General features: G+C 39.0%; 1 protein-coding gene across 1 annotated transcript; it reads left to right on the top strand.

Moving 5' to 3' along the window:
- The first annotated feature begins 37,762 nt into the window (after positions 1-37,762).
- On the top strand, positions 37,763-58,054 carry STEAP4 (STEAP4 metalloreductase). The gene is made up of 5 exons (XM_088161346.1): positions 37,763-37,958; positions 52,801-53,256; positions 54,584-55,111; positions 55,683-55,847; positions 56,840-58,054. Exons 2-5 carry the CDS (start codon positions 52,801-52,803, stop codon positions 57,107-57,109), a joined length of 1,419 nt encoding a protein of 472 aa, XP_088017472.1. The 5' UTR covers positions 37,763-37,958; the 3' UTR covers positions 57,110-58,054.
- Positions 58,055-72,089: the final 14,035 nt, after the last annotated feature.

Genomic DNA, 72,089 nt, shown 5'->3' with positions numbered 1-72,089 from the left:
ATTTAATGAGCCTTAATACAAAGCTTATGTTTAGTTTTCTTTCCCTCCATTAAATTGATTTCTTGATATTGAATGTGATTTGGCTGCTATAGAGACAATATATATTTTTAGTCAAAACCTCACACAAGAGCAAAATTAGGCACAGCCATTTCCTGTCCCATCCCAGCTCCACAAGATACTCTGAACATCTGTTAGAGAAGACTGCAAGATATTCTTGTGAGGACTGAGAAGCTATTTATTTTGTGAGGATATTGGGTTCAGGGCTGTTAAGCATAAAATACTGGGACAAGAGACAGAAAGAGAAGGAATATATTAAAAAACAAGTCACAGAATCCAAAAAGAGCAGACGAAAATTGATACTTATACAAAAGACCATAGCTTTCACATTGATTATCGATAGGACATTGCTGGAACAAAGCTTTGACAAGTTCCACCAAAACTCTTTAACTGATAAGCAAGATTACAGTGGGTCTTAAAGACATAAGAAAACCTACTATGGGACATTTGAGGAAATTGTGGGAATGCAATAAACTTACAATGAAATATTTAAGGGAAGGGGAAATACATGCATCAGTGTAGATAGGAGAGAACAAATAATGGGAAAAAGGAGAGCAGAGGAGGGCAGATAAATGCCACCAAGTCCTGTGCCTGACCACTGCAGTCTGTCAGGGAAACACTCCTTTCTTCAATATTACCCTGGGTGAGGTGCTCTCCAGTTCATGCAAATCTGTCAGAAATCTGAGAGTTGGCTGAGGGAGGGACCATAGGTCTGAGTCAGCTATTGGGAATTCCCGGGGTCTCAGAGGTGTGGGACACCATAGGGCTGGAGCTGCTACCAGAGAGATCCATTTGTGCCTGTGTGTGCCTCTGTGACCCTGTCTGTGTGTGTATGACAGCTGCTAGCATGGTTGGATCCCAGCTAAACAACAAGAAAGGACCAGCTGTATTTCTTATGTTTCTGTCAGGTGGCCACTGCAGCCCAGGAAATGATGCTGTCCCCCAAAGCCTCCTGGACTCAGCTTTCCTCCATCAATTCTTTGTAATCCCACTGCTTTCCTTTGCACACACAGTCACCTCTCTGGATAGGCTGTGTACAATCAGAATCACTGTCCAGGCAGCACTGGAAGGGAAAACATCTGCTCCATCCTTGTCATGTGAACCTGATGTTCTTCCAATATGAGGCAGCAACGGATGCACAGAAAAACTCCCAAATTTCCTCCAGGCTGATTTTGATGAATTGCTCTTTCTGGACTGACAACAGAAGGATAACATGACTAGAGCAAGGAATTCTGGTCTGCAATGCTGTTTTCTCCTTTCCTCTTCACGATATAAAGTATGACAGGGGTCTCTCATAGCACACAGAAGATTACAGACTTACTGAGGCCTGTAGGGTTTTCTGTGAGAGAAGGCATGGATTGCCTTTCCAGTGCAGCATGGTGATCTGGATGCATTATCATTTTAAGCCCTACCTCAGTCTCAAAATGAATTCAAAAAGGTCTGAAAAATTTTCAAGTAGCATTTCACATGCTGCCTCAGCTACTTAGCTACCCATGGTGCCCAGGAGAAAACCACACACCCAAGATAGCTCACAGAAAATCTTGTTGGAAGTGCAGGTTAATAGTGGGTTTATCTGCACAGCCAGACTAGTAGCAGATTGAGAAAGATAAGATAATTAGCAATTTTGGGATGTTGGCAATATGTATTTTCAGACAAAAATATTTGCTTTGAGGCTCTGACTTTCAGTTTTGGCACCATTTCTGTTCCATTCTTCCTTTCAGATGCTAGAGACTGTCCAAGCTCTCACTGATGAATGTTTTATGCCCCTTTCTTTTCCTCCATAATTAACATATGTTACATGTTTTTGGAGTTAGATAATTTTGTTCAAAGTTTTCCTTTTTGCCCCCATATTCAGCTAATGACCACCAGAGCTATTAAATTTGTAATTTTTGGTTGTTTTCAATCCCACCCACCCTCGACTGCAAGGTTCAAGGCCACTGCAGGCTCTTAGCAGCCTTCTGCAAGCATCCAAGCAGCTCATACTGTTTTTGTTAAGGAGGAAATTATTCTTTCTGCTGTATTCCCCCACCATTCTGTGAGGTGAATCTCTTTCCCATTCTGTTTCACTGTTACAGATCTCTTCACTATCCTCCCACAGTAATGCCAGAAGCTGGGTCAGTGGTGCTGTGTACACAAAGTGTTTTGGAGATTTGGGCCATGGGAGGCTGTGGAAGCTGCCCAGCTGAGCCCAGGGATGCAGCACCAATGTGACACTCACACAAAGCACCTGAGAGTGATGATCTGCCCATCACAGAGAAGATTTTTTGGGGGGGAACTGTGTTGCTGTTGTACATCTGGAGAAAATGTTCTGTCTTGTAACAGCAGTATGGAGAGCAGTAATGACACCTGAGACCAGGCAGGATAACTGGACAACTAAGCCTGTTTTGAGTCACTTCTCACTGGATTTAAAACCCACTTCTCATGTGAATACTGAAATGTACTGGAGTATTCTGCCCATCTGGATGTAATTCATAGTCAGGTTTTGAACGTGAACAATATCCAAAAATAGTTTCTTAAAGTTTCTTAAAGGCCTTTTTGTAGTAGTGATTGTGAATAGAACATAGAAGAAACCAAATTCAGGCACATTGGTATTCAGATCCAAGCAAAAAGCATCAGTGTAGTCCTAAAAATCGTTGGCCTGATTTATGGCCTGAATTATTATATTCCTCCAGGGTTTCAGTGATGACATGCTTGCCACATGCTGTCTGTTTAACACAGTTCTTTCTCTGTCCTTCTCAGAATTTTCCTGTAAAAGTCAGCATTTTTGCAAAAGAAAACTAAGGGAAGGTTAGAAAGGCCAGGGCCATGCCAGGCCCAGTGTACAAATCAGTCAGCTAACATGCCACTTGTGTTGTCACCACTGGCACATCTCTGCCTTCTGTTTTCCACCCTCACCCACAAAACCTCTTTGTTTCCCCTGGAATATCAGGATGCGTCACAGAAGTGCACATGAGCATAGGCTTGAGCCTGGGGTTTGCAGCAGCAGGGCTTTGGCATTGATTATGAGCCATTGTGATGTTTCCCACTGATTACCATGCATGTTTCTCTCCTACACAACATCTAAAATGATTCCTCGTGTTTCTGTTGTCCTCTCTCCTAATACAAGAGAAAAGGGAATTTCCTAATACTGAAAGGCAGATGAGGAACACTCTCTCCAGGCAAAGCACGAATAGCCTGTAGCCACCTTATTTCACAATATTCCTCCATGTCAACATCTTTCCCAGATCTCCCAAATGATTATGCATTCTTACTGATGATGAAAATACCCAGAGGTATCATAATGCCAAGAGCTTTGCTGGGATATGTCTCCTCATTCTTCCTTCAAGGTACAAAACTGCTTCTCACTCAAGGAGACAAAAAAGAAACTTTCTGTATACTCAGAATATTAAAAAACTGGAAACTTTGTATTTCTGTAACACATCTGGTACCTCCTGTTACTGGAGGCAAAATACTGAGCTAGATAGGTAAGTGTTTGAATAACAAGGTTATTGTTTATTAATATCATAAGAAATTACCACTGGTGAGCAAGATGGAACAGTGTTTGACAGCAGATCACTGAGTTCTTTTATAAATGCATTCCAGCTACTATGGCAATCAGGAATAAGAAATACAACTGCAATACCAGTAATTTTTGATGCATTTTTCCCTGTTTTCTGTTGTTTCTCTCTAAGTCCCATTAGTAATCAACAATTCAACAGCCTTACAGGTTCCCTTATTCAGAGGAAGAACTTATTTTAAATTTGATTTACCTGTTCCTTCTCAAACCATCTACTAGAAGCAGAAATTTTACAGCTTTAAAAATACATTAATACGAAGCTGGGGGCAAGAGTTAATGACAGAAATTTCTACCTTTCTCTAAGTACTGACTGAACATGCAAGGATTCAGATAAATTCATGTTTTTAACAGTATGCATCCTTCATTTCTCTGTGAGGAACGAGGTGAGCTTCCTTTCTTTTCCAGGAAGACAGTCTATAAAGGACTTAACACTGCAAAGGAGTCATAGGGTACAATTACAATACTACCGTGCTTTCCTTTACTATTTCACCCCAGGTTGCCAGCATACCTAATTGCAGCTGCATTATCACAAAATCAATCAAAAATAAGTATAGAGGATATTTAGGCCCTTGAGCCATTACAGGTACACAATGTGTGAATCAATGCCAGGGAGACCCAATGTGTGTGTCCAGTTTCAGCATTTCCCTTGTGAAAAGCTCCATATATTAACTCTTGACTGCTTCTGATATCTTGAGCATAAATATTTCTTTTTTAATAAATGGTCAAGTTCTCAATCATGACTCATTAGGGATATTATTCTATTTCACTTACTTATTGACAGGTTAAAGTTACAGATGCAACAAAAGCTATTCTATAAAGACAACATATGGCAAATGAAGAGATATGTTCTATTTCAAGTGGCTTTTTGTCTTTAAGGCTTTGTAAAAAAAAAGAAAAAATTAAATTTTATCCTGTTTTAAAAATCAGACTGGAAGTTACAAATCTGCATGTTTCTTTCCTGATGAAACAGTGAAGTTTACAGAACTGGACAGCAACTACATGTTGTTGTACTACACCATGTATTTGAATAATTTACGTATTAAAACGAACTATCAAGTAAATTACAATAGAAACTTTAATCTACTCTGCACAGTGGCCATACTAAATGTTCATTACTAAGCAGTGTTGAAGAAGCAAGGGAGGGTGATAAACCACCACCACAACAAGGAAAACAGCCCCTCCATCTGGAGGGACCAGCTTTCCAAGCCTTCTGATAAAAGAATTGCACAGTCTGGTGTCCCCAAAGCACTTTGACATTCATATCCTCTAAAACTGCAACTCACTTAATGCAGGCTAGACTACTGAAGTAGACATCACTGTGGCAGGCAGGCACTGACACTGTCAGAGAAATAGAGACATTTTAGACACTATTATAGTGTTTCATGTCTAAATCCCACCTTTCTCGTCTTGCACTTCAAGGATACCAAATAAATGAGTCATACCTCATGTTGTGCCCTCCCCAAAAGACTAATTCCAATAAAGTTAACATCAGGATTAATAAAAATTACATATGTTTCTTTCAATATCTTGTTCTACAAGATACTTGCCATCACTAGAAGAGTCTGACCAAAATGGAATCCCTCTTATTTCTGGCGAGACTGCACAGCTGCCCGGAGCTGCTCCATGGACACACAGGAATCATCTCACACCACAGAGCCCACCAGATTTACTGGTGGCTGACCTCCCACAATGTGGGCATGTAGCTCCAGACACACCCAGCTCACCATGCAGCTGAGCTGCACTGGAGCTTGTTACTTTAACCTGCTGCACACCAGGCAGCCCCACCAGCACAAGCAGCCTGGAAAAAGCTGCAGTCTGTACTAAGACAAAGGTGCTTTCCACGGCTTCACCAGCTTTGTGCTTCTCAGCCTCTGTTCCTCGTATTTCCTCAAGCTTGTGAGCAAGTGTGGGTGCAGCTCATGGCTACAATTTGTAGGCTGAGAGGGGAATTTCCCAATAGCTCAAATCCTGGAGCTGACAAACCTGCTCTATAAATAAGAGAAGTGGCAGTTTTTCATCACGAGCTTAAATTAGGTTTGAGCACTCTGAAAAACCTCCTGTGAACCTGCAATACTGATAAGAAGTGCACACATTTACTCCTTTTCTAACCTATCCCAAATTAACCTTCTCCTGCCCATCTAATTTTCTATCTGGAGAAGATTTTGGCACATTCTGATTCTGACCCAATAAAAAGGCCTTCATCCGAAATTGTGCCTCTGTCTTGAATGTTTAGCTAATTGTGGAGGCATCCATGCCCCTTTGCTGATGTGTGTGCTGCCAGCCGTGCCCCACACTGCCCTCACACAGCTCCATTCCCACTCCTTCCACCTGCTGGTCCAATGGAAACGAACCATCAGACGCTCAGAAAGCATCAACCACCACCTTGGGCTTCATATAATAATAATAATAACAATAATAATAATAATAACAGCAATATTTTCCCTCAAGTCAGGTAGACTGGTGCTGTCTTGTTCACCACTGATGTAAAAGTGCCAGATCCAAATCCCTACTCCTCCTCCATCTTGCAAGAAATCTCAGTATAAACACAGACTTCCAGCAAGAATATCCTGAATGTGAAATTACATTTTCATTTTTCGTGTTGGAACTTCTCAACCTCTTTATTTTTATACAATTATCCAATAAATTTTGGAGCAGAATTTTAACATCTGCTGTATGCACTTCTGACATTGTCTTGTGATACTTTTTGGATGACATACACCTAAACAGCACTTTCTGCAGAAGATGTGCCCCCACAAACAAATATTGACAGTACATTAAAATATATTTGATTGCTCTAATGGAAACTGTCAGCAGTCATGTGGTTCTTCAATGAAGAAAAAGAAAAAAAAAAAAGAAAATATTTTTCTTGTATTGATAAATCTCTGAGCATATGAAACCTAATTTTTTTTTATTTTTCCTTTTTTAGAATGAGGTTTACTCGCAAGTGGAGGGCTCAGCTATTGCTAATACAGAGATCAATAAATGCATCACCACATCTTTTTTTTTCCTCCCTCTAGTTTTATGATTTCCAGAGAAAGCAACTTACTAAGCTTTTCCTGTCTTTAAGTTAAGGTGAACTCTCTAAAATATCAGAAAAGTATAACATTTCCTGGGTATTTTTCCATATTCTATTGAGAGATTTTTGTATTCAAGAAAGATATTTTAAAGTTCTCCTCATCTCCTATTTAGATCCCTTTCCAGTGAACACAGCCTCAAATGAAAGGAAGGATTTTGTGTATTCTTGAACTAATAATGGGCCTTTTATTTCCTGATAGTATTAAAAATTGCATCTTCTTGAGCTTATTTACTGGTAAATTTAGTTAATATATTTCTTTATGGAGGTTAGGTCACCTCAGCAAACATGAATTTTACCTCTTCACCCTCTACTGTTTGTGGATTTTCTTTCAGAAGTAATATCTCAGCTGCTGGCTCCATATCTTTATCCAGCTTGAAATTAATAAACATCACATTTCCTTTCATGCTGGCAGGTCTCTCAACTTTTGCTGCAATATTGACAATGGTTCTTATGATACATTTTATGAGGCAATATTGTTGCTACTATCCTCTGAGCAGAGAGTGCACGAAAAACCTTCCAAAGCAAATCAACACAATTTAGTTCTCACATGTCGCTGCCTGGGGTTGAGTGCTTTGATAGATGTGCTGAATATTTGCAGTCTCAACCTCAGAACTGAGTCTGCCTTCTTGTCTTGGGTCTGCTTTATGATTTTGATTCTCTGTCACACTTGTAGCACCAAAAGAGTCTTCAGCTTTCACATAGTTCAAACTGTGATGTGCTATTCACTTTTCTGAGCAACTTGTTTCCATTTATTTCACAATTATATTTATTCAGACATGGGGTTTGGGTGAAAAATATACTAATCTTAACATTTTTTAGTTGATTTATAGGCAGATGTTTGCAGAAAATCAATTTTTCTCATGATACAAAGACATACTCCTGCAGTTATTAATGAAAGCATAGTAAATCTCCATCTTTGAAGCTATTTGAAAGTCAGGTGTACAGATCCACCAGCAGCCTGATCTAACTTTAAGCAGGAATTTGTACTAGATAGCCTCCAGATATCCCTTCCAACTTAATTATTCTATGAATACATAGCATTGGCATCTTATCCTTATAATACTGATTTTATTATTGTAATTTTTTCTCCCTTGGGAAGTTTGGCTTCAGAATGAACTATTCATCTGGTGCTTATGAAATCATCAGACAACAGAGATGGCCCCACCTTCATAGCAAAAGCATAGATTCTGTAATCTTGCCAGCAGTTTTTATAATTGCAGTTTGTAAATACCTTATTCTTCTTTTTTTCCTGCCTAGGGAAGGGCTGCTGTACTGTGTGGTGGATCAGTGCAGTGAACATATGGTCCCTAATCCTACATGTTGTTTGCAATCATTGCTCTTTAGGTGGCAAATCACTAAAAATCCAAGTGTATAAAGAAAAGTACATGTGCCAGCAAGGAATATTTTCTCTCGAGGCCTGTGTGTTTCTGTGGCCAGCCCTGATGCAGGAGCTCCAAATCCACACACTCCTGTGTCCACAGAGCCCTGCTGAGCCAAACCAAACATCACCTTCCCTTCAGCAGTGCTCTTGTCCCATCCCCTTCTCACTGAAGCATTCTGACCCTGCCTGCCAGCATTTTGGGATGCTCTTGACTTTCCCAGAAGAAGGCTTTTTCAAAAGGGAAGAAGTGTGAGGAGTTCTCTGAGTGACACAGAGCAAGAGTCAGCTGGTGATAATAGACTCACACATTGCTTGCTCATGGATGGAAAAGGCTACAGCAAAGTCTAATTAGAAAACCATTGCCAAATTGTTTTGGCAACCACAGCAGCTTCTGTCATATAACAATACAGAATACACAATTCACCACCATCTTCTAGTCCTTCTGCAGCAAGATTGAATGCTCCTCCACACAGAGGAATCCAGGGTTCTGAGCGATTCTGCTGTAGACAGACAGATGAGCATGCTACTGCTCAGGGCACAGAGCAGGCACCGAGGCTGAGCTGACCGAGCAGTACAGGAGAGACACAAACTGCAGCCATCATTCCTACTCTCCCCTATCATCCAAACACGTAAGGTTAGTCAGTATGATTTTCTGGGCTGAGGAGTTTGGTCTTATCAATAGATTTCACATATTGGAAATACCGTTCCTTTACTGTCCAGCTTTGAAAAGGGTGATAGTAGGAAAGGAAGAATGAATGCAGCAGAAACAAAAGCAGAAAGAAGCACAGGAAGGGAAGCCACACAGCTGCAGAAAAAACAAAACTGCTTCATATACATTCCAGGGAAAAGACAAAGAAAGTGTGACCAGTATATTTGAAGAGACTCTATGCAACAGGAAATCACCCATGTGAAATATAAAACAAAGCCTGAAAAAGCAAAGACATCGAAGTAGAGTAAGTTTTGCATAATATGTCAGTCCTAAGGCTTGGTAAGTAGAAATCTACTGAAACTGATTTAAAATAAAGAGCTTACTTTGACCTGTGGATGAAGTCAGAAAGGTAGAACACAAGTGCTAAAGCTGCTCAGGATGGACCATTTCCTACGGCCAGCTGGCACAAAGGGATATAGAATAATTTAAATGAGGATCAAAATTTAATTCAAGAGGCTCACCATTCTGTATCTTTACAATTTTAAATCATAGCATTCATAAATTTTATGGTATTTGAAGACCTTTATTCAGCCATTATCATCACTGTACAGTAAATAAACTTTCTAATTGGAGAAACAAAATCGATCTATTTTTGTAGGTTACTTAGGCAAGCATATTGATGCTATGATTAGCAAAAAAAAAGAAAAACTGAAACAAGTAGTTGTGTAAAACTTATGAACTTAAACATTCTGTCCAGGCTACCTGGTAAATAGATGGTGAGAAATAACAGCTGCAGATGGAAAAATCAAGATTTGTTTGAGAAGGACCTGTAAACAAATACAGGGCTAAATCTGCAGTGACCCAACCAACTCCACAACCTTGGTACATCCCACAGTTCAAGAAAGACAACCTAGAAATACAACCAAACCATTTTATTTCATGTGATCTACAATGGTGAAGTGATGCACAATAATTGGTTACTGCAGGACTTATCACAAGCACATGATGTCAGTTCACAAAGAATAAAATGTTACATCAGATATTACAGGGCTATGATGCTGTAAACCTTCTGCAGAGTTGGAATATATGTTCTGCATATTATGCAAGATCTGAAGTTACATATTAAACTTTTTAATGGCATGCTCCCAGTGCTGCAAATACAGTCAGATTTGAAGTGATTTTTTTAGAAAGGACTGAGCAAGTCAGTATATATGTTAAGGTGAGTGATGAGTTCATTGCTTGCATGACATATGCCAGCTGAAAAAGCCCTTTTATGCTGCATTAACCTTTTATCTCTAATTGTTTGGGGTTTTTTTTCCTAAGATCTTTGTTTTTTGCAACTGTGTGCAGTTGTCAAATTGTTTATATGTGTGGCTACTTATTTTGTGGCAAATTAGGGACAAGCAGCATTTCAGAGGGCATGATAGCTGAATTCAACTGTAAAGTTACTCAATCCACCTACTGAAAATGTCGATTGATGTTATTTCTAACTCTATTTTTTCTCCCTGTTTCAGGTTCCTTTGCATCCTGCTATCACCACATAGTTTGTTTTACATTCCTTTCCAAGTATAAGGAAAGGGGAGAGAGGGAGAGAGGGAGTAGCACAAGAAGAATTGCAGAAATATATCGTGGAAAGTCCCAAGGGATTACTTCAATCACAAATAATTTATTCAATCATTTTTAATCAAGCAACAAGGACTCACATTGTGATAATTTTCCGCATTTTTTTAATAGCTGTCCATCCGGAACTGATGTTAGTCTCCAGATCAGTTCTCTTTTAGGAAATCACTTTGTAACCTCTTATTTTCCCTTGTCAAGAAGTGTGAAATATGTTAATTCCTGTAGATTCATTTTTCCAATAAATGCAAAACCAATGATGTCACAGAGTGTGTGTGTGTGTACTCACTGCAGGAAACTCCAGCTTATCTGAGAACCAAAGGTCCAGCTTGATCCATCAATATGTTCCATGTTATAACACTTAACTTTTACTCCAATACAAAATCCATGACAGCCTCAGGTTTCTCCTCACCAGCTTTTACTAGTTTTCCATCCAAATGATGTTTTATATTATGCAGTTATCCAAACTTCAGCACATTATTTGAAGTCCTTTACTGTCCTGCCATCCATTGGCTTGCTAACATAAAGAATCCTGTAATTAATGGGCAGGGACAGAATTTTAAAAATATGAAAACTCTAAGATCTGCTATCCTGTGACAAAGATGCAGTTTTGTCCCAGCTAATTAACACTGACACTGGGTGTACTACACAGTAGCTAAATTGCAAGTTAGTTTGTTTGCCTTAATTGCTCTGTTCACATTATTTATCTGTCCTGAATTAATTTAAGCAAGAAGAGGTTTTGTTCTTTGGATTTCAATGAAGTCTGTATTAAATATACCTACTTTCATTTCCTTTGCCACTTTTCCTTGATGTTGCAGAAAGACCAATTTGAAAAGAGAGAACACAGTAAATTTTGGCTCAGTGGGAGATGCACTCACAGTTGGATCCCTTCTTTTTATATTTCTCATAAATGCACAAGTATGTTGCCTCCTGAATTTTCCTAATGACAGAAATTTAAAGTCCTAGACAACAATTAACACTACAGGGGCAAGAGTAGTGCAATTCTATTACCACAGGAAAAAAATCAAAAGCTGTTTTAAAGCTGTACATTTTTCAACTTTTCTTCATTTCAGTTTTTACCACTTTTGCTTATCAATCATCTAAAAAACCTGACTTCTCAAGTTATTACTGAGTATATCAGATTTTTTTTAATTAAGTATGAATAATAAATAATGAGAGTAGTGATTTTCTTTGTGAACATGGTGTATATATATGAACAGCATGTTGGCAGAAGATGCTGAACCCCAGGCAGGTTAAATAATTTACTCAACCCCTCACATGGAAAAAGTGGCAAAAAGGGGTGTGGGTGACATTACCAGGCTGTTCTGTAGAGCAGCAATCAGTTTGGAGAGAGACTGTGAGCACTAGAGAAATGTGCACAGACAGAATGCACACGGACTTCACAACTCCCATCAGCTGCAGCAAATTTTCTGACATTTCGTGGAGCTGATATTGTGGAGTGTCCAGTTTATGCCTTGACCTCCAGTGGGGTAAAATTAAAATAAGACATAAAATCCATATCCAAATTAGCAAGCCCCTAGTCTATTCAGGCATTTCTAACTGAGGGGGAGGAAAAGGGAGCACTAAGATTATGATTTTGGTGCAGGCTTGTTTGAAAGATCGGTACTGGGGGTGCTGTACAAACGGAGTGAAATAGCTGCCTTAGGGATTTAATGAGCGAATTAGTGAATAAAAATATCATGTGCCGCTTTTGTTTCTCTTTTTTAAATGAAAACAGATAATGTGAGATGAAAATCTTATGAAGAAAAGAGGTTTACGTTTGCCATAATGAAGACCTCGAAATAAATATGGATGAGGATACAGGATTTTTTAAAGGAATTTAGGAGGTGGTGAATACACTCAAAGCACATTCTCCACTCAAATTCCTCTTGATTTAAACATTGCTACAAGAATCACTAATGCACAGGGGAGATAACATATCCCTCAACTAAAGAAAATTACAAGGAGATCATCACAAAAAACCAGCCTCAGCATGGAGTGATATCATAATTTTCAGGCCCTAGCAATCTGCAGGCTCTGCTCAAAAGAAATATAGCTGGAGTCAGACCTAATTTACACTAGTGGAAATCCATGTTGAAGCAAATAATTTATTTTAACTAATTATTGTGAATGGAGGAATTCATTCCAGGACCTATAATTTGTCCTCATGCCTGAAATAATGTAGCCTAGTGGTATTAGATATCACAAGACTAGGACCTTATAATTCTCTAGGAGACTGGATAATGAAGAATTTTTCTACAAAAAGAGATTCCCATCTTCAAGCCTGGAGTGTGATCAGCAGATGGACAGCCACCCTCAGCTCTACACTGCCTGTAGTGCACTAAGCTTTTCCTCTGGAAGCTGTACAAATCCATGCACTCATAAGACAGCAGTAGCTGCAAACCCATCTTGTTAAATATGAAAGTTTTCAAGTCATGTGAGACTTTAAGACAAACAAAGATTTTTAAAATATAAATCAGGGAAAAATACATACAGCAGTGGTTTTTTTCGGCATTAGCTATTTTAGAAAGCTAAACAAACATGCATGTTCCCAGAAAAGTAAAGGGAATCCCATTATATTCCCTTATAAATAAGGGAGAAGGAAACAGCAATCACATTCCTCCTCCACACACTTTTCTGCCCTTCCTAATATTAGTGCTGAATCTGCTTAGAGTACCACGCAGGCCAATATATTACTATTGACAACATGCTACAGTTTGACTCCCTGAACAAGAAAATCACTACTTCAATCTATGTTATTCTTAGTAGGAAGCACTGTGTTGTTATTGTTTTGGCTACTTTTGTAACTTTTTACATTCCCAGCAGCAGCAGCAGCAGCAGAACAGGATGTATTAGCTAAACAGTATGAATGATTTGCCATTTCTTAGGTACTATTACAAAACCTGAATTCTGACATCCTTAACTGAGCTTTGCCGAGGCTCAGGGACCTAAAGTGCTTTCAAATTGCAGCAAACTCTATACATACACAAACCTTCATAGAGAGCACTATAGAAATCTCTACCACGATTGTAGCTCAGCAGAGCAGCTTTTCACGACTCACACCACGTGGTAGCTATAAGCACAAAACACTGAACAATATATCCAGTGAAGCTGCACAGGGAGGTTAGGGATTCGAAATAAAAGCTGAAGTGTGAGAAATGCCTGCAGTTAAGGTCTTTTATCAGGCTGCAGATTCAGTTGCTTATAATTTTGCTATTGAGTCAGAGGTTTTCTGACCCAGATGCCTGTCTTAAGCTAAAATTTCAGATTAAATGTTTTTGTCTGTTTCCAGAACAAGGGTATTACCAGTGAGGTGAGTGCAATTGGCTTCAAGTGGTCTGAGAAATCACCTCCACAGCAGGTTTCCATTACCACTGCAGCAACCAAAGCTTGCACCATCAACTACTACTGAGTAACAGGAGTGATTAGGCATAAGGCAATTAAACCTTCAGGTTCACAGATCTGACCACAAGAGTATTCTCACCAGTCCCATGAGCATAAGGAAAATACATAACACTTGGGTCATACATTATTCTCATCTGTTTTGTTGTTAAGATCTGAATGAAGGTTTTGAATATTAGCGTGACAGGGGCCACTGAGGCGTTGGAAATTACGTTCCTGTAGAACTCAAGGGTCAACCAAAACTACAAAGCAAATCTTATTTGACATAAAATTATGAAAATCCTGAGTAAAAAGTGGAGACAGTGTCAGGAGGGATCCATTTGGGGAAGGAAGTACCAAGGACTCGGAGTGTTAAGGGCTGCTCTCTCTGGTCCCTGAGACACCTTCCATGCACTTCAGGAAAAAGGTAACCAAGACCTCACAGTACAGAGAAATCTATTTGGGAATAGGGAAGAACAGGGACAGTGTCCAGGGAAAGAAAATAAAAGGTAATCTATTAGCAGAGTGGAAGAAATATCTGGGTTTTGAGAGAGCAAACAAAACAGAGAAGGTCCAGAAGCAGGGGACTGGAGGCCCAGTGGGATGGCAGCAAATAGGCTGGAGGCAGAGTGGTGACCCAGGGCAGGGTCCTGCAGAGATGGGAGGAGGGGGCAGAGCAGGACATGCAGCACAGAACGCTCCTCTGAAACCCCAAAGTAGGGACACTTGTTCTGAATTTCTCTCTTACAATTCCTCTTCTGTACTGTTTTTCTCAGCCAGGCTGGAAAAAAACCAGAAAGCATGTCATACACACCATATGGGCCTATCCTGAGGGCCAGTCATCTGAAATCCATCACATAAGTGTGAGCTGAGCGAGCAACTGGAGCTGCATTGCATGATTATGCTTTGTGAGGATCTGCCATCACCAAGGCACTCAGAATATTAATGGATTTTACAATGGCTAGAAGACAAATGAGGATGCATTCATGTTGGCAGATCATAGGAATAAATCCATACATACGGCGTGACTGAATTTCTGTTTGATGGGGGTTTTCGGTTTTGTTAGTTGTTTGGTTGGGCACTAAAAACCCAATTCTAGAAAGCTAAAAGACACATTCCATAGTTATCTGTACATGGAATGAACAAAGGTTCCCATTGGAGAAAGGAGTATGTGGTTCAAGGCAATAACATGCTGCATAAATCCAAAGTAACTGAATTTATTGTGCAAAGAAAACCTTCAATCTAGAATTTCACAACTTTCACAAATTTGACTTGCACTTTATTATTTTCTTACTGGGTAATGTAGTATGGGAATTATGCAAACTGTGGTGCACAAGCCATGGGGATCATCTCATCACCTTCCTTACAAAGCAGACCAAGATTTTTAACTACTACAGAAGAGGGAAGTTATGAGCTCATTTTCAGAGTCAGTGCACCACAGTTTTAAGCATTTCTGGGAATTTCTTCTCTTCTTTAGTCATCTTATGGTATAAGGAGCAGTGGCTCCTGAGATACAGGAACTGGGTGGTCTGCAAAACCAGGCATCTCATCTCCAGCCTGGCACATCTGGTTTCAAAAGTTCCCATCTAAATGCTGAAGCAGATGTAGAGTGGCTTCTGCAAAACATGACAGGACCCTAAGAGGCTGTCTCGTGTCACAGAAGACTGCAGAGCAGAGAGTTATATTTGGAACTATTCCTTCTTCTGCAGTATATAATTACTTTTCATTTCTCCAGCTGCTTCCATAAGCAATTTTTTACTAGCAAGGGGTTTGCTCTGTCAAATAATATACTTTATCTACCTATCTCAGTCCTGGTTTTGTTGGTTTTCAGAGCAGAAAACCACAGGGGATCTCCTGAGCTAGTGCAAATTCTTCTTATTATGGAACTCATTTCAGTGATGGTTCAAAAGTTAAGACTACTGGAGATTTGGCATTTGGGGCATTTTTTTGACAGCTATAAACTGGTGAGCTCAGAGAAAGCACCACCCAGAAAAATAACTCAATATTTTAAAAAAACCCAAAAAACTACGAAACACAAAACCACTGGTTTTTTTAATCTGTAAAATTATCATTTGGACTTCTTTCATGCCCACAAGCAAAATTTAGGAATGCAGTCAAACACATGTGCACACGTCCCACTGAAGTTTGTAAGGAGTTTCATACACTTAGTGAAGCTTAAATAATTTTCTGTGAGCCTCTTAATGTTTATTTGCAGGCATGCTAGAATCTACATGACCAGTATGCACAGATATTGGTACATCTTATTTTTCTTCAACCACAAGTTGATCTAGAGAATGAGAAGGTGTCAGAAGTTAGCAAAAACAGCCTTATTTTGCATTCTTGCAACGCAAACATGACTGCTACAAAAACTGAATCATGAACTGATGCTTTCATAAATTATGAGATTATTGCCTCTTAGCACTTGAAAAATGAATGAATAATATTTGAAAATGTGTCTATGCAACATTTTCAGTTATTTTCTTTTGGCTCTTTAAATTCATATTGAGTATTAGCATCATGAGCACTCCAGGCATGCTAGGAATCAGTATCATACAATGGGTGTCCTGACAGTTCATCTTTGGAATGAGTTTTTACCATGCAATAGTTTAATGATTGCTTAATATATAAAAAAAATCTTGCACATTTTATAGTATCATCATGCCATCTAGAGGTGGCACATCAGTGAGGCTCCCATTCATCCTCTTGTCCAGAACAAAGCAAAATAGTGACAGGAATAGTGGGATGGAGGCCTTAAATATAGCCTTTCACTAGGATGCTCCAACAGATTCAGTTGCAATTAGGCCATGGGTTTCAGCACTATTAGTAAAGAGCAGGAAATGCTGTTTCATGAGACTCATTAGGAAAAAAGTTAAGCATTCAAAAACCATTGCTTATTCACAGCAGAAAAATAAGCAAAGGACAATCTGTTGCTTTTCTACCCAGTTCCAACAGAAACTGTGCTGCATCTGGCACTCCATATTCACCTGCCTATGAAGTCCTACAGAGGAATAAATACTGTAAGGATGAATGCTGTTCAAAGCAGTAAGATGAGTCAAGTCCATTTCAAAAAGGAAATTATTCAACAAACAGCCAGCCTTGCATTCATCACATGCTCCCCATCTGTCTTGACCCCTTGATTTCCCAATACTTCTCTGACTGCCCTGAAATAACAGAGCACTGAACAGGAATCAAGTACTTCTCACAGATAATTCAGGGTAGAGCCAGTCCCAGAAAGTCTCTGGTCCACCTTCCTGCTCAAGGAAGGATAAATATGAGATCAGAAGAACTTTCTTAGAATATTGTCTAGTAAAGTCTTGAAAACCTGCAAGGACAGAGATAGCAAAACTTGTATTATCCAACCCTTCCACAGTTCCACTGCTCCCACAGAGAACAAGCTTCTCACTGCATCCAGTCTGGATCACAGCTGTTCAGTTTGCACTGTCCCTTACCCTCCCCAGCACACATCCTCATGATGTGTTTTCATAACCTCTTTGTCTGGTCTGGGATGGTTTGGTCCCTCCTGAAGTCCTCTTGTCTCCCAGCAGAACCAGTGCCAGTCCTTCAGTTTCTCCCCACAGGACAAGTACAGTTCATGTCTGCAAAGTTTCTTCTTAATAAAGAGAGTAAAAGGAACAAAGGCATGAAAGAACTACTGACGAGGAAGTTGCAGCTGGAAACTGCTAAGAGATACATTGTTATGTTTAGCAGTGATTCTCAACTTTTCCCTTTAGGTGATTCTTGTCCCATTTTTAAGGATACAAGAAGAGTAAATTAAATAAGGGAATTGCATAGCAAAACTACTGAGAAAAACAGAAATATCTTTTCCCTGTAGCAAAAATCTATTGCTTGGTTTACTTTGTGCCTCCTATTACATAGAAAACCTATGGCTGAATTTGCTTTACTGTCTGCTGTTATATTCTTACATCTGAAAGAACAGAACAAGCAAACGTCAGCATTGAAAAATAATATGAAAAATAAAATCTCAGCTCAGTGCCCTTGCAAAACAGCATCAAAGGCATTCTGGAAACAGTCCTAATCACTAGAAATATATGTCAAAAGTAGTAATTAGTATTGTAATTATCCTACAGCCTTGGCATCTGTCTTATATATGCATTTAAGCCCCAAGAAAGCAGGTCAGCATGACTTCAGTTGACACAAACACATGAGATGGGGGAAAACCAACAAAAAACTCAGAAAAATATCAAGCTAACCACATCTGCTTTCACTTGGACAGTGCTACACGGGACACTGATATTTTCACCAAGCTCCCAACAGCATCTGTGTGCATTATCCAACAATTCCTCCAATGCAAAATTCATAAGATCTTTTGGAAGCCATTGCCAGTCATATCTTTAAACAAAAACCATTTCCACTGTGCTTTGTGCTGCATTCTGAGCTCTTGGAGCACTAAGGCCTCACCTCCCCTGTCCTGGGAACTAGAGTGGTTGCAAGGCCACCACGGGCACCAGAGGGGCTCTCTGCCCATGCCAGAGTGGACATCCTGACCCACATCCTGAGCCATATCTGCAGATGTGGCTCTGCCTCTTTGAGACACATTTGTCTCTCCCAGCAGAGAATTGTGTCAGTGGAAATCAATGGCTGTAGAGGAGTAGGGGGGGAAGGACTCTGATTTGGGTTTACCTGAAGCTGTCCTTCCTCAGCCCGTGATTGCCACAGTCTCAGAAGGTGGGGTAGACTTTGCCATAGCATCCATATCCCAGTCTGGATTTTCTCTGTGGGCATATGCACTTGTGGTGCTGAGCCAGCTCCCAGTTAACTTTGGCTAGTGAGGATAATTTAAAATCTCCTTTTTGCTGTTTTCCTTCTCTAAAAACAAAGACCAAGATAAAAGATAAAAACAGCACCAAATCTGATGACACAACAGGTCTTCTTTTTTCCAGTCTCTGAAACTTCCAGTCTCTTATAATCACAGAACCAGATGCTTTAGAGCAATAATAGCAATAATAATTTTATCTGAACTCATATAACTAAACATACTATTCTTATTTATAAATATTTCTAAAAACTCTGGAAATCTGCTGCTAAATATTGTAGGTTGAGGCTATCTGCTTTAAAAAGTTCAGAATTTAATCTCTCTATATTTTTTTCCAGGTTAATTAATTTGCTTCCTTTAGAGATTACCAGATGCTCGGCTCCCAGTGTGGAGGTGGACTTTTCTGAAACCTAGGCACAAGACTACTTAGTTTGCCTTGTTTCCTGAAAATCAGCTGCTTTTTCTGAGGACCACTGAGAAGTCACATGTCCTGAGACCTCAAAATTGTCAGTAAAATTTGAGAAAGTTTTGTTATATTTATATTATTTATAGTTATAGTTATAGTTATTAGATTCTTCATATGCAGATGAAGCATGATATATTTATTATTAAAATGATAAATTTATTAGAATATGAATGTATACTTCTAAAGATAATTCACGGCCCTTTTGCTCCCATAACAATGGAAGCTCATTTAATTTCAACTTTTACAGGATAGGCAGTTACAGTGTTTGGTTTCCTATTCCATGAGCTAATGCTAAGCTTCTCAGCAAGTGCCTGCCTTGTGAGTTAATCTTGCACTCATTATCTGCACTAGCAAAAATACACCCTTGTGACTGAAAGAAATGGCACCTTACCAGAAAACAGAAAAGAAAAGAAAAGAAAAGAAAAGAAAAGAAAAGAAAAGAAAAGAAAAGAAAAGAAAAGAAAAGAAAAGAAAAGAAAAGAAAAGAAAAGAAAAGAAAAGAAAAGAAAAGAAAAGCAGCTGCCCACTGTGATGAGAGAAAACAACCTGAGCATGTTGTTCCTCGAGGATCTCTTCAAATTGATACATAATGGCAACCATCATCAAAACAAAGATAATGTCATAAAAGACTAATAGTGAGGAGGTGTTGTAATACTTGAAGTAAAAAAAACCGTGTTTCTGACAAAAGCCTAAATAAAGAATGCACTAACACAATCAGGGAAAGAATTAGTGGGACTGGATTTCCTTCTAAGCAATCCCACGCTTTTTTGCTATAATGATGACCAATCAGCTGAAGGGAAAAACAATTACCCTTGCCCTTATGTGGTGCAGCAAAGGATTTATAAAGAAAAATTTGCATTCACAAAACAAGGAGGCTAGTGAGAAACCCAGACTGCTTCCATATGCACCACCAAACACTCTTTCTAGTTAATGTGCAAGTCTTTTATTCTTTGTGATTCATCTTCCCGTGCACGTCATCCACATTAGCCATCACCCAAGACAGTTGTAAGCACAGAGGTCCAATGGAAAAACCCCAGAGACTCCCAGGCTTGTGACCTCTACTCCCTGCTGCTTGTCCTGACCCGCAGCCTTGCACAGGAGAGCCCTGCTGTGCAGTCCTGACTACAGGCAAGTTCTTCTACGTCTCACAAAGCCAAAAAGAAGGTCATTAACGAGGCCATTGGTACCTGTGAATTTTGCTAAGGTGGCTGCACTGAAGCCCTGCACCAGTGGCACCCTCCTGCTGCAGCAGGACAGCAGCAGCATCAGGAGGTGCCAGCCCGTCCCCACGTGCCCTGCCTCGCATCCGAGCACCGGGCTCAGAAAATTCACCTGTGCTCCACTGGACTAAGACCTACACACCCATCACAACGTCATCTGGGGAGATGTGAGCATTTTCTTTGACTCATTCCTCATCTTCTGCATACCACACTCCTCCTCCTCTTCCTCAGCCTTTATCACCGGCTCCATCCTCCAGCAAAGGAAGAGCTGATAGCATATGTGAAGTTAATCATTGGTAGCTCTCTCACCAGCACTCAGGCAGAATCAATACAAATACAGTCCTTGGTTGCTGTATTTGTAGCAATATATTTAAATACTTTAGGCCATACTTTATACGAGGTGCCCCAGCCTAGCCATTTTTAGCTGGTTTTCTGCTGTTATATCAAACACTCAAGGCTACTGAAACATAAATTGTGCTAAATTGGGAGAGAAGAAGTAAAAAACAGAATACCAAGACTAGAAGAACCAAGACAAAGGTGGTTGGTGAAGCACTGGACTGTAACAATCACATTTCTTGCAAGGTGCGTGCAGAGCATGTGAAGAAAAGAGGGACCAATCAAAAAATGCATGATCCCATGGACAGAAGTTTTAGAATACATGAGTATAAAGTAAACAATAAATCAGCTTCTACATAACCACATTCGTTTATCATTCAAAAGCCCTTTGTTCCTGCATGTATTTATTGCTGATATGGTACAATGTTAAAGTCCAACTTCTATTCATGGAGAGGGCTGTTTAACCTTATCTTTGAACTGTCTATTGCTATACAAGAAATATAATTATCAGTGCAAGTAGAGTAGTCCCCGAAAATATCTTCCACTGAACTATGGCTTTTTTCTCAAAACACGCTTTTTACTCCTTTTTCCTGTCTCATCTACACTGTAATCCTTTCATCTTTGCCTGCAGAATGCCATCCAAAAGAGTTATATCCATAAAAATAACAAAATCTCTGCAGAGAGTGATATGAGTGAAACAGTAATATTAGGAAACAGAAACTAGTGCAAAAGTGCTCGAGAAATGTTGCCATGTTCATGGCAGGAGCAGCTAAACTCATTAGCTATTCTCCCTGGTAAAGTGTTGGGTCTACCACTCTGCAACACTGACCTGTGGCTGAGACCCAGAAGGAGACAGAAGCTTTGGGTTATGAGTGTCAAATACAGGTCTGAGTGTTAGTATACAAAGTCAAAAGACAGAACATTCCAGAAAGATACTCCTTATCTTTACAACTGTTTGGTTCTTTCCATACACTTTCACTTTGTCCATTTTTCCCTGGAAGCCTGCCCATACCTGCTCCCGTTCAAAGAGCAGAGGGTGCCTCTAGTAAACCAAGCTCTTCTACAAGGAGCACACAAAGGGCACTGAGCTTCGGATGTGTCCTCTCTTCCTTGCAGTCACCAGTTAATTACCTCTCTATAACTGCTCTCCTCTGGATTTCCCTCACACTGATCCATATTGTTGTGATTGCTTCCTGGTTTTGGTCTCAGAGCATAAGTCTGAGCAACGATCAAGGGTACATTAACATCTGAGGTTTTTATTTTCTCCATAATGTCTTATGGCTTTTCCCTTAAAAGTCCTGCATCTCTTCAAGAACAATTTTTACCTTTTTTTTCTCTGTTTTTTCCCCCCACATAAATGCAAGTGAAGGAATTGGAGGAAGCCATTCATATCTGTGAGTTTAAGACTAGAATTCAAATCTTTTTAGGAATTTAACATATTTGAATTTCAGTTTTGCACCCTAGTGCCAATGCTCCTCCCAGCCTTACAGTAAGAAGCACAGGAGGGTAAGAATTTCAAAGTGAGTGCATCAACTTCTTTTCTCCACAGGAACCTGGAGAATAGAGGTGGGCTACCAAGATTCAGAGCAAGGGATGGCCATCACTAAGGATTGTGTACTAATTCCTGCTGGGAAAACTAAATGGAGGTCCCAGGGTGATGGCTACATATTATACTGACAGAGAAGTTGTCTCAGCCACTGTGAAGGTCTTCCAAGGTGTATGATCAGTGCTGTTTCTGGCTCATACACTATTAGTGGAGAGTGAAGGACGTCAGAAACACAAGGTTTCACTGTCCCATGAATGGAGAAAGGACATTTGTCTGCAGAGGGAGCCCTGCAGGACTGACACTGCACTGACCACATCCACAGTGCTGCAGACATGCACCACCCGGCTGGGCTGGACAGGCACCAGCTCAGGCCCCACAGGAGCCTCTTTGCCTCCAGCAGCTTCATCCAGGTCCTCCTTGGGTTCCTGATTTTCTAAGGGCTAATTTCCCAATTTTTATCTTGTACAAACTTCACGCAAAGAACTACTGTGCAGTCTGAAAAGAGGCAGCTCTTAACGTGGAAGGATGAAAATCCTACCTTTTAGTGTGCTAGACTGCTGAAAGGGATATCACATGAGTAAGTGAATTGGCTGGTTTTTCCTTTGATATCACATAAATAAAATTAACAAGTAGATTCTTCGTTCATTCCAAAGACATCCTTTCTTTCAGATTTACTACGGTGTCAGTACAGAGACAAATTTTGTTATGATGTTCTCCAGCACAAGGTTGAATAATTGAATTGTCAGGCAAGCACCTAGTTGAGATCTTTAAAAAATATTTATAACTGTTGAACACAGAAGCATTGTAGGGTTTTCAGTACTCATTTGTTCCCTCTTTAAGGCTTTCAGATCATTCAAATCGAGTCAGACATTATTATTTTAAAGGATGTTTCTAATATCTTATTATATTATCTTTACAGAAATTGAACATTCATCAGTCCAGGCAAGGTTGTCAGCTTTTAGAACTACAGATATTTACGTATTATGGGTTGATATCAATCACAGCAGAGGTATCCACATTTTTCTTCTCAAAAGAAAACAGGTACACATGTCCTTTATTGTTCTCTTCTCTTTTTGACGCTTCTTCTCACATACAGGAGCTGCTACTTTTATATCTTAACAACTGATAACTGTTTAAGTATTAGAAACCACTCTAGGCTAGAAATAGGAAATAGAAATAGGAGCCAATTTTCCCACAAATTAGAGAATAAGGTATTGTGGCAGCTTCCTTAAATAGGGAATTGCAAACTCAAACCCAAAGCCAGGTGGAGATGGAGATTGGAAAGCTGACAAAGGGATTTGGCAAAGTATTGCTGAATGCAGCAGCACACAGCGGGGCACAGAGATGCAGGAGACGATCTCCAGTTGTACAGCCATTAGATGTATCATTAAACATCCTGCTGCAATCTCCTCTACCTGCATCCTTGTGCCTCCCCTGCAGCGGCTCCTCTGTGCAGGCAGATGCTGGTGTGGACGTGCCTGAGTGTGTGTGCAGGCTGGGGAGCAGCCGCAGGTGTCCCTGCCTGCGGGGCAGCGCGGCACAGCCGTGCCCTGGGTCACATCCAGCCACCACACCGCGGTCACGCCGCGTCCCTGCGCCCCGTCACGGCCGGGGGACAGCCCTGCCCTTCCTCCCTGCCGGCTCCTTGGAGCTGCTGGGTGCTCCCCACAAACAGCCTTGACTGGCGATAGCAACCTGATAACCCGTAATGACAGCTTGAGTAACATCCAGTTATAACACTGCAGTAAACAGAAATCAAAACTTTCATATTAGGCCAATTAAGCTGTAGGCAATAAGTGTCTCTTAAGCTAACAGAGTGGCATTTTAAAAGTCTTTCTTTGATGTGGGCTTTATCTTCTGACGTGGCATATTCTCAGATCTTTGCACCACTTGCAAAAGCACTCCCAAACCTGCTTCCCATCAACAGTGCCACCTCACTCAGTAGTAAACAGAATGCTCAATAGCAATACTGAGTACAACAATGTTGTGTGGCCAGGCAAACAGGAATGAACACCAGCCTTTGAGTAAAGAGTTCCAGGAGGGATAATGGAATAGCATGAACAAATAAGAAATCATCTACCATTTTTTAAAGGGTGAACAATTGGCCCACCTCCTGAAATAAATAATGACTTTTTCTTCTAATTGAATTAGTCATTAGGCTTTCTATTGCATTTTTTCATGCCAAATCCCTGGTTACACCTGAACACATTAAACGATAAAATATTTTCTATACTGATAACTTTTTTTCCCTAGAAGAGCAGGTTTTGTTGCTCATGAGTAGATAAGAGATGTGGTTTCACCCCTAGACAGTGAAACTAGAATATCAGCATAATCCCTCTTAATGCTATTTTTCTACTTCAATTGTGTAATTGTTTCCATAAATATCTGTGAGACTAGGGATCCAAGTGAGCTCAATAATGGCTCCAATCGATTTCAGTTGTTCACACAGCTGTATGACTTAAGAATATATCCTTTATCCTTATTTGGATTGCTAACAGAGTCCCAGCAAAATCCAGTAGGATTTTATCTGTTGGTGTGAAACTGACTTCTGATTAATATTAACCTGCCAGTTTAAAGCTGGGATAATACAATTACCTAAATCTAGATCTTACAGCCCTACTTACACCCATGAAGAGAAAAAAAATCCAGGAACCTTCGAGTTACTCATAGGGGAAAAAATTCCAACCAGTGTGATTAGTGGTTAATTAGTGTTTCCACATTATACAGCTGAAGTCAATAGGAACTTCTATGGGAGCCTCTAGACAACCTACATCCTTGGGCAAAATTAAAAGATAGTACTTATGCAGCACATTATTAATGTTAATATATCAGATCCATGTAATTAAAATTAAAGACAATACTTACATTGTAGTTTTTAGAACATTAAAAGGTACAGATGAAGGGGAAAAGCATTTTTGACTGAGGTTACTGATTAATGTAATTTTAACAATACCAATGCATACTAAAGTTTTAAGTACCAGTGACACTATCACTAAGTCATCTGAACTAACTGGCACAATTAAAACTTTGGGAACCAAAAGGTTTAGCTTTCTATTTGTCATGGAAAACGACAATTATTTTTTGCATTTAGACTGTTTCTTGATACTGAAGTGTACATTGTGTTGGATTGCACATCTCACAAGGCCCCTTCCTAAGAAAATTAGATCTTGCCTCCTGTCATGCCAGTGAGACCCATTAGTCTCCTGGAGCAATATAAGGCCAGAGAGAAAGTCTCTTACTAAGTTATACCTATAAAACAGTGACTAAGCACTTCCTATAATAAATTGTATAAATGATGCAAAGAAAAGGTGGCTGTTAGGAACACTTTTCTTCAACTATGAAATAGCTATAAAATACTTATGCATATTATATTTAGCTATTGGTTTGATAGAGGCCAAGTGTTTGTCACACCTGGAGAATACTGGCACAAGTGGCTCTTGGTTTAGATATTTCCAATGCTCTGAAGTTGTCTGCTTTTGTTCCTGGAAAAAGAACAAGCTCTTACAACAGTGTGCTACACCACTTAGACCACAACAGGCTTCCACATTGCCTTCTTTCAACTGTCTTTTCAGTCTATTCACATGATTTTCAAAGTACTTCAGCCTGTTTTGCCAAGTGATCCAGCATTGATGACTCCTTTCAAAAGAGTTTTCCAGGAAATGTTTGATAGCAGAGTTTTCTACAACATGAAATTATATATTAGAAGCACAAAGCCTCTGTAAGTGAAGAAAATTCTGCTACAGTGTGATGCATTTTTCTATTTCTACAGAAAAGATCACTTCTGATAGTGCTTGGATTTCCTATTATAAATCTACCATAGTGTTACTCACACCTCTGCAGGTTTCTCACTGGGTCTGCAGGACCATGTACCAATTTCATGGACCATCCACAAGGCCTCCTTTGTATTTATATTTGCATTTATGTTGTGCTTTCTTTTGGAGACACTATTGTTGCTACTTCAGTGGCACTGCCATCTCATACACCTACAGTTCCACTGCTGGCCTGTATTTCCATATTTGCTTTCTACCTGTTCACTATAGGACACTGTTTCTGGGGAGAGTGTGACTCACTCAATCTGACATGCTTTCTCCCAGTTTGCAGTGTAATCTGTATGTGTAGCCCCACCCCAGTTCGGTATGTTTTTATGACCAATGTACAAGATTTTTAGGTAGATTATGAAGATTTATTCTGTGATCACTAGCTACATATAGCTAAGTCATAAAATTATAAAATGGGCTCCAGACATCATAGCTGTAATAAAATGACCAACATGTTCTTTTGTGCACCAATTGCAATTATTCAGATACACACTTCTCAGTTTATAATGGATCATTGCAAAATTAATTATTTCATAATACATAATAAGATGAGGTTTTTCATCTTCAGTTCAATCACTGTCACTTGAAAGGAATGTCTCTTCCCTGTCCTACATCTGAGCGCTCTTCAAATGAATATTTTTTGTGATGATCAATTTTAACAACTTTCTGTGATGAACACACATTCAACAAACTGCCTCAACCTATTCAACTTTTGCTCCTGTAACTGGATAATTTCTGCTTAGGTTATTTAACTTCATTCCTTGTTTTTCCCAATTACTGCTAAAATAGGCAGAAAAAAATCTTGAGGATAAAAGATCTTTCAACATTTCTTAGTGGCATTTGTGAAACAAGTCCACTTAAAACAATCATATATCAACATGACATATGTGTGTATATCATGTTGATATAGAATGTATATGCATCAGTTAAGTGTACACCTGATCATAGGACTAAAATACAGCAGCAAATCAGATTTTTCCAAAAGGTAATATAAATTTAATTTCAAACAATCATAGATTTGTCAGTATAGCATAGAAATTGCACTTAACCGGAAACAGCCAGTTAATTTTTTTGTGGCTATCAGAATGTTACAAGTTAAGTGGCCAAATGACATGTAAAGTATTGGAGTACCAAGTCCTTTTGGTTTTTTTAAAGAAGCATTTAATTTTAAACAATCATTTAATTATTTTTCTCTGGTAATTTTCTAGCCTTGGATTTTATTTTTAAAAGCTTATTTTATGAGAAACAGAATGCAGAAATCTACATGGGACCATTCTTCTATTTAAAACAAAAAATATATATTGAATATATGCAGTTCTGACAATTTAAGATGGAATTTAAGAAACCGTTTAAATTTAACTTCTTGTTGTAAGAAGATTACATTAACCATCAAGGTAGAAGCAATTGAACATTTCATTATTTTCTTCTGTCTTAGAGAGGTTTTGAGAATTATTTCCAGTCTCAAACAGAAATAAATCCTGTAAACTGGCTATAATAAACTAACAGGAATCTGCAATATTGAGCTGGGACAGTTACTTTCCTTACTGGCAGATGCTTGATGATTTGTGTCATTTATTACACCAGAGTTGTACTGAGAGGTGCTATTGCCTGCTGCAGAAAAGGCCAAAATATGTGTCTGGAGAGAAGAAATCCACACGAGGATTCCCTGACAGTGCTCTTAGCTCACAGCTCTGCAGCAAAGAGCAGAGTTTCCACTCCCATGAGGAAAGTTTGGAAGTCTGCTCCCCTGTGCAACACACATCCAGACAACCAGGAGATGCACAAATGTACATCCATGTAACACCTCTGCCACTGGCTTGCCTGCCCCAGCTCTCACCCAAACTCTGAAAAGGAAGATGCATTTGAGACAGCACAAACCCTGGGAAGGAACATGATTTTTTGGAAATAGTTTTAAAAGTACCACCAACAGACATAACCCTGCCTCCTTTTGTGTTTGATTCAAGCAACACTGCAGGGCAGGAGCCGGTAAGAAGTCAGTTTTGACAGAGAAGAATTGTTTCTTTCCACCAGAAAACTTTCCTTCTTCCCCATCTGGAACTTGACCTTCTCCCTCCAGGGCAGGCACTGAATCAGCCTGAGGCCAAACTGCGACCCAAAGCTCCAGCCTGGAAGGAATGCTATCCCAATAAAGCAGGTGGTTTGAAATGCCCGTTTTTGCCCTCATTTCCATTCCTTCTGGATTTACTTTTATGGTGCATTAGTCAGACCACACACCTCAGTAGAGATATGCTGCAGATACCAGGAGGACTTAGGCAAGAAAATGAAACCACTTTGAGGCAAGTTCTTTTTATTTTCACTCCACATAGCAGATTTTACACTGGATGGGGCTTGACTGCATGCAATTTGCTGTATAATTGAGGAATCACAGCTCTCAGCTCGTAGACAACACAAACTAACCCAGAACATAGGGACTCATCTCCTTCAGGGTCTTCTCTTTGGGTCTCACCTCGTAAGGCTGATGAGCCCCATGGCCAAGACTTTGCCTGCTTCCATAGGGCAGAGCAGCAAAGCCTGAAAAGCAGGGCACTGCCATTGTGAGTAGGAGCCCAAAAACTTTGTGTTGCATCTCCAAAGCCTGGGAGCTAGGACACGTCAAGATGACTTTATATTATCCTGGATTGCCTTTTCCTTCATTTCACCTAGGTGAGCTGTAGCAAAAATGATTCACCTTCCAGGTGAATATCACATAATTTAAATTTTAGTTTAGCTTTGTAGGTTTGTGCATTTTAATTCATATTTTTATGAGACTTTTGCTGTTTCTGTATGTAATAGCAGAGGAGCAGTAGCTGCCTTGCATAGAGGCAGCTATGATCTGAAATAAAACTGGTGTAGAGGATTATATGAGTAACGGATTATAGGAGGGGCTCTCAAAGTGTGGAGATGGGATGAAATCAGACAGTCCTGGACTATAATCAAATTACTAAAGATGAATTACTAGTCATTAACCAGCCTTGGGAGGCTGGTAAAACTGGCTTTAGAGATAACAAAGGGAACAAAGAACAAATATTTAACACAGGTAATTAAAACACACTAGATATCGTATATTTAGATATAAAGAGGAATTGCAGACCAATGAGGAAAGAGTAGTGTGCAGTACGTGCTAAGAACCATATAAAAGTAGCCCCACAGTGATCCTCAAGTAAGATGGAAAAAATCTTCAACAGCATCATACTTCTTCCAGTGAAGAACCTAGGACACTAACAACTTGCCAGAATCCTCTCCCTTGCATCTTGAGGACCAACAGAAGGGTGAGCATAATTCTGGAGAAAGGGGTGGAGGTGAGAAAATTTGTTGGTACTAGCAACAATTGCATGATGACCAGGAGTGAGCTAAAATAATTGGAAAATTTGAAGTGTTGGTTTTCACAGAATGGGACTAATCAGAATGCTTTGACTAGACTGCTAATACCTTAATACTTGCATTGATATGTAAGATTTCATTTTTCAGCCCATATAAAATTCATGGTGTGGGAGTTTTTCTTGTGTATTTGGTACCTTATACTGCTTATTGTATTTGTATACTGAAATTGTGGATGCAACACAAAAATAAATTAAGAAAGTTGTTACTCCCCAGAGCATAAGGTCTACGTGGCAACAAAAAAATACCAAGTACTTGAAATAGGAGTTGAAGTACGAGTTAGTACTAAACCAAGCATATTGTCTACAGGAGACAGATTTCAGAGAGACAGTTCAATTGTGCCTATTGCTTGGAAGAATAAACAAAGCCTACTTGGTTTAGGGAAGATGAACACTTTTTATTCTGACAGCTCTGCTTTCCCATTAGTAGCTTCCCATGGCATTACCATCAGATTGTTGACAGAAATGTGGTTTTTCAAGTATTAATTTCTAGAGGGGGTGGCTCTGTCCCTTAGGCCATAATTTTTGTCACAATAGAAGCAGCTTTTCACATTGCTAAAATTAGTCTTTCAGTTGACTTTGCCAGCAGAAATATGACAAATGCTTCTGAAAATTCTTATTAAGCAAATTTCATGGAGATATTTATTGCAACTTCCTGACATTCTTTAAAAAAATGCAAAACACAGACTACTTTTCTGAGGTATATGCACGCATTTAAACAACTTCTTACAGAAATAAAAGGATGTAGATGAGAATGGTCAAGATGAAAATAGCATACTGCAATATATGCCAGTGTTTCTGGTCCCATTATTAGCACCAAATACAGTCTACCTGAACCTTCTGACTGTCGATGTTTTGATTTTTCTAAATAACAAAGTGGATTGGGAGAATGTAGTACAGAAAATTTCCACTTGTTCATGTACAGTCTCTCACACACAGGGCTGCTGTCAGCATATTTTTCTGTCTGTATTCACCTGCCTGTGAAATGCTTCTTGTGAAACCTGAACGTCTGCATCCTTATTGTTCTAGGAGACCTCTCATTCCCACTTCACTGAGTTAGGTGTAAACACCACCTTCACAAAAAGCAACCTTAATGTGGCTGGGAGACTGTCTGACAAGGAAACCAGGAAGAGCACTGCTCGTAATAAGCGTACTTTAAAGGGAATTGAAAGGACAGGGAATGTAGAAGAGAAGAGGAGCAGAGAGAGAATGGTCAGTGCTGTGAGGTCAGTGAGAGGAAACTGTGAAGGGAAGAGTCTCTGAGGACATTGTGCCATGATCAAAAGCAAGACCTTTTGGAAGAATTATGTCATTTAATAACAGCTCACTGTCATTTCTGACAAACTCAAACTCATCCTTTCCAGTGAAAGTCATCTTACGCAGTGAAACCAGCACCTAATGTTCATATAATTTCCTTTTCTGTCTTCTGCTCAGTGGCTAAGCATAGCAATGATGACCAGTAATGTCATAAACCCTCGAAAGTCCTGAATAAAGATACTGAGGAGTCTGAGGGACCTGATAGCACTACAGACACTCAAGTCCTCTATGTCATTGTCAGGCTGGCACCAGAAATCGTTTACTCACTTAAGTAGCCTATTCATCTTCATGTCCCCTCCTTATTGCTTTCTTTCATAATGCAGTACAATTTCTTTTCCTCTGATTAATTATAATATCATAAATGTATCACTGGAAAATAAGTTCTACCCTTCTAAAGGAAGCATAGCTATAAAAATATCGTAATTATTTCTCCTTGACTAAGTGTTAACTTTTATTTCTGTGTCAGCCAGTTATTGCTTACAGGATAATGAAGTCCCCATTTTCAAAAGGAATCCAAAGAAAAAGGAGAGAAACAAAAATAGGTTCTGTATGTCTAACTAGCCTAGAAGAAAAATGAGGCTTTTCAAGCTCTTCCTGTGCTGGATGACACAAAGGAATATATATTAAGAAGACTGTGTCTGGAAAATTTATTTTTACAAAGTGTCAGGAAGGATTAAAGGAGGACACAAATACCATGCACATGCACATGGTCAGATGGGGGACTTAGGCCTGCAGAGCTCAGAGGAAGACATTTAAATTATTATGGTATTGCTTACTGGAGCAAGTCAAGAGCATGGACAGGAAGAGGTAGTATGGCTAAACTGATATGGAGTAATTCGTTCAGCTCCTGTGACTCAGTCATATATTTGAGCACTTTGGCAGTAGGGGTGATTTTGTCAGCTAAGGAGCTCAGCAAAAAGTCTGGCTATGCCACTGGTATATCTTGCTGCTGGAGTGAGCTGCTCAGAATGGATTTGGGGCTTCTGTAGTCTTCTTGAGTCTGTAAAATTGACCCGTTGATCTTTCTGCATTTCTATGCTGCAATTATTAGGCTTTCTATTTCTCCTTGTGGCTCATTTTTTAATTAGCTGGGCAGTAGCTGTAAATATATTACATAAATAGGATACAGTGATCTGCTATGGTTATGGGCAGAAGTTCTACAGCCTATTTTCTCTCTCACAAGCAGTTCTAAATTTCAGAATATTGTTGCATCCTAAATGTAGGGAAAGGATAGCATGTTGGGGGGAGGAGGATAAGTGAAATTTTTAAAATAGTTTCAGCTGGAGGTTCTACAAAATTTTTCAGGTATATAAATATCCAGAAGAGATATTCATCCTTACAGAATACATCAAACATCCCTTGTTAACCTCCTCTAAATATGACAGTTCAGCTTCATTTCAGCTAGAAGCATGAAGCAGGAAGAATCATCATCTCTGGTTTATAGATATTTGTAAATTCTTTTAAGAAAAGTCACTAGATGTACTGGGATGACTTAGTGGATACACATGGCTAGTAGACCATAAAGATCTATTCAACACAGCCTAGGCAGATTTCAGCTCAAAGGCATTACACTCTGTAAATAAACATTTCTTCAGTTCACCTTTTCTTCCTAGCCTCATTTTGAAATAGTATTTGACATTAACACACAGCCTAAAATACAGCACCCATTCCCATGAGCTTCAAACTATGGTGCTTCCAGCTGTTGAGGACACTCTAGCAAACTAAACTAAAGCACTTCCAGAATGACACCATTACTTTTGTGCAGTGTTCATGCCTCCTCTGCAGTCCAAGGAAAAATACACCTTTCCAGGTCCAGAATGGATCAGTCAGAAAACCATAATCTAGGCTTTGTTTTGGGCCACTGACTGAAATATTTCAGTGTGCTTTACTGTATGCTTTTCTTTAACTGTATCCAAATGTTCTTCCCAGAATACTTGTAACAAGTATTTCTCCTTCCATCTCACACAAAATCTCAGTATGGTTCATCTGTGAAATGCTAGGAAGTTAAAATCCTGCACATTTCTCTCTACATCAGACAGTAACTATTTTGGGGGATATTTTGGCCTCCTGGTAGGCACTGTCATTAGCAAATTTCGTGTTTCATGTTCCCAGAAACTAAGTGAATAGTGTCACATTCTTTGTTGTAATTTAAAGAAAGACTTCTTAGAAACGAAGCAACGAGCTTGAATGCAACAGGAATCCAGAGCAGCCTTCACAAATGCATGCACAACAGCTATCTCTGGTCACAGTGTAATTTTATCTGCTGAAACAGCAAGAAATGCTGATACTGAATGGTCATTATCATCTCAGAAATGAAAGTGTCACTGTGAACAGGTGATAAACTCCAGCTGAACAAAATTACCTTTATTTAGCATAAAAAACTTGTGATATTTTATCTGCATGTGCCTTCACTGCCTTTAATCCCCTCTTAAAATCAAATGGCAGGTAGCCAAAAAACAGAAAATAGCACTAAGAATGTAAAAGCTTACACAGTAACATTTTCCCATCTCCTACTGACAGTATTAGAAATCCCTCCAGGATCTTTACTGATCTTCACATGTGTGTTGAAAACTAATGAGACACAAAAAGCCCTGAGACATCTCACACATATTTGAATGTAGTTCCTTTGAAAATATTAACTTTAGAGGAAAGATTCCAAGCTAGGATTTGGCTTCAGCCAAGGTAAGAACAACAAATGGAAAAATGCTTCAGCCATTACTGACTTTCAGATTCCTATGTGTCAGTCTCACCTCTGACAAGAAAAATTATACCCCTGCTCACATCCTTCACTTCTCAAACATTTCCTTAGAAGACGATCACAATGAAGCATAGACAGGCTAGATGAGGTTAGTGATTTATATAGAAAGAAGGAAGTTAGAAATTACTGTCTCCTCCAAAAACTCACCTATTCCCTAACTTTGAATATCTGGTCACACAACAGCTCATTTCTGTATGTAAGTTTTTTGGCTCCTGTTTTCACTTACCGAGTACCTGAAGAAATTCTGTTTATCTTGGTCTGCAGCTTCAAGTGTCCTGTGTTGCTCACCTGCTTGCGTGCCCAGTTCTTCCCTCCTAGGCTTCATGAATAAAATTCTGTGCAAGAAAGAAATCTTAAGTTGTCAAAAGTTCTGGAGCTTATGCTCAGAAATGGTCTGGATATTCCCACCCTGTCGAAATTGACAGCAAACACGTACAGTCAACAGCTTCAGTTTGAGCACAAGGAAGCAAGTGAAACATCACGTGAAACAGTGTCAAACAAAGTTCAAGAAAGAAAGTTTGTTGACTTTATTTGAAAAAAAAATATGATCTAATTTTTCTCCTAACCACCTGGTTTTTTAATCAAGTTTCACTGAAATTACTCTGAATTGTTTCCAATCACAGACAATGCCATCATATGGGATATCCACGGATTTGAAAGTGGCACCTGTATCTGTGATTTTGTGAAGGGTGATTTTTTTTTCCCCCTATTTCTGGGAAATACCCCTAAACACTGAGGAATCAGTACTTCACTCTCAAGAAATTATGCTTTGTTCAGCAATGCCACGATAGGGATGAAGAATCCAGGACAAAGCTTATGTTTAAACCACGCTCCTGCATGCCCTGTTTTCAGGGAGAAATCCATTTACTCTGGCATGTCTGAGATTTGGGTTAACTAGTGTGCTTGGTGGTGTTTTACCATCTCTCTAATGCATAAATCCTCAAAGACATGCTGACTTCCATCCTGAATACCTGTGTAATCTTGGACCTCAGAAAAAACCTCCAGCAAAATGATGCTCCTCTGTCTGTGAAGGCTGCACATAGCAAAGGCACGTTTTACAAAGCTATAGCCAGAATTATTTTTCGGATGCTAAAACTTTAATGTACATTCCCAAGACTATACCTTCCCTGCCAAGGAAAACATAAAACCAAGTGTATTTCAAACAGGGATATAACAGAAGGATACAAATGTTTATATCAGAAGCCTTGAGGCTGCATTTTTCCGTAAATTTCCAGCAGCCTTTGAGGTGCCCTGTGGGCATGCTGGCTCCCCCAGGGCACCAGGACAGCTGCTCGCAGGGCAGCCATCCTAGCTGAGCATCCCGGGTCTCCCCGGTCCCAGGGTGAGTTTGCTGTCTGATGGAGATTCCACAGCACAAAGTGACAGGCTTTGTGCCTCCTTTTCCCTTCTGGGGTTTTTTTAGAAGGTTGTCATCTCTTTTTCCACAGTAACTATGAGCCTGGGGAAACAACCTCCTACAAACAACATGCAGCTTTGTAACACCACTGCTCTTTTTTCTTTTCCCTAGAAAAAGGAGCACAGACAAGTGATGATAGGAAACAACAAATGGAGAAAAAAACAAACAAAAAAAAAAAAGGAATGGTGAAGTGTGAGAGATGAGAGCTCACATAAGTACAAGGACCCCAGAGATGGACACGAGCAGAGAACACTCCTCCCATGTCCCTGGCCTTTTCCTTATGCGTTTTAATCTTGAAATTTTTGGCACATATGCTTTGGATCTTTGGAAGATCTTCCCCAGTTGTGCTTTCAAGTTCACCACTCTCATGTTTTAGGCTAAATTCAATCCTGCATTCAGTGATATGAACAATTTTCTGAAGCATCTTAGCCTCAGTAACTATTGTTGCAATAAGAGTGATGAGCAAATATCTCTCTGGACTTGGTTCCATTGTCAAATGCTCTAGAAATCCAGCTTGCAATTTCAAGGATATATTGAAGCTGCAAGTCACACTCCATAACTGAAAAATAATGAAAAATAGCCATTGGCCAGGCTTTGTTTGGTAATTCCTTATGATTTATAATCAGTTTCAAACAGCACTAGCCTTCAGTAAATAAAAATGTATGGGTTTGTTTATTTCCATGACTAAGATTAAATCTTCTTTTTTTCCCCTATGAGTATACCTAAGTTTTGTTAACTCATAAACTACTGCAATCTCTCTTTTCTTATTTTTTTAATTTATTTTCCACACTGTCTAAAATGACTGCATCAACATCTGCCCTGAAATCCTCCATGGATAATTTACTTTAAGATCTGAAATGTCTAATTAATTCCTCCCATTTCTCATTTTCTTCAATAACTACATGTGAGATGATCATGACAGTGCTCTCAAGAAGCTACCTTAGGTACATATTTCTCTTTATAATTCAGCACCCAAATACTTTTGGAGAACACAAATTGCTGAATATTTTCTGATTATTTACTTGGGTTTGTGCCAACTTTTTTCAGGTATGTTATTATTTGTATTACACGGTATTTACAGTGTTGTTTGTCCACCTCCAGCCCAGAAGCACAGGTTCTTTCCATGGCTGCTCTCAGAAGGTACTTTTTCATTAAATCTAAATGTCATCTGTATAAATCTTACTAACCTGAAAGGTTTGCAAAATTTGTCATGATTTCCCTCAGGTGCTAAATGCAGCCTAAATACACATCTGAGAAAACAGTGCAGCTCACAAATGTTTCAAAAAGTTAAAAAATAAAACTCTCATTTTTGCTAATATGAACACCCCCCAGGACCCCTGTAAGAGACCTGTTTTGTTTCTTCAGGCCTTTCAATGGAAGCAAGGAGTTTCATTCATCTTTCCTATAAGGACAAGAACTATTTTGTCTGTTCTTCCAGTCATTCCAGAGCAATTAATATATTCAGCTCCTTTTTAAAGCATTGCTTTACAATGCGAAGGGATCACATAGGTGTGAGAAATGTTGGACAGCCTGGGGTTTTTTAGTATTCACAAGGTCTTTATCCACTGGAAAAGAGCTTCAAATTATTTTCAGATTTTTTGCTCATGTTATTACACAGGAACTCAATGCTTAGATCAACTTGACACACTGAATTGCATACCACTTGCCCTTTTTCCCATTTATTATGAATTTGTACATTTATTTCTCATACATTTTCTGTGGGCTTAGCCTTGTGCTTGTAAACTCTGCAAGTTAACTATCTTCCTCTCCATTCTCTTTAATTTAAATGTAAACTACAATTCTTGGCAGCATCTTCATATAAGGGTCACCTGAAAATGAATACTAAACTGTTTATCCCCAGACACATCTGTTGCCTCAGTGGATATTCTGAGCCAGGTTGGACACTTTGCACATGCCAGGTGCACCTTGTTGAATCTTCCAAGCTCTTTCAAGTGATATCACCTTTTTCAGTTCCTAGATCTCTTCCAGTGGTTCAGGCATCACATTGGCTTGTGCTTTTTATCACACAAGTGACACAGGCTATTCCTGTTCTGAATCTCAAACATGACCTGATCTCTTCTCTAGAACTCAAGCTCTCAAATATACTTTCTTCAGCCCTAGTGCAGTCACAGATTGTTCTGAATGAAACTTCTTATTGTTTTTTTCTTTGTTTTTAGAAATTACCTCTGTGTTTTATATATTCTATGACTCTTTCTTCTTAGTGGGTTTTTCTAATTAGTTTCCAGTAAATCTCCCAAAGTCGAGATTGTGTAAAAATATTTTTATTTTACTTTCTTCCTCTTTAATGTCAGACATTGCTTGCAAGTCTAGAGTGCAACGTTATTTAAATCCCCCTTCAAGTCATTTTTCAAACTTACAAAATTTCAGTGCTAGTGGGACACTCTTAGCCCATTGTTCTTATCTGGATTATGATCTAGTTCAATGATGCTCAAGTAATCTGTTTTGAATTATGTCTTATTTCAAACATAAACATAACATCACAGAATTTGCATCTACACAGTGGCTTATCCCTTAAAGACTCATTTCTCAACACTTATCAGTCACAGATTCTGGCACCACAGGATAGCTGCACTTACCAAGAATATCCAGAGTATTTCAGAGATCAGCTACTTTCGACCATCCCCATGCCAAATTCCTTTCATCTCAATGTGGCAATCTTACTACAGGTAAGATTGTACTTACCTGTACTTACCTTACAGGTGGAATAGCACAGGAGAGCCAAGACACAAAAATGCAGCTTTCCTTCCAGGCAAATATTTGCTGTCGTGCTTCTACAGCAATTCTGGCTTGTGTAATTCTGGTTAGCCTTTCAGGAGTGGGGAAAGGCAGCCAAACCTTAGCTCCAGCCAATAGCCAAGGGGCAAGTCAGTGCCAGCATGACAAAAGCAACCATAGCTTCACCTCAGCTGTAAATACAGAGGCTGGGACTTTCCCTGAGACTTTGACGGGAAGTTCTTTCATCCCATGCAGATAGAAAAGGCTTGCAACATCCCTTCCCATATTCCAGCCCCGTACACTCATCCTGCCTTCCATCAGATAAATACCAGCTGGGCTGTCAGGGTTTCTGTGTCTGCTCCAGGCAGCAGGAGCTCTCTGCAGCTCCTGAGGTTTCCCTTGGTCCACACACAGCATCTCACCAGCTGGGAAAGCACTGCCTTTCTTAGAGGGACTGCATCAGGCTGAGGGCACAGGTGAGTTTGACACAGATCACACAGGTTTCACTCATTTCTGCAGGTGAGAATGGGCAACAAAATGGATAAACTGTCAACCTGAGAAGTTTAGGTGGGCTTGAAGTTAAATTTTTATGTCTCTTGATGAAATTGTAGCCCAGCCTTTCTCTCTGCTAGACAAAAAAACACAAAGCCAGGCCATGTCTCCTGGGTTTTTATTGACATTATATAACCTATTTTTAACTAAGAGCTGATGTAGGGAAGCACTGAGAAACAAGAAAGTAATTTTGTGTGTAAAGTCAGGCCAAACCAGAACTTCAGATTTGTCAATTAATATTCAGAGACTTTACATAGCAGGCTTATTTAATCTTCCTGAGGTATTTTTATAGTTAAAGTGAAGAAAGCTTCTGCAAATAAGGGTTGGTCAATGGGGTTTAAATAATGAAACTAGAAAGTGAATTTTCTTTCCTATGCCAGACCCAAAATATTGGTTTGAATTTCAGCAGCAAGGGCAGGGTGTTGTTTTACCCCAAATTATAAGTTATCACTAATAAAAGTTGGAACTAATGATTCTTCTTACTTCTGGATTCATATGTGGATTTCAAGTTTTCTCTTCCCATTCAAGCAGCATACCAATTTTAATCCTGTTTAATATTTTATAAGCAAGGGGCTTCAATGCTGCAGAAAGAAATGGATTTTTCTTAAATATTGTCTTATACCAGCTCCACATTATTAATTCAGAGAACATTTGCAACTGTCAGAACTGTTCTTCAGCTTTGATATAGGAAAATTTCCTATCCCCTCTAAATCTGTAACACAAACTGTCACTCAGACTATAGGCCAATTTTTTCAAGTCTGTTAAGACTTCATAAAAGGATGCAATTAATGGAAGATGAAAATTCTTTTTAGATGTGGCCATTCTGAGGCTCCTAGATTTGTTAATAGCAATGATTTAGACTAGCATGAAGTAGCACTGTAACTACATTCCAAAATATTGCAATAATCATTGAGAAATCAAGCATCACTGTGTTTTCTTCTTCCATATTGGAATTTTCTCATAAAAATATATTAAGCACTTTTCATATTTGTACATTTTTAGGCAGATGGCATGTTTTTTAATCACTTCTCCTAGTCACAGGCAGAAATGATAATGAGATGAAGGGTCTACTTTGTGTACAGAGTGTGTAGCCTACACTCGTAGTTGGTTTCAGAGAAGGAGCTCACTGGGAAATGAATGTGCTGCTCTCCACCGTGTGTCATTCCCTGTCTCACATTGCAGAGCAGCTGGAGACATGCAATCTTGGCTGCTCAGGGTGAGACAAAACAATCTCACAGCTAATTGCAATTAAGTTCACAGGACCAGACCAGAGCTACTCCAAAGTAAAAACCCCATCAGAGTGGGCGTTGGGTGCTCCCTATAAACCCAGTCTCTCAGAAATGCAGACAGTAACTGAGACTTTCAGGTGGAGTAATTAAAATCTGCATATTTTAAGGTCTATTTCACTGCTCCCCCGTCTATTATTATTTTAACCTTTTTATTTGATAACTTCAAGATTTGAGCCAACATTTCTTCCTCTCTCATCTTGGTTGCCAAACAAGCAGAGTGGAACTGCAACATTTTCAATATCTTATTTTCTGTGGGACATTTTAGAAGAACTTGCATTTTGACTTTATTTTTTATTCTATTCAGATTTTAGTGTATATCGAATTTGGGGTCCAAAATCCAAGTTCTGGGAAGAAAAGGTAGGGACAGGTATCTAAAAGTGAAATTTGCATGCTTATTGCAGTTCAAATGTGAAGAGTTTTTTGTCCCTGAATGCTCTAAAACAAAATACTGGAGTTTTTTCTGCTCTTTTGACATTGCTGTTTAGAACCAGATACACTGTCAATAAAATACTCATTGAATTCACTTACTAGGTATTTGTAGGCAGTCTGTGAGAAATATGTGCACTCCCAAATGTCCATGTGAGCCCTTCTGGGCTCCCAGCAGCTCTCTCCTCCCAGCTGTGGAGGTCTGGGCAGGGTGCTGGGACTGTGCCAGGCAGCAGCCCAGGTAAGCACTGCTTGTACTGGTGCTTCTTGGAAACAGGCAATAGCTGCCAGCAAAGCATTCAATACAGGACTGACAAAGCTTCCTCCCAACTTCACAGTGACTACTGAGTACAGCCCAGGATTTACAATTGCAAAGGTGATTTTCAGCTTTCAGCTATTTTTTTTTACTTCATTATGCTGTTGAGGCACTGTCTCCCTGGTGGGGTTAGCAAAAAATGCCCAAACTTTGGTGATGGCACTATGCTGGAGACAGGCTCAGGCTGCTTGGCTTGGGACTGCCCTTCCAAGGCTTGGCTGAGCTGCTTTGTCTGCTGCAACTGGCAGAGCAACACAGATCAGCAAGGCTTGGTTTAACCTTCCACTGGCACATGCAGTTCCCATGACTCTCTTTGGGAAACATGAGGTTAAGATTAAATCAGGAGTGAGGCTAGGTTCTTAGCTTTGGATGATTTACCTACATGTGCTTTTCCCAAGTGGAGCAGCCTCACCAGGACAAATAAGAATGTGCAGAAAAATCCATAAACAGCACAATACCCCTAAAAATGAGAATATTAATAAATTTGGTTTGAGTTATGAAACCCGAACTGCTCCAGAGCTTCATATAACTTGGCACTTCAAAGGTGCTTAATTATAATAATCTGCTACAAACTGCTTGATCAGTGGTGAAAAGGCTCAGCCATCCAATTCAGACAAGTTACAGCACCTGAGGACTGGGATCAAAGTGTTTTACTGCTTTTACTTTTCACCTTTAGTGATGCCAACTATGTGAGCAAGTTTCTGGAGACCTCTAGATAAATCAGCTATAAGAGCTAAGAAATTAAGTGAAGTTGATTGCCAAAGAGCAAAACACTTTCTGGCATCATTAAAGCAGAGGATAGTTTGACAAAAGATTTCTCTGGGGTGGTCCCATGCTAAGATGACTGTGAGAGCAGGAAATAGGTAAAAAGACATGAGTATTCACAACAAGTGGATAATTATGCAATAATCATAATAGCATAAAATGGTAATTCAATAAAGACAATGGGTTTATTCAGAAAACTCAGTTCCTTATTTTGTATTGAATTTCCTTGCTGGAGATGCAAGAGAGGGTCACCCTGCAGGAGGGAATTATTTTGTCCAATTAGGTAATTACAAAAACAGCATGACACTTTGTTTTAAACCTCCTGGTACCCTCTTCTTTGCTCTTCAGATAAGTTTAGCAAAAAGCTTTTCATTTGTTTCTCTTCCAAATATCCACTTTTTCCTTCACTCCTTTTTTTGCTTATTGCATGCTCTTGACATGCAGAACCAAGAGTGACTTCTGCCTCGACCCCACATATTTCACAGGGGTAGGAACCTTGACTGAGACCCAGGAGCAAGTAGAAGACAGAAATCAGGGTGAGTTCTCTCTGAAGTCCACAGCCCCTGTGTAAGAGGGCACAGGCAGCAGGAATTTGTAAGAGATGTTTTGTAAGGTTTCCTGTCCCCCATGCACAGGATAACTCTGGCTGCCTGTAAGGACATTGCTGGCAGAGCAGTGCTCCAAGAGCAGCGCCTCAAGGCAGTACACTGGCAGGCAGGTGTCACTTGTATCGACATCTGGGCTGGGAGAGGATTTAATGACTTACTGCTGTGCACACACATCCCTGCTTGCCAGGCAGGAATCACCAGCAGCACCTTGAGTATCTGCAAAACCTGGGCTGAACTCAAAGGAGGCTTTGGTAAAAAAAAAAAAACCACACCAAAAAACAAACAAACAAAAACAAAACCAAACCAACCAAACAAACAAAAAACAACCAAAAAAAACACCCCAAAAAACAAAAACCAGACTCTAGATCTTTCCTTTTCTCAGCATAGGATGCTGCCCTGAACAGCTCACTCAATTTTTTACTAATCCCATCGTTGGGGTTTTTTTATCTATTTTAAAAGCATGTTTCTAAATTCACTCTTCTCAGCAATTAATTTTCCAAGCCTGTAACTTAAGGCTATTACTTAAAGAATTTTGAAATGTGTGACTCAGTAAGAAGGGCAACTTCTTCCATCTTGAGAAGAATTTAAAAGATTGCCTGATAAGAATTTTTCATTGTTGAAAAATGCAACAGCATATAAAAATCTATCTCACTCTCTTTTTTCTTTTGTTTTGGGGTTTTTTTTGTTTTGGTTTTTCTCTTTTTAGGAATAGTTTCTTCTGAACATATCAGTGTTCATTTTGTCCTAGAGGCAGGCATTTCCCTGTAGATGCCACTCAAATCCAGTCAAGTGAGAGAGGAAAATGTTGAAGTCCACAGAAAATAAAGGAAACCAAAAGGAGCAAGTAAATACAATTAGTACACTTCCCATCAAGCGAGTAAGAGAACTGATGAAGTTATCCACTTTTTTGGATTGTCCAATCATGTCTTTAAACATAGGTTAATGAACTTTCTGTAAAATTTGCTTGGCCCCATTGCAGAAATATTGCAAATCCACATCTATTTGTTTTGGAAAGAAAACTTCATATTAATGTTCCGTTTCCTTAAATCTTTCATCATATTCTCACTTCTCAGATTTCTAAGAGTGTAAGACAGCCAAGAACATTGTCACTGCACCACTGCAGTCACCTTGCCCTTTCTTTTGTGAAAGCTGCAACAAAACAATTGGGCTTCATTTCCCCACTTGTGCAACCCGGTCCAAAAGCAAGGGAATTGCAAATCAGGAATTCATTAGTGTAAATGGGAAGAGAGTCAGGCTTTTCATGCTCTCCTAGAGCTCATAATAAATATGTGGCATGAACTCTTACATTTTTAGTGTTTGGAAGGTCTGGTTTTGGTAGGTTGCTGCTGGAATTTTAGCTAATTCCAGTCTCGCTGCAAAGCACTGTCGGCTGCCAGTAAAAGCCTCCCAAATAACATCCTCTGTCTCACTCTCCATTACTTTCAAGAGACCACAATGATGTTGGATCAAAACTGCTTCACTCTCTTGCTTCCTTCTCCTTTGATGGTACAAACATGCATTTAGGTGTGTGTACTTCACAAATTTTTAGGGGCTCCATTACTTTAGCTTGATTTCTGTAGGATGTCAGAAATCCTCTCACTCGTGTCAAGGTACGTGAGTGTCTCACATTTGTTTGTTCCTCAATCAGTTTTTAAATGATGATTTCAAACAAATATACCAGGAGGGCAGAGTGCTCGCTTCTCATGTTGCATGAAAGAGGGCAGCTGAAGACCCCACAGAAGAGTCCTGAAAAATGAAAGACTATAATGTGACTATATACATTTGAAATACCTAAAATCCACTAGAAGAAATATTATAGGAGTCATCTCCCTGTGATTACAAAGTTTCAATCAGCGCCTGTAATCAGCCAAGAAACACAAAGCCCTAGGAAGCCAGGCTTCATTATTTCTAGTGTTATTTCTCTGTGAGGTACAGCTACTTGTTACTGTGTCTAAATGGCAGATAAAAGATGCTCAAGAGAATAGCTTCACAGCGAGGGAAGGACTCGGCAGGAATGCGAGAGGTGCCTCTCCATGCCTGGTGGATCTGCAATCATGACTTTCAAGGGATAAACCCAGTGCCCCTGCACTGTAGGCAGGTCTCTCTCTCCCTCACACTTGCTCACCTTCACATGTTTTAAGAAATGTTTTCATTTTTCTTGCAGTTGAATAGGCTGGATTAAAGCTTAATACCTACAAACCTCAGAATAGAACAACAGCCCTGAAGAGACTGAGGAAATTACTCAAGTTATAGCTGTGTATTACGTGTTTATGGGAGCAGCTGGAGGTGGTGAGATTTCCAGCCGTCTCAGTATTTTGCTATGATTTAGACAACATTAAGCACATCTATTTAGGACTATATTTCATCTGCTTGAAGAGCCTCCAGGCAGTTTTAGTGTACTCCTGATAAAAAATGAAGATGTGGGAAATGCAATGTCCTCCATAGGAGGATTTATTGTCTCAAATTTTTTTTTTTATCAGCACTGTCAAAACTTAGAGCCCAGGATTTTCTGCTGAGAAGAACAGCAGATATTCATTTACTTGAAAGAAAATTCATGCATAATTTGTTGTAATAGGCTTGTTGGAGCTATTCTGCTGTTTCCTTTATGTGTTTAAGTACTGGATTAATCATGGGACAGTAGTTTAGCCGCGTGCCTTTTAGTTTAAGGTGTATCAAGAAACAGAAAATGCAATTTGTAATTTAGGGCATATTTGGTTCCACAGCTGTCAGCTTATAAGAAACAGTATTTGTTATAGAGTGTGTTCTTTCTCTCTCTGTGGGAATAGTAAAATGAAATTTTAAGTAAATGGGATTGCCTCAGAGTAGTGTACCTGTATATCTGAGGAGAATTTCTAAATCTCATTTCACTTGTTTTCCATGTTACAACAGGATTACTCTATATTAAGCATGTGCGAAATACTTCATAAAATATTCCAAAGATGCAGTACTTCTTATGCAAGAAATAAAATAATAATTTCTCCCTTTTTGTACTATATTTAATGGCCTGCTATGTGTAATTTTACTAGGGCATTTTTATCTAATATACAACTTTTGATCATAGATCACAAGACAAAGCAGGAGTCTTACTTACAAAGAGACCCTGCAGATGGCGATAACTTCTTGCCAGTACATGCAATAAACATTTAAGACAATAATGAGAATTAACTCTATTTGAGAAAGAAAGCGTTTAACTTTGGGGAATTTGGGAAACTAAGAATTATCAGAGAAAAAAAGTATATATCTAAATAAACATATCTATCCATTTACTTATTTGGATCAAGTTCACCATGCCCACCCACAGGAACGTAGAATTTAAAGGAAACAATGAGAAATAGAGGCCTGATATTTAAAAAACTAAGTAAATAAATTAATAAAAATAATCCTGGCCACGTCCACTGCTTTTGGCACCTTTGGTCATAGGCACTGCTCTTTACTGCCACCAGCATAAGTACATGCCATTGGGATGCTGTCAAAGCACTGTGGTTACCAGGAGTGCTCAACCATGACTGAGAAGGATGAATGTTTATCAGGCAGGGAGGGAGTAGGTGTGCATGGAGACATCAGGAGAGAAAACCTGACTGAACCTGCCTGGTCTGTTCAAAGAGGTAGGAGGAACAGGACAGGCAGGACATGAGAAAAGGGTTATATTTTCACCATTTCAACATTAAATGCCAGCGCAAGATCAGCTCGCAGTATCCAGCAAAATTGAAATGAATAATCACATCAAGTCCAACAGTGTTCAGGGCTTACTTTCTGTAGTGGTGGTGGGAATCCCTTTACAAAATGTTTTGGAAGAGAATGCTCTGAACCTCTGTTGTGGAAATGAGTTGTCATGTGCTCAGCCTTGCCTGAGCAGTTCAAACTATGTAAGCAAGTTCCTGAATCCATGCAAGAAACTGCATGCTTCCAGGTGTTCCCTGACTAGAGAGAAACAGAGCTTTGACTAAAAAAGCCTCTAGCAGAGACTTGATGACTTATCTATGTGGATGCTGTGTGAGAAAGCTTAGCTGATCTTTGCTGTAATGAAAACAAGAGACACAGAAGCCAAAACAAAACAAAAACAAACAAACACAAGCAAAACAGAAACAGCTAAATTCTCCAAGTAAAAAGAGCAGTGTGGTTATGGTGGCATATAAGAAATTGTGTCAGTAGCTTACAAGGAGAGCATAGTCTGTACCCAAACCACTTGTCCCAGCTACCCCAGGATCACTACTGTACAAGCAGTGATAAACACCACAGGTTAGTGAACCCGAGCAAAGAATTAACTTCTCTATCTAGCAGGTACTTTTAGAGTTCATCTGTGAAATGGACTCAATTTAAAAAGCTGCCAACTGTCAATCCAAGTATCTCTCCATCATTATAGAAGAATAACCCTATTGAAATATGGAAAACCAAGTTTTTCTGGACAGGCGAACTTAGAAAACAGATTTCATACCCATATTCTACCACAAAGAATCACTGGAATATGCAGTCAATAATGTTGTCATGGCTTATGTATAACCATATATGAATTCAATGATCAAGATGTATTATGCCAGGACTCTTTTTTGCCCCTAGAATGCTTTACTAGAGCAATGGCAAGCTGGTCCAGAAAGCCATTCCCATCCCTAACACTCCCTATTATTTGCATAGAATAACAGAATCCTTGCTGCTATTTACATGGAAATAGCAGTAAAAATAATTAGTTTACATGAAAAGGAGGCCTTTGACACATCATTTTTTACAGTTAAAATCTCATCATATTTGTTGGGTGTATAATCCTTTGTCCACCTTTGGGATTAAGATTCTTACAATGAGCTTTAAAAGAAAAAAAAGAAAGAAAATTAAAAAGGAGAAACGTAAATGGACCAGTGTTGCAAATCCTGGCACTAGTTCCTACAGAAGAAAATGCCATGACCTACCATAACCTAGTTATAAACCTTTCTTTTACATGGCAACAGGTCAAATTTCTTTGGTCTTTTCTCTTCTCATAGTCCTTATATCCTGCTTTGTCTTCTAAACTTTTGCCCTGAATCAAGACATAAAAGAATATAATCCCAGCAGAAGACTGTGGAAAAAGAGGGGAAAATACAGAGGTTCTATCACTGCTTGGAGCTACCACAGGCGACCGAGAAACATGAAGTGCTCAAAAATTGATTTGTTCCCCTAGCAGAATAAAAAGCACAGTATACCAGATTCTGAAGGTGGGAAGGTGATGTTACATGAGAAGTACAATTTGAGAAGAAAATGAGGTCAGGAGATTGGCAGCTGCTTAAAGAAACTCTGTTAAAAGCAGAGACATAAAGATTGCATGCAGAGCAAGGACTGCCATAAGAGAGCATGTGGCTGGAGCTGTCAGTTCTTTGAAACTTGAAATTCAAATAACACACATAAACTAAAATCTATGGACAAGTACAGAATTGTGCCAATATGCTGATATGTTTTGAAAACTCACAGCACAAAAAAAAATATAATTAGTAAGGTACATATAGAATAACAAAAAGTTTCTTGTAAAAACATAAACTGTTAAAGAAAAATCGAGGAGAGAATTGATCCACCAGTCAACTGAGGGAAACTATTGACTAATGACTCCAAGAAAGCCAACTCTATAATGGCTTTCTTGCTTTTGTTCACTGGAAGGGTCAACCATGACAGAAGGGTTTACCTCAGTAGTGAAGAGCTGGAAATACTTGCTAAATGACAGAACAATGAGAGTAGTCGATGCTTATGAGTTAAATGACCTGAGATCAGCGAGGTTGGTGGAATTCATCTCACACCATTCAGATGATAACTGAAGCATTTCCATGGTTGCAAATAATTATATTTAAGAATTGTGTGGAAGAGGTGAAGTTTTGAAAGACTAGAAAGGTAATAACAGCTATCTTTAAATGTAAGAAAGAGGAGGTGCAGAATCATAGCCTTTTTAAATAATCCATTTTAAAACAATTCTCAAACAAATAGAGGAAGCAAATAGAAAATAAGAAAGAAACAGATGATAGGCACATGGATTAATCAAGCATAAGTCATTCCAAACCTACCTCATTATTTCTTATAAAAGGATAACAGGCCTTGTGAATGACAGAAGTGATATAACTTGACATGAGCAAATTTTTTTGTATGGTAAATGTTAGAAAAAATATTCAAAAGCAAACTACAAAAATGCAGTTTAGATTAAACTAATACAAGGTAGGGTTCTGTGGAACTAGTAAAAGAAAAGTTGCTCAGTCTTTCAGTTAACCATTGTCAAAATAGAAGACTGCATTTACTGCATATATACAGGGGGCTTCTCCTGGCAAAACTCCTATTCCTTTCATTAAACAGCATAGATGGTGGAATAGACTCAACTCATTAAAGCTGACAATCTGACAAAGTTGAAAAGGGCTGCAAGCAAGTTAGAGGACAGTCTGGAAATCAGAATGATCTTTACAAATCGAAGCTACAGTTTGAAAAAATATGGTACTATTCAACAGGGACAAGTGCACGATACAATTCTGAGTCAGAAAACACTACAGAAATCAAGGATGAAGCAAGTGGCGTGGGAGAAATCCAATTAAAGGACTGGGTGCAAGAGGAGGCATTTTCATTGGTATTCAGTTCTGCTCAGATGTAGAAGCAGATCATCACTTTTTAAGCTTTGTTTTACACTACAGGGTTATCTTGGCACATACAAAACTAGATTCCTTACCACAAAAGGTGAGCCAGGAGATGTGTTTAAGGTGAGCCCAAATGCATTCAGCTGCTAGTGGGCACGCAGGCTGCAGTGCTAGACTAAAATTAGTCTGAAGTGGAAATCTGACACGTGGATGATGTGCAAATCATGAGCTCAGCACCAGGTGTTGCACTCCACATCTTGGTCCCTGTTGCCACACACTCCTAGTTAAAGCACCCATCACCTTAATGCTGACTATTGAATTGGCTGTGCTGTGAATGAGACAAATGTGACAGCAGGATTACATGTGGGCTGTGAGGCAAATAAAGCAATCCTTTTCTATCTGGTAAGATCTCTGTGAGAGTACTGCAGTCAGCACCGCACTTTTAATTAACAGTTGGAGCAGTTTAGCCTAGAAAGATCAGAAGAAAGCCACCAGAAAGATCACCACTCTCAGAAACACAAGTTGCAGGAAAGATGTGGGACTGTTTTCTCTCTAGAAGAAAAGGGTGAAATTGTAACAGCTTCTATGTCCAACAAAGGCTGCTGCAAAGATAAGGGGGATAAATTGACAGCTTTGACAGCTGTGTCTACTGTGGGGGAGGCAACACAGATTGCTCATACAAAAATTTCCCTAATAAAATGGCTGAGAGAGCAGTAAGCAAGGAGCTTCAGCATCCACAGCACAGGAAGGTCTCATGAACAGGTTAGACAAGCATCTGTCAGACTTGGTTTAAACACAGTTCATTCTGCCTTGGAAAGAATCTCCTGAGATCACAAAACTACCATTTCCTGATCTTTTCATCTCGTCTTTCTAACTTTTCAATCATTCCACTGATCTTCCATCAGCGTTTCATGTTACATCTTTCTGATATTTCCATTATCCATCCCATCTCTGCCTTTCCACTTTTGGCATAGTACTTCATCTGTGGTATTGTTTCTATTAGGATATCCCTTCTTTTTCCCATGTACATAGCAACGTGCCTGTCTAAATTCAATTTCCTATATAATCATTTGCATATAACTGCTTAACTAAACACTGTACCTTCCCCTTCCTGATTGTTCACTTCTCCTTAGTGTTTATGCAATGGGGAAAAATGACAGTGTTGCAGGTGGCGTCTTTTTTTTCTTTCAGCATCTCCTTTTATCTTTACTGACCAAGAAAACTCAGAGATTACCACCAGTTTCCTTAAAATAGGATAACTCCGTGTAGAAGAATACAACAACAATTCAGAGGAGAAAGGATCATTGCAGAAGCTTACATAGATTATCTTTCAAATAACAAAGGGCATTACTAGTGCTCTGATGTTAGGGGGATGGATATAAGGAAAAATATTATGTATGCATACAAATCTCTATGGCTTTTTCTCAGATAATATACAGCTACATATGTAAAAGAACAAATAATGAATACTGCATGTTTCTTTGCTGGTATTTCTGCTTTCCTCTGGTGCTTTGAGAGCACCCAGCATAACCCATGGGCATGGAGCAGAGCTCCACTGCCGCTGGCTGCTGAGTGACAGCCCAGTGTCAGCCCAGTGTCAGCCTTTGGGCCGAGCTCCCACTTACCAAAAAACCCTTGTATCCCTTGTGATACATTTCTGCTTCCCATCTTTCACACTGCTACACCACAATAAAACACCTTGTTCTATAGAAAATTGCTATCTTCTTAGATTCCAGCTACTGCTGTCAAGAATCTGGGAGTCCAATTTTACAACCACACAGTTGCCATGAGATGCTGCATTTTCTTCAGACACAAGCAGAAGTGCCAGGATGTGTCTATACACTCTCTATATGTTCATATCCTACTGCCTGAATTAAACTCCAGACATTCATTGCCAAGCCTACAATCTTCTTATTAGTTCAATTAGAGCCAGCTGACACAAAGACATATTGAAAGGAAGAAAAAGAAGGATTGTATGAGAAAATTAACTTAATTATTGTATTTTTTAGAAGAAGGCACAGTCCAGAAGACCTGGAATTTAAAAGTAAACTTGTCTTGTCTTACATGTGATTTTCAGAAATAACAGATGCACTATCACTTTTACAATATAATTCACTTGTTTAAAAGTTCATTGGTGAATAGTTTCTTTCTAATATATAATGTGTGCTTTCACAGCAGCTAAGGGCATCCTTATTATCTCTTAAAAAAGAAAAGGTGAATTCTGCTCAATTTATTCCAGCAAATTGTCTCTCTTGTTAAAAATTGCATTAAGCTATATTAGACCACAAGTACTAAAGAAAACCTTAATTCTCTTCAGCTTTCTATGCCTTGTACATTCCCTTTACATCTTAGATAGTGCTTCAAGAATCCATATTTTGAAAAAAAAAACAAAAAACAAAAAACATTTCTTCCATTTTTTCTTCTCTGGCAAAACAAGTTCACTACTAAATGAGGTGTTCAGTATAAGTGAACAATGGAGATACATTATAAACTTATTTCTTGCTGGTGGATCCATTTCTATGTTAAATATGTTTATAAGCCCAAACAAAACATAACTCACCAAATATAACACCTGATATCACCCATCTGAGTTTTGGTTTTTTCCAGCCTTAATTTGGAGAGGAGAATGAATTGCGCAGTTCACCCAGCAATAGCTTGAGGATTTCTTGAGGACAAATACAGATATTTTCAACTGGATGATTGCATGTTACAAATAAGTTTTACTTTTTATTTTAGATAAGAAAGTATACTTTGTTAAAAACTAAAATTAAGGAGAGTTGAGTCTTATTAGGTACTGAGTTGTACCGTTTATTAATATTACATAAGTAACCTTTCTGTTCTTTTTGAAATACAGACTATCCCCAGAAAGGAATTTCATAGCTTTAGTCATATTAGAACCTCCTGGGACATTAATAAAGCTCTCAGAGAATGATTTTCAAATATGTCAAAGGACTTGGCAATTTTATGCATGTGTTCGAGCACACAAATATGCAAGACACATTCAGATGGGTCCTTTGAGAATCTATTTTCATGCTCAGTGTACTACTTGTCAAAGTACACGGAGCCCATCTGCAGAGAGCCAGGGCTGACACCCTGACACTGCAAAGCCTCCCAGGGACCTGTCCGAGCCACACAGACCCTCCAGCACACAGGTGCTCAGCCCTTCTCCACCTGAATCCTCACCTTCCATAACGACCAGAAACAACTGCCTTGGCCCCTCTCTAAAACAGGGGTCCCACAGCTCAGAGCAAGAATGCAGCTGGCAGGCACTGATGCCAGCTGAGGGCTACGTAGCTACATACAGAAGTAGTCCAAGATAAAATCTCCACTGTGATTCTCAGAATAAGAATTTATGTGTCTGTCTTGCTAGCAAAGGTTGCACCCTTCAGCATATGCTACAGCTGTTTGCATGCTTGACTAACAGCTCTTATCCCTAAGTCATGGCAGGTAGGGGGAAGCTGTGACTTGATTTTTTTCATTCACCAAACAAATACAAGTTTTGGGTTAAAGAATTTAAAATCATGGCAGATTTTTAAAAATCAAAACCTGTTCTGGATAGAGAAAAATACAAAAGAAAGTTAAGAACATAATCTCATAATCTTTTAAAAGGCAGTATGTATATACTGCAGCATTCTGAATGGTGCTTCACAGAAGAATGTAAGCAAAAGTTTCATAAACAACAGGAGCAAAGAAGTTGTTTTGGCTGTAGCTAACCATTTCATGCATTTCTTTTCCTGCAAATTGTAAAACTTGTTATTCCCACAGCTCTAATTAGGACAGTTAGCTATGAGACAGTAAAAGACTTGAACTGAGGCTCCTGCAAATTAAATTGCTTCTCCAAGTACCAAACTGATGGACAGTCCAAGAGACGGGTCAGACAGGTGTGTCTGATTGACAGACTCTGTGACCAGGGTCTCCTGATGGATATCTTCGGTTTTCTGCTCTGAGCTCACCTTTTGTTCAGAGAGAACAGCATGTGGACCTACTGCAAGACCTATGGAAAAGACGTTTATGATTCTGTGTTTGTATCATGGGTCTCACTCTGCAAATACAGAGCAAACACCCTGCTATTGCATGGATAATACATTAAAGACTTTGAAGTTGCCAGGTACAGTGATAAAGGAAGAGAGATAAAACCTCAAAGAGAATTTTACTATGAGTAATACATAAATACAAAAAATCTATTTTCAACATGAAATATTCAAGTCCACTGTCCAAATGCTTCATGGAAAATTCTTCAGGAAATTGAAGAACAATAATAAAACAAACTGGCACTGACAACTTGCATTAAGGAAATAATGAGAACAACAGATAGGTTTACAGTTGCCTTTTATAATAACCCTTCATAAAGTATTTTGAAAAAGACCTTATAGATTCTAATCTGATTAGAAACAGACTCCTCCTCAATGCTTTTCTATAGCATAAGTAAGCCACAATTACTCTGAAAAGTGTGCAACACTTGTTTCTCTGTGTTTCTATGTCTTTGCCTCCTATTTTCTCTTTGAGAGAGGAAAACTGAAACAGTTCAGCTGGATGTTAAAATCCATAAAATGGATGAAAAAGATAGTGCTGTAAGAGATGGAGGACTGAATATTCAGAATGTTTTTTCAAAAACTGTACATAAATCTTCTGAGAGTGTGTATTCAGAAGAGTGGGCAGGAATCATATTAACGGACAAGTAGACACCAAGGTGTCTATTTTGTACACCCAGAGTGAATACAAACCTTTTATTTTCAAGAGATTGATGTTTTGCTTAGTTTGTTCTGATTACTTGTTGGTTTTTTTAACAGATGAATAAAAATTCTTCCAACATGATGGCTTTGGCCCCTAACACTTCTAACAAAAGAGAGACAGTGTGCATATTTGGAACTGGAGATTTTGGACGAGCTCTGGGGCATAAGATGATTCAGTCTGGTTACCCCGTGGTGTATGGAAGCCGAAGCAGCCAGATATCCAACCTGATTCCCAAGGATGCAGAGGTGTTGGGCCATGCAGAGGCGGCACAGAAAGCTTCTGTCATCATTATAGCAATCCAGAGGCAGCATTACAACTTTCTTACAAAACTAGCAGACGTTCTCCATGGAAAAGTCTTGGTGGACATAAGCAACAACTTGAAATTAAACCAGTATCCTGAATCCAACGCAGAGTACCTGGCTCAGCTGCTGCCTGGCAGTAAGGTTGTGAAAGGCTTTAACACCGTGTCAGCCTGGGCTTTGCAGTCGGGCACGCTGGATGCGAGCCGGCAGGTAAGGCTGAGCAACGGGGATTTCCTCTGCCCCAGAGTTACAGCTACACAAAACACACCTGGACATCAGAATTAGGCAGACTTGAGATGCTATTCTCACTATAATCTCCCATTTCAAACTAAGCGTGAGCTAAAATTTACTTTGGATTTTTAATGTGGCATGACAAGGAATATAAATAGCTTGCCTCTGAACTCAGAAAGGTGTTTAGAGTCACTAGAGAAGCAAGAGAAGAAAGACAGCAGGGCTACAAGAGAGACAACAAATCAGGAGGGTTACATCAATTGTTCATCAGTTCTAAAGTTAAACAGAAATGAGACAGGAGGAATTTTCAAAGCAAGAATAAAATGAAGAAAGCAAAACAAGAGAAGCAAGGGATGTGATATGGGCAAAAAAGTATGCTGAAAGGTGAAAAAATTACTACAGATTTTTAAATCATCACCACCTAAGTTAAACACAACATCAATGCGTACAAACTGTTTTAACCAGCTCCTCAACCATAGGCCAGCAAGAGCACAGAGCTGGCCATAGGAAGCCACGCAGGAGATTAGTTGAAGACAAATCATTTATTATGGTCTTGTTTTCTGCTACTTCAAAGGACAGTGCTCTTGTACAACACATGAAATCATCCAGCTACTCAAACCATTGCTAACTTTGCTCTCTGCTGCCAGAAAAAATTGTTTTGGCTAGAGACTCAAGGGCTGCCAAGTCTAGGTTCTACAAGCCTTCACCATCTCAACAAGAGCAGAAACTGCCCCCTTTGTCCCAGTTACAAAAGGACTATTGTCTTACATACTCACAGAAAAGATGATTTCTTCATTATTCTACTTGACCTGGAAAGAACTAATATTTACTTTTGTGACAGGAAAATTGTGTTTTAAAGATCTGTGTCCTCACTTTACCGAAGTATTTATGGACCACTATAGCAGCAACTGAAAATTTTGCTCTTACTGCTATTGAAAATTTTGCATCAATTTAGTCCTATTAAATCTTGCGCTTACAAACTTCTTACAGACTTTCAGAAAAGTATGTCAAGTCTTCTACTCAAAGACATATACTAAGTTTGTTATACATTGTACTTTTCAGATACAAAATTTTGCCACTTGAAACAATTTTCTTCTCTAAAGTAAAGAATCATATTCAAAGTTCTTTGACTTATTTGCCAGAAGTGCCTTTAGGTGACTTTCTTTTCTATATTAATTAAGGTCAGCAGTAAACCAAGTAAGCAAAAAAGCAGCCTAGGAAGCTTGTGCTTAATGTCCAGGCAGGATGGCAGTAGAGAGTCACAAAAATCTGTAAAAAATAAACTTCTGTTTGTTTTTGTCTGCAGGTGTTTATCTGTGGAGATGATGTGGAAGCTAAACAAATGGTCATGAATATTGTTCGTGGACTGGGTCTCACTCCAGTAGACAAAGGATCCCTCTTGGCTGCTCAGGAAATAGAAAATTACCCTCTGCAACTCTTTCCAACGTGGAAGTTTCCCATCTTTTTGTCCCTTGGCCTAGGCCTATTCTACTTCTTCTACTGCTTGGTTCTTGACGTAATTTACACTTATATTTATGAAAACAATAACTTTTCATTTTTTATTGCAATTACCGTTCCAAATCAAGTCTTCCCTGCAATGGCACTCACTCTTTTCGGCTTGGTTTATCTTCCTGGTATATTTGCTGCAATTATTCAGTTATACAGAGGTACCAAATACCGCCGTTTTCCAGACTGGCTGGACAGATGGATGCTGTGTAGGAAACAACTTGGACTAATAGCCTTGGCATTTGCTTCCCTGCATGCTGTGTTCACTCTTGTTTCTCCATTACGTGCCTTTTCAAGTTGGAGAACCAGCAGACAAATCGTCTCCCAGGTAAGTTTTGTTCCCTGCTCTAAGCCTTCCTTTCCTCTGGCCCTGTCAAAATACTACCATCTACCTTGAGCTTCAGAAATCCATGTGGATAGTCCAATGTTCTTTGAAATGGAGTAATATTCCTAGCTTGTGTTTCTTTTGGATATTGATATGTCTACGTTTTGTTGATATTATGTTGAGCTGTGAGGATTTCTGGCCTCAGTCTTCCTCCTAGATAGTTGGCATATTAATAAAATAATCAGGGAAAACATAAACACTATTTCTTCATATACCTTCAAGAATAGAATATATTATGACTTTCTGATCTTAACAAAGGATCACATCTCTTCAAGATGTCTACAGAAGAGTAAAATATGTCTCTCAATTACAGTTACATGGAACCTATATGTGATATAATTCCTCTCCTGCTTTTTGAGCAGGCATTTAAAATAAATCTCTGATGATCAGAGAATTAATGTATAACATTTATCTCCTACTTACCTGTAAAAAAATTTTTTCTACTTATTGGTGCTAAAATTGCTATCACTAAAATACACTATCACTAAAATACACCTGGTCTTCTTTTCTTCAGGCACTGAACAATCAAACACAACCACTCGACCACACTAATGCCTGGCTTAGTGACTCTTATTTGGCTTTCGGAATGTTAGGATTTTTTGTATTCGTTCTTCTGGGAATAACTTCCTTGCCTTCAGTCAGCAACAGTGTCAACTGGCGAGAATTTCGATTTATTCAGGTAAGAAGAACATATCTAAAAAAAACTTCTCCTAAAAAATCCTCCTTCCCTTATCAGTAGTGGCCATGGGCAGGTTTACTAGAGACTTATGGCTTTCCTCCATTAGTATCTCCAAATGTGATCTGTGCATTATCCACCATCACAGAGTGAATAAAACATCTACATGGCCATAAAAACCCAAAACTGCTCTGATGGCTGCTTATGATACAACTGGGATTACTGCATTAACAAGAGAAAGCTGGGAAGATGTGAGCTCCTAAATGAAAAACAGAAAGCTGACTTTGACATCAAATTCCACAATTCTACTAAGCCACAAAATAATTTAACCATTTTATTGGGCTAATTTTTTTGGTTCACAAGATAATTCAGTTAAAATGGATCTGAAAATTACTTTATAACTCAAATCTTCCCAATGCCAAACGTCTAAAGAGAATCTGCAATTTCTGCAGATTGTAAAAACTGCTGTGACTATAAACAGGCTGCCCTTGGTAACACTATAATCTCAGCTCCCCATTTGGAGGAAGTTTGGTGCAAGCTGCTGTGCCTCTGCAGGAGCTGGGCTGGAGGGGAGGGGAGGCAAGAGAAGGGAAAATTACTATCAATGAATGTTTTATCAAGGCAAAAATCTTGCACAGTATGTTACTTCTGGATGGTTTAGCACCAGAGCATAAAAAAATCTTGGATCTCTCCACTGAATGTCAGCATTTTCTCTGCTTTTTTACAAATATGACAGCCTCTAGGCAGTACATGTGAGCTAGGAAAAGTTATAAGGGCTATTGATGGAGAAAAAAACAAACTATTTAACCTATATCCATATTATTTTTTTTTTTAATAAGAGCCTTTATGTTATACAAAACAGTTTCATTTCACCAGTCCCTAAGTTGGCACATGCCACAAATTTTACTGTGTCCTTTAATTTGCATTTGTTCTGGTTTAATTTACTGTTTTAACCTCCATTTCTTCCCTTGTTTTTTCCCTTCCTTCTCCTTTAGTCCAAACTTGGATATCTGGCACTGATTTTGTGCACTGCACACGTGCTGATTTATGGTGGAGATTGGTTCCTGAACCCAGCAGCATACAAGTGGTATCTTCCAGACACCTATATGCTTTCCCTCATTGTTCCATGTGCTGTACTGGTTGTCAAATTTGTGCTGATACTTCCTTGTGTAGACAAACATCTCACAAAAATTCGGCAGGGCTGGGAGAGAAATCCCAGATACTCAGAACAGTCAAATCACGTTATCAACAAGTCTGCTGTATAATTAGACTAAACTGTATTATTAAAAAATTATTACGAGGGCATATTAAAATTAAATCTTAAGCCCACTCTATCTAGAGAGGAAGAGGAAAAGTGAAAACTTGGCCAGGCTCTGTATAGAACAAAGCCACCCCAATAACAAGCTTTAAATGCAAATGAGGCCGCTGAGTTTCTGCCCCCCAGGCATACTTGCACACAGGTGCAGGCCCTCTCTTTTGCTTTGTTTATTTCCCCTTGCCTATTTACCCTGAATCCAAACTCCTCCAGAGCTGGGCAGAATCACAGAAACCTTTGGTGTTAGACAGTGTTTGTTCCTCTTTCTCATCCTGCCCATAAGGGCTCAGCTCTACGTGCACCTACACACATCCACAGAGATCCACATGCACACCTGCATGAGTTTCCACATATTTCCCTGTTTCTAACCCCAGAAGCCACCAGAATCAACAGAACAGGTGCCTGATGGATGCTGGCTAAGTAACAGAGCTTCACCTCCTAGCATTGTTTATCCTCCATTAATATCTGATCCAAGGAGAGCTATGCTGATGCCTTAGAGATAGTTGAGTAAGATTTTGGTTTGTGTACAGAAACCCTGATATTCAAAGTGTGTGGGTCAAGGACTGCTGAATCTTTGCTTGTACTGCTCTACCAGAAATTCAGGGACAAGGGGAAGGAGTAGAGATCAAAATGGCAGAGATGTGAGAAGTGCTTATAACCTTCAGCTTTTCAAGGATAGGCAAAAAATGATCTGTGATTTTTTTGTGTAAGCAGTGAGTTGTAAGAAAGGAAACTGAAGGAAAATCCTTTTATTTGAGGGATGGGATATGTCCTAGTTGTATCTCATGAAGATAATACTGTTGATTTTTCAAAAAATAAATCATTGGATGTGATATCAGAGATGTTCTATAAAAATACACATATTGTAAATACAATAAAGATTATTTTTTTTACACTGCCGGGCTCTGTTATCATTTTGGGAACCTCTTCTGCTAAGATGCAGTTGCTGGTGTGCTCAGTTGCACAAAGGTGTTGGGAAGCCTTGGAACCAATAATAAAATGGGATCTTGTCTTTAGCCAGCTGCCTGGACTTGTCTTCCCCCATCTTTGTTTGCTTTGTTTGCTTCTTGGATGCTCACATAAGCAGATCTTTGCTTAGTCGTCCAAGTAGGCTGAGGATGCTGGGGAAAAACAGGTTCCAGCTGGGATGGTGACTTCCTGTTAAATTGCAAACAGAAGATCCAACAGTCTCCTCTGGACTGGAGAATAAAGAAAAAACCAAATGTGGTAGTTTTTAAAGGAAGAGAATTGCTTACTATTTTTTTACCTCTCTGCTATTCTCCCTGTCCATACAAACACTCACATACATGAAAGTATAAGCATGCTACCTAGTATAGCTAGCTTTCAAACTAGCATTATCAAGCTTTAAAAAATAAAATAAAAAAAAAAAACAGAACAACCATCTGAACAATACTTCTGAAAACATTTCTCAACAATGGAGTATTTTTTAATTCTGGGCAGTACCCCTCCTCTTCATGGCATCCTCTGTCCCAGAATCTGTTCTTTATGCCCACAGGAATGGTAAAGTAGTCTGGGATATCAGCAACTGACAGAGCCAGGTTTCTTAGAAAGAATTCTGGCACCAAGTACTCTTACTAACCAGCACTGGTGCATATATTATACTTGTCCTAAACTGATATGTATATGTTGATGTAAGTCTTTACAGAAGTTTTTCTTGACCAGTGCCATGATGGAGTAGTACTTCACTTCAAGCCTACTTCAGTGTTTTCCACAGAATCATTTATTGCAGAAGGGATCAGGTGTAGGCTCAACAGGCCCAAGTGACAGCACTGCTGTGAGGATGCCTGTAACACCTCTTTACAGCTCCCTGGAGGAGAGATGGAAGCAGCAGAAAGAGAGGAGGAAAACAAGACAGGACTAGAGAGAAAGATTCTTTTTGCATGAGTACAAAGGGACAGACAAGAGTAAAAATAAGTAGCAGCAGTCTGAGTGAATATGCTCTAGATTTGCCATTTTGGTGGTCGATTCTAGTCTCAGTGACAGTTACTCCAGATTCATGTTATTACCAGCAGCAACAGTTCCAAAGCACTGACACATATTGGGTTGTGATATTACTTTATAAAGAATTTATTCTCGGGGTTTCTGCCTCTCTCCCAACACGGATTTAAAACCTGCCCTTCCTCACTCACAGCTGAGCCGGTGGATTGGAGTTTAAACTCCAACAGCCATGGCAAGTCCCATTTAAAAGCTGTGCTTTATGAAATACAAACAGTGCAAGTGCTCTGCATCCTTTCCTCCCTGCAAACAGGCTCCTGTATGTTTTCTGAGGGCCTTGTTTTAAAAGAGGCCAAACCAAATCTCCTTTACCCTCATCAGGAGCTAGGACTAAGTAACTGTAGCCTGACTGAATGCTGCTTTGTACACTCACTCACAGCTAATCCATAGTCCCAAACACCCACGGGCCTGTCCTTCCACAGGCAAGACAAAGGAACTTATTTGAGGATGGATATCACGTTGTTTCGTCAAGTGAAAACAAACCAAGATGTACTGGAAATGCAAAGCAGCTGGGTACGATTTGCAATTTGCTGTTTGCTCCAAGGATAAAGTGCCAATATTGGCTGTGTACAAACCAAGGAGGCAATGCTGTTTGCTTGCAGGGGGGGTGTCCAGCAGCTCTCAGGAGCAGATCCAGAGCCCTTGCATCTGAACTCAGCAGGAGGTGCTTTGTTGACTTCAGTAGATAATAGGTCAGATCTTCATCACTCAGATCTGAGTGAGGGATTTCATGTTCTCTTAATATCCTCTTGTACTTGGGCAGCTAGGGAGGATTTGCTTTACAAATTCACAAATTTTCTTCCTGAACATAGTACAGAAAACAAATTCAGTAATCATACTGGTAGTGAAAGTATTCAATGGTAGTATTTCAAAAAAACAATAGCCAGTTCCAGGAAACTTGTTGGTAGCTTGTACGCATTACTCATGGCTGAGATCTCGGTGTTCTATTTTTTTTTTCCTTTTATGTACTGACAAAGCCTGGTGAAAAAGGAGAGCAGAAGGATCAGGAAAGGAATTTTGGAAAGGGTGGTTCCCAGAAACCAAGAAAAGCTTTTATGTGCATATGTACATAAGGCCATTCTAAAAACTCCTGCAGGAATAAAGCATCGATTCTTAGATCTACCTCTTATTCAGAGTCAACACTTAGAAAATAAAAATTACAGCATTTTAAATAAATGGTCACATGGATATTTTCACAGTAACAACTAAGTCTGGATTTCATTGCATAAGAAAGTTTTATTCTGATGCACTACAGCATAGTGGGACAGACAGCATAGTGTGGGTAGACCTCTACATGCTTCGTGATAGGGTCAATTTAACTCTTTGCCTTTTTGTTATACATGGGGAATATGCATTTTAACAAAAAAATATACTTAGTACTGAAAATAAAGTATTTTAATTAATGAGATTTCCTTGAAACAGAATGGGATTTCAGACACACACTGGCCTCAGGGGATGCAGCTGACACCACAGGTACTGTGGAATCCTCAGCCATGGAGATCTGAGCAATTCCTTTCAGTTCCACCACACTGCACACTGAAGTCCTGAGATCTTCATCTTACTTTTGCTCTGCAGCAGAGCCTTCTGTCAGGCTTCTCTGCTTTATCTAACAGTCACCTTTCACTCCAAGACATGACACTTTGTGACCCACTCTACAAAGCCCCTTTATTCCTGTATATCAGGCTTTTGCAGCTTCACTCTTTTAAGCTCCTACCAGACACAAGATTTTACAAGAGCACATTTTGTTTCAAACACTGTTGAGCATGTTGGATTCACTAGCCCAAATAAAGAACTAGTGAATATTATGAACACTCAAAGCAGCTATGTAACCCATATTTGCCTGTTCTTCCTTAATATAATTTGCATATTTAATAAGCATTCAGTATATCAGTAATAGCCTAAATATGGATTCTCTCCCACACAATTTGGAAGCTTTTCTTTACTACAGAGAGTATTTTTTTAATCTGCATTATACAGATTTTTGTTGTGGATCTCCATTTTTATCACTAATTCCTGACCTTAACATGAATGGTTTTCTCCCTCGAGGAAGCTGACATTTCTCAAGATATAATTTTTATCTATCTACACATCTCTTATTCTTGCACATTGCCTTAATATTCTTGACTCTGGGAACACAGAATTGACATAAATATTAGCTCTGGCAAGACTAGACCCCTAAATATTACTTTCTTATAAGCAACCCCTGTGCTACAAGAAAAATACACTACAGAATCTTGACAGGACATGCACAGATCTCAGAGAACTGCATGAAACTTAGCTAACATCTCCAAATGCTGGAAGCCGGAAGTGGTAAATTTTGTTCATATGTCTTCATAAACATGCTTTATTCCTGTCTCTGTCTTTGCTTCCAAATTCAAATTTGCTTATTGTTTGAGATACAATCCCTTCAGTGTGCTTCTCTTTACATGGGCTCAGATTTAACCTAGGAATAGCTTAACTGCAGTCAGCAGACTCAAGACAGTAGCAGCAGCAGTAGTAATAGCACAAAGGCCTCTCCTAGTTTCCTAGTTATCCATTAAATTATTGCTCCAGTTTTATGGAAGATGGAAAAATGTCGTCTTTATAAACCTCTCTCTTAGAGCCTTCAGAAAATAGATAAATGAAAATTGAAAAAAGTGTAAGTTATTTTAATATGCTAATTATTACAGGACACAAGTGGTTGAACACCACTAAACCAAATTAGAATGTCCCAAAAAAGGTATGTTTGGGACATATTATCTAAGACAGAATGTTGGCATCAAAGGGGGAAGGTATTTTTAAAGGAACATACTGGACAAAAGTATATGGTACAAAATTAAAAAGCTATTAGAATGAATAAGAGAGAGAGAGAAGGAAAGAAGGAGGAACAAAAAGCTGATTTTCTTCTTTCCTACTGGCTCCATGACAGAAAACATCGCACATTTTTGACTGCAATTATAAATCAAATTACCAATTATTATTTCATTGCCTCGTAAATAATTAAATTAAGAGTTTGATCTTTGCAGCCCTGGAGCTCAAACAATCCTTTAGGATTCCATCATAGCCTTCTTTCCCCAGTCCAAATAGGTAGAAATACGTATATTTTGTCATTCTTTACAACAGCCATTCCAAAGGTAGCTGCCACTCCACACCACACCACTCATGGCTAAGCAGCAGTGGTAGCAAACCCAGTTGTGCACCAGACACAGAGCTTGCATGTCTTGGTATTAAATAGAGTTGGAAGAATTGTTTCCTTGGGGTAAAAAAAAACTAGAAAAGATGCCATAGCCCAACTGCCCAGGACGAGGACAGATTACTTAATGGACTGCTCTGTTTCAATGCAAGACACCATTATCTTCATTTTATAGTTAAATAAGCAAAATCAAACACAGAATTTCATCAAGAAAAGCGTAGATCATTCACACAGCATGAGAACTGGAACCAAAAAAATTCTGCAGTACTTGGTGAAGAAGACAAGTGAGAGCTGGGCAGGGTGAGCAGAACCTGAAGAGATGACTGGAAGGGTAGTCCTTCCCCCTCCCCACTTGTCTAGTGATGAAGCAGAGCTGCAGGAACACTGGGATAGGACAGATGTAGTATTGCTATCATTTAGAAACAGCCCAAGCAATCAGAGGTGATGGATGCAGAAGAAATTGCAGTGAATTATGTTAAACACATACAGAATTATAGTTTGTTTATTTTTCTAGTAGCTTCTGTTTTCCAATCTCATAGGTAAAAACTGGAAACCAAATCCCATCTTTAATTGGATTGGTCTAAAAGTTAAACCTCAAGTCACACTTCAGAAACTCCAGTCTGGTCTTGCTGGCAAGCCTGCCAAGCATTGTTGAGATAAACCCAAGAACTTAGGATACTCAATCTTGCCTGAGGGACGCCTCCTGTCCAGTTACAGAAGTCTGGGAAGGATAAAGGGGCTGTCTTGGAACAATACCAAATACCCAAGTATCACTGAATACTACAGAATAACTTCTAGCATCTCTTCTTCAAACACCCATGTTTCCTGGCAAAGCTTTCTTCCCTGTCTTTTACAAAGAAGCTGCCACTTAGATTCACACTTACTGTCTTGACAGACATATCCCAAGTTTCTTTAATGATCCCTATGTCAGTGACTCATACAACATCATGCAGGAAGTCAGGGGTGAGGAGAGGAATTGGATGCAGGTTTCCTGAAGCTAAGGATAGTTCTCTAATTACAAGGAGCTTTGCAGATTAGAAAGCCAGAAGGCAACTTTGTGATTAGCTATTCTCTCTTCCTGCAGAACCCACACTGTAGACACTGCCTAAATTAATTCCTTTCTGAATTATCAGGAGTTGTCATATTTTTCAGTTCACAGACCCGCTACAAATTTTCCAACAGTAATACAGATCGCTGTAAAGTTTAAGCTGCCTGACAACACGTAGTTTCATTCTAGCTACCATTTGTTATTGCTGGCAGGTAATCCATTAAAACAGGCTGCATTAAAGATATTCTGAAGGAACTGCTGAACTTGATTTAAACATTAGAGAGCTCACCACAACTTCTGGCAAATTATTTTGACATCTGATTACCCTCACTTCAATACATATCCTGGATATTTTTTTTAACTGTAGTATTCAGTAAACATAATTTACGATTTCCATGATTTATCTGAAGTGTCCAGAATGGTGGCTATATATAGACCGCATATATTACTCCAGAGAAAAAGCCCAGATATAAGAAGAAAAAGCAGGATTTATACGTGCGTGTGTATATATATATATAACTTCTACTGTATATGTGGAACTTCTCGGTGATGAAAGTGAAAGATTCAATGTATTTCCAATCTAAATTTTTTTTTAAATCTAGTACAGTAAAAAATTAAAATATTCACCACGAATGTGGATAATCTCAAACTTAACCATAATTTCACCCCCCCAAAAAATAATCCCAGATACTAATAAATATTTGTTAATAACAGTGTGAAAACAGCAAGGATATTACCTGCAGGTTTGCAATTTTTGTAACCTACTCTATTAAATTCACACAAAGAACAACTACCACATAAGCATGATTCTAGGGAGTGTCTCAGGAATTAGTTGCAGACTCACCATTACACATAAGTCTCAACAAACATAAAATCACTGCTGAGGAAATGTGCAAACTGCAGTACCCTGGAAACCTGCAATGAGGACAGAAACAGATGGAAGTGATTCAGTGGATGGTGCATTTTCAGCCACAGCCCCATCGAATCCAGCTCTCCAGAAGGTGACTGTAGAGGAACAAAGACTTGTCACGCTTCCAGCCCGAGGAGGTGCAGCCTGGAAAGCACCAGCTGAAAACTATTCACAGAGGGCCTACTAGAAAGGGTTATGAACCTTGTTCAAAAATGCTAAGGGGGTAGGAAAAAGAGGGCAGGAGAAAGATCTGTCGTGGTTTTTGTGGTTTTCAAATGCACAGAGAACTCCACTGCTGCAGGGAGCAGTGGCTGTATACTGTTTTACACTGTGAAAGGGACACTGAAGTCTCTAGAATGATCTCCATTAACACCAAAAATGTTGGAGTAAGAATGTTGTTGTAAGAATGTGAAAAAATTTCTTACATCCACAGATTACAGTAATTTCATTGATTCATTTTTTAAAAATAGTTAGAGTTGAATGCAATAAATCACTGTGCTACTGATGAAATGTATAATCCAGTAACTGGAAAAGTGAGAAAAATCCGCTTTTCTCTTCTATGACACAGCAGGAAAAAAATATAATCTATACAAATATATGCAACTCTGGAATTATTTAACAGAGCACCAGGTGTGAGAGAAGTATACAGCAAGTATCACATAAGCTTCAGATAAAACCACAAGTGTACTTAGGCAGATTTGGCTAGGTTTAAATGTGAAATTCTATTTAAATCACTCTACCCAGAGGCTGAGAGTAAAGAAACTTGTTTATTTCTTTTCAAGTTTAGGTATTTGACATTTGGCGCTGTTGCACTTACTTTCAAAGAACACACAAAAGGAAATATATGGCTCAATTACAACTTCTCTTTCTAAAGAAAAGAACATAAAGACTAATAAGCTGTAAATGCTTGGGTTACAAGAAGTATTAGAACCATTTGAAAGATAAAACATCAATATCAAATATCATTATCCCAACACAAGAAGGAGACCACAAAAAACTTAGAGTCAAAACTATACAAATGATATTAAAAATCTCCTGGATGTGCCTTGAAGACAAAACTAGTGAAAATAATTAACCTTATTGGTCAGGTGACAATTTTTTAGTACGGGTGGATTCACTCTTGCAAATAACCAGGTTAAGTCAAATTTAAATCACTGAGTTTAGCAGAGGGACACCAGCATTAGATTAAATGTTAACTGCCTGTGTAATGCAGAAGGTTATATTGCATTGCAAAATCCTTGTTTATTCTTCAAAATAGGGGAAGGAGTGTGTGAATGCCACCACATGCATATCTCTTGGGGGGTTTTTCTGAGATTTTCCAAGAACAGGCAATTGAAAAACCAATCACGTTGTTTCATCTTTTTCTTTCTCCACACAGTTATGAGAGAAAAAAAGTGAAGAGTTTCTTAAGTAGGTCACTCTACAACAAGCACAGAGTATGTGTAAATAAAGAGACATGGATTTTCCCCTTAGCTATCTGGAGAGAAATTTCAGTGATCAGTCCAAACACCATTTTGTCAGAGATGTGCCAGGAAAAACAGTAAAAATAAATTTAGCAGAAAATACAATAGCAACAACTTCCTGAGTAGGGTTGTTAAGTTTTTAGAAAACACATAGTAATAAAATAGACTAATTCCATTCAATCTGTTACACACAACAGAAGGAGCAAGGTAAGAAAGGATCACACTGCTAGAACTAGGTGCAGTGCTAAGGTACTCCGGGAATGTGTCATGAATTCCTTCCTTGGACTTAACAAAGGCTTAAGTAAGATTACTTCTGCTGAATATTCATGCTGCAACTAGTTAAATTAGAGAAGTACTACTGAAAGATTTTACAAATTAAATAAATGGAAAGACTCACAGGAAAAACACCACCAGCCTTGTCTACAAGGAAATAAAGAGGTACTGTTCAAAGGCAGACAGAACTAGAAGCATCTGACCACTCCTGACACCCTTAGCTCTAACTACTGCAGCAGAAGAAAATCAAGTACCTCTCTCTGAGTGCAAAATACTTATACCTAATGTATATCGACAGTGAAGACGACTTTTAAAACCAGATCTTTCAGTCAGGATAATGACATCCCTTAACACACCTCCATGTTATGTTCCAGAGAGGAAAGGACAGTATTTGCAGATAATTTCTTTCTGATTGGTTTTATTAACAGAATCCATGAGGGAAACAAAATAAAGCACTTAATCCATACTTACTTTCCATCCTTCTCTTCTTGCACTCACAAACCTCCTGAGCAAGCAGACATTTACCACTCAGATAAAACAAGCCTGGACACTTCAAGAAGCATGAAGATAGATACCTGTGACCTCTGGTCACAGCTAGGTTTTCAGCAGAGACTTCACAAGTCTGATTCCTGTGCAAGCATAATTCACTGTGCCCACTACCAGTGAATAACTGGGGCCCCTTAAGTCCAAGATGATGGTGGTCATGAGCTATCATAAAATCATTTTACATGTCAGAACTCCTGTGGCTCTGCCCTGAGCATATTTCTGGCTTTTTCAGACCATGTCTTTTAGGGCTTTTTTCCCAGTCTTCAATGTTTTGTTAGCCTCTATGCCAAAACATGATGAGAACACTAGTTCTGACCAATTTTTTTAAGTGTGTATTTGAAATATGTGTGTGAAAATCAGCAAGTGAAGTGTTAGATGTGGAGGTATGGTGCTTAAGCTAAACTATCAGAAAGCCATTATATAGATATTAGCCAATACAAAAAGTCATGAAAATCACCTCACAAATGGACAAAACCACAAAAGCTGTGTATGAAAGCAGAAAGGGAAGAGGATGGGAACATCCTCAGAGTTATACAAAAGCCCTAATCCAGAAGTGTGTGGAGATGACTGTGCTTAAACAGACTGGGCTCCCACATTTGAGAGCAACTCCAAAATTCACAGCCTTGTTTTAATGTTTACTTCCACCAACCAATTGCTCTAACTTTTGTTTAAATAAATTTCCAATGAAATCAGAAAGTTTTTCTGTTAACTTGCAGAGTGCTCTTAGACAGTTCAAGGCCAATTCTTTCCTGGCTATAACAGGTTAAGCATGCACAACACAAATGGAAACCACCAAGTGATTATTAGCACGTGCAAAGATTCCACGAACAGGTCGATTATATAAAAATAAGTAAATAAGTATTGTTATTAAGGACAATATACATTATCAGAACAAAAAAAAAATATTGAAAAAAAAAGGTAAAGGTCTGTATCTTTTTTCAACTGAAAAGCCCTAAACGTTTTGGAGCACAGAGTACAACAACTGAAAGACTGCCTGGCCTACTTAGCCCTTTGTTTTTCTCTAAGTCCTGTGCATGATATCATAAACATATGTGAGTGTTCTAAGAGGTGACACCGAATCTTTTTTCTTCTTCATGAAAATTCTAGTCATTTTACTGAAAGGATAAGGAATAATCAGCTATAATGTACATATCAACAATGTATGAAAGGACTCAGCTGCAAAAGGACTGAGCAAGAAAGAAGCATCAATATGATAACAACACAAAAAACTGTACCAGACATCCTGCAAACATGAAGTAAGAACAAACTGTACATCATCAGCTCTCCTAACAGAGAGACCTAACACATGGTACTGTGTTCTAAAGTAAAATTATTATATTTTGATACATTATTATGCTAATGATTTCTGACTTCACTTGACTAATTATGACCTCCTTTGTACATCATGCTCACTCTTTCTAGGTGGACAAAAAGACTGTTACACTCAACGAAGGGAGAAGAAATGCTCTCTGTGATACAGTTCACATAAAATATGGCAAACTGGATAAGTGGCAGATTTGTGGCTCTTTTTAGAAATTACACTTCTCAACCAATCTAGTTATTTAAAACTATCATACTCATTTACATATTACCCAAAATCTTCAGAACAAATTCCCAAAAATACATGCATGAATATGTGTTATTTTTTTTCCAGTAGAAAAACCTATATATAAATTTCTAAACCGCTGTTAGACATTTTAAAAGGGAATTTTGGCACAAATAATTTCTTTAGGCTCGGGAATACTTCAGCTCCTATTTGAGATGAGCGCTGGTACTCAAGGAGCTGCTCCCACAGCTGGTACCAGAGGCCTGCCTAGGTGAGTTCTGCTTCTACCTTTGGTAGAACTTATATTTGGTTATTGTGAAGAACAGGTATAGGTTAGATAGCCAAGAAGCAAGAGCTGATGTGCCTGAATTAGAAGTAGCAGTGTGACATCTAGTGGTCTCTTTCTGGGACAGCAATAGGCTTATTCCTTTTTAGCAACTCATAAAGCTCACAGACCACAGAACACTGAGACTGAAAAGGACCCACAAGGATCATCAATTCCAACTCTTAAGTGAATGGTCCATACAGGGACTGAATTCATGACCCTGGCATTATTAGCACCATGCTCTACCAACTGAGATAATAGGTTTCAAGAAATTGAACAAAAGGAGCAAAGAAGGTAATACAAGGATCAAAGAAAACAAAGCCACAGACTATACAGGTGAGGAAAAAATATTTACAAAAGCCAGAGGTGGAGGAAAAATTTTGTGTTCACTGCTATTGCTTTCAGAGTGTACTCAAATATGACTGACAGGAATTGAAAATACGTCTCATGTTGGCCACTTGGGGATGTGTGTTGCAATATTTGAGGCATTTTCAACACACACCCCATGCTGTAACAGAAGTATTAACCAAAATAAGCACCAAGAGGAGACATAATGATTAGGAAAGTGACTTTTCTCCACAGTGTGCAAAATATCTCTTTCACTTCCAGGATGTTGAAAGTTGGGATTCCCCCAAATGCCAAAAACTCCTTTGAATCATAGGTAGTAGTGGGGCACTTAAAAGCAAGTAAATAAAACCTAAACTTAATTTTCCTGGAGTTGTTTATTTCCACGTCCCTTCTGCTACATGAGTTACATGCACACAGCCCAAGACATTTCCCCAGTAATTTGGCCACTTTCATTGATTATGGAAATTACAGATCAAACAAAAATGAATTCTGGCAGTACCACACTGGTATCAACTCTCTGCCTAGATTCTCAACAAATGTTGGAGCTAAGAATGAGAGCCCAAATGAACATCAGGCACCTAATGGGTGACAATCATAGAATTCAGATACCTGAAGCATCGTTTCTATGTTCTTTTTGTGCCCAGAAATACTGTCCCTGTCCCACCACTAACTAACCAGCTATGAGCTAATTTCTCACCTATCACCAGGGGTGGTGGTGCAAAGCATAATGCCTAAATTGTCAGGAATATCCCTTTTGTAGGATACTCACGAGACTGCTTGAAAGAATAAGGCTTCAAAGCAATTCCTTTCCATCTGCACCTGGGAGTTTTACAAGCCTTTGCAGATCATCCAGCTGGTACAGCAGAATCTTAGCCTTTCAGAAGGTTAAGTAGCAGAATATATATTCTGATTTATATGAGAACATATATGCTGACACATAGGATTGCACAAAGTGTTGTACAGAAAGAATCAAAGGCCTTATTGCTGAACTTGCTCTGTGCTTCAATCCTTTATACCCAGTTCATTTTCATATTCTGGCTTCTCTCCAGCAGAAACAGAGACCCAAATCCTGACCCCATGTTATTCAACAAAGTAATTAAAAGAGCTCGCATTACTTGCTTTGGTTGTCATCAATCTCTTTTAAATTATCCAAGCTCTTGGTATTGAAGGTTTTGAAATAAGGTATGCGGATGGTAAAGGAATAAAGATCAGTTGCAATGTGATATGCAAAGTAAGCAGTGTTGTAAATGGCTTTTTCAAGTCACAGGCACGTATCACTGTTATCATCAGATATCTTTATATTGTAATTATATCTTTAGTTAAAGACCATCTTGGGAGCCATCTGACTGCAACTACCAGATCTAAGAAATTAATGTCATTACTGAAAAAATGCATTTCAGCTTTTGTTCTGTAAAGAACTCACGCCTGGGGAATGCACAAACTGTTATATTTATAATTAAATGGATGTGGCAAATTGTGCTATTGTACTGCATTGAATAAAAGCTGACTGTTAGCCTCCAAAAATCTCAGTATGAAAACCTCACTAGCTGAAGCATCCACAATTAAGGTTATCTTGTTTTAGGTCTTCAGTGACACTCATGCTGATGCCCAGGGAGTGATGAACAATTTCCACAACTCCGAACAGAGAGAAAACAAAGAAGGGAATGGGAGTTGGTCACCTCTGAATCATCTATTAAAGAAGTTGCAGCTGGGAGAGAAAAGTCTGGAAGACAGATAAAGTTACAGAAAAACTGAGGTAGCTCAAACTGGATGACTAAAATCTATGGAAAATTTTGTTCTCCATATTCTCTGTATGTATAAAGTGACAGAAATTCCTTCCCCTTTTCCCCTACCCTTTCAAGGACATTATGTGATGAATCCAGTATAAAACTTGGTTATTAAAGGAAATCCTGTACAAAATACTTGGCCGCAGAACTGAGCATAAATAATGTGCATTAAATAAAAATGAAAAGGTGGCATCAAAGAGGAAAAAAAGTAGCAGAGCACAGAAGCATCATTCCTTTGAGCACCAAGTCAGGCATTATATTAGAGATATCTGGTTTGTACAATATTTATTTTTCCACTGTTTAAAATTATGCCTCTTCTCATGTATTGCAATTAAAAGGGTGAGGAGATTATTTCTTGGCTTTCCTTAAGCAGTATACTTATTCTGAAATTTTTACCCCCTCAGCTGTGCTAAGTAAACACCTCAAGAAAATTGAACTTTACACTCTAATTCTCTGTCTCCTCCCTAACTTTATTGCAGTTGTCAGGAAAGCGTGACGTCTCAGCACACCAGCACCAAGCTCCCAGTGCTACACCAGATGGGAATGTAACTGGCAGCATGATCCAGCTCAAGGCTTCCAGTTCAGGGTGACTGAATTCCCACATCATGTGTGAGCTCATGTCAGGATTAAATGTACCCAGACCTAGAAGGAACAGAAGTAGAGCAGATGGGCAAGCAGAAAGTCTATGACTTGTCATGGGTTTATGCTAGCCTTGATTCACTGTGAGGAAGCACGGCACACACAGTGAATGTGACTTGTGACCAGAGTTTAAGGCAGTAACACTATTACTTTAGCTCTGTTCTGAATTCTTTCTTAAAATCCTACTACACAGAATCCAGAAAAAGCTATGGAATTAAAACTGTTTCCATAATTTTCCCTTTCTATACAAAATTATTTTATCTAGGGCTTTTCTTAGGAAAATACGGTGAATTATCTCAAAATCAAAAACCAAAAACAAAGAAAGAAAAAAAAAAAGGCAATACTAGCATCCCGTGTTGCTTGACTTCAATCTTCCCACTAGAGGGATCACACACTCTGAGATCTGCAAAATCAGAAACTATTCTACATAGATGTCTTACTGGTGTGTTTGCAATATGATGAATTTATCAAAACTTAAAAGGTTACCACAGTTCAGTAGCCCTTCAGAAGAAGGCAGATGTGCACTCTTCATCTCCTCAAACAGCCATCCTTTGCAGCCTTTGTTTTCCTCAGATAAGGAATAAGCAAATGCACCAGTGCAAGCAAAATGCCTACCCAAGAATCAATTTAAAATACATCCCTTGGTGGAGGATGAAAGGGAACAGTGTAACTCTCAAACTGCCTGGAAAAAGGTTGTAGTGAGGTGGGGGTCAGCCTCTACTTGCAAGTAACAAAAGGTAGAATGAGAAGAAATGGACTCAAGTTGTGCCAAGGGAGGTTTTTGGATATTTGGAGAAATGTCTTTATCGAAAGCATTGTTGAGCATTGGAAGAAGCTGCCCAAGGAAGTGGCTGAAT

The sequence above is a fragment of the Sturnus vulgaris genome, chromosome 1 (assembly GCF_052056855.1).
Source record: "Sturnus vulgaris isolate bStuVul1 chromosome 1, bStuVul1.hap1, whole genome shotgun sequence".
Lineage (NCBI taxonomy): Eukaryota > Metazoa > Chordata > Aves > Passeriformes > Sturnidae > Sturnus > Sturnus vulgaris.
The sequence above is the reverse complement of the archived record's forward strand: the minus strand, read 5'-3'. Positions and strand labels throughout refer to the sequence as shown.

Bases quoted from the DNA above. Each gene is read 5' to 3' on its own strand.
- STEAP4 (XM_088161346.1), top strand. From the start codon at position 52,801: ATGAATAAAAATTCTTCCAACATGATGGCTTTGGCCCCTAACACTTCT. The intron at 53,257-54,583 runs GTAAGGCTGAGC...TTTTGTCTGCAG, and splicing joins CGCTGGATGCGAGCCGGCAG to GTGTTTATCTGTGGAGATGA. The intron at 55,848-56,839 runs GTAAGAAGAACA...CTTCTCCTTTAG, and splicing joins GAGAATTTCGATTTATTCAG to TCCAAACTTGGATATCTGGC.